We start from the raw sequence: 72,089 nt of genomic DNA on the forward strand, positions 1-72,089 counted from the left end.
GGATAGATTTTATTGGATCTCTACCCACAGGGAAAGGCAGAGTAAAGTACGCATTCGTAGCAGTCGATTACTTCACCAAATGGGCCGAAGCTGAACCGCTCGCCACCATCACGACCAAGAAAGTCCTTGACTTTGTTATCAAGAACATTGTCTGTCGATATGGTTTGCCTAGAAAAATAGTTTCAGACAACGGAACCCAATTTGACAGCGATTTATTCACCGATTTCTGCGAAAGACATGGAGTCATTAAAATCTTTTCTTCAGTTGCACACCCCCAGGCGAATGGGCAGGTCGAAGTCGTGAATAAAACTCTTAAAGACACCCTGAAGAAGAGGCTTGAAGAAGCTAAGGGAGCGTGGCCAGAGCAACTGCCTGAAGTCCTCTGGTCGTATAGAACGTCTCACCGAATAGCGACAGGACATACCCCATTTTCCTTAGCCTATGGATATGAGGCATGTTGCCTGTCGAATTAGATCCCCCTTCACATCGACGCCTAACATACGACCAGGACCAAAACATCCAACTGATGATGGAATCCCTAGACTCGATTGACGAGAGACAGGAGAAGGCCCAACTCCGAGTTGCTGCATACCAACAAAAAGTCGCCTGGTACTTTAACTCCAAAGTTAAAGAAAGAAAATTCAACGTCGGAAACTTGGTGCTACGACGAGTTTTCTTAAATACCCGCAACCCTACTGCTGGAGTGCTCGGACCTAATTGGGAAGGACCTTACCAGATTGAAGAAGTCCTTCATCCGGGCACCTACAAACTTGCACGCTTAAACGGAGATCTCGTTCCACGTTATTGGAATGGAGAACACCTGCACAAGTATTATCAGTGAACAATCCTTTTTAAAGGACTGGCTTTTATTAATTTTTTCTTTTTACAAGTTTAGCAAAGAGGGTTAGCCATGCTGTATGACTAATCGCTCGTATATGTAAGATTCTATTTCAAGAATCACTCGTAAAGACATGTTTAGTCCATTTTTAATACGAGATTATAAGGGACTGTGCGCAGCCAGTCATTCTTTCCAACTTTTGTAAATTTATATTTACAAGTATTTGTTCATTACGTGTGTTGTTTTGCTGTATTACAAGTATTTTTTTTTTTACCCAAACAGGAATGTTCGAACAGGTCATGGTCAAGGCAAGTGACCAAGGACCTAAAGCTCCTCGATCACTTGGGGGGCATAAAAGTCACATCGATAGCAAAGCATACCATGAGGTATGTAAACACATGAACAAAATGAGTGAAAGCATGCTAAGGTACTTAGAGTATTTTTCAAAATTTATATTTTGTTAAATCAAGCCAAAGTACTATACTAAGTTCGGTCATACGGAAAAATGTTATAATAAATGAAAGTGTTATAGCATCATGCAATATTTTACACTGCAAGCATCACTGCTTGGATGTACCTGTCCAAATAAAAGAAAAGTTTTACTGCCCGTGCAGCAAAGTTTAAAATAAAAATATTGTCTTTACATCACGACCCGTGGGTCGTGTAATCAAAAGATAGAGAAAATAATAAAAAAGCTCAAGAGGCACTGGGAGCAGGAGGGTCTTTATCAGCATTCTGATTAGTCGCGTCCTAAACGACCCCTTCTTCTTCAGCACCGGCTAGGCTTAGGGAAGCAGGGATCCATTCTCTTGCCTCCTCTTCAGCCAGTTGAGCAGTACAGCGAGCCAGCTCAGCAGTCCTGACATCTTCTGAAAGATAACTGAAATCGGCGCCCTGATTGTGTGTTCCAGAAGTTATAAAAACACCGGAGCGTCGTCTTCTTGTACCTTTCCAGATCCTTGGAGTTGTCGAGCTTCAGCTGCTCCACTTTGCCCTCAAGAGTAGCGATGGCATCGTCCTTGGACTTAAGCACCTCTTCCAACCTCTTGACTTCGCGAAGATGGGTTCGGCTGACATCTTGATACTCCTGCCTCTGCTTTATTATAGCTGCCTTTGTAGCTTCAGCCTCTGATAGCTTTGTCACTGTGGCATCCCTCTGCTGAGCCATCGCCTCCAACTCCTTTGCGTGCCTGGCCTCTGCAGCCGAAAGCTCCTCGGCTGCCTTCACCTAGTGCCTCTCGATAGCCTTTGCCCTAGCCTGCTCGATGGTGGCTTGGGTGCGGGTACAAGCAGTGGTGGCAGACAGCAAAGCCTGAGGACAGAGGATAAAAGTTAGAACCTGTGGCAAAGACTAAAAGACTGAGGCCAAAAAGATAAAGAAGTACTTACGCTAGCTATTTCGTTCAGGGTCCTATTCAGAATCAGGTCGACCCTCATACTCTCTGCCTCAACCATTGCGTCCTTGACGCGGTCGTTTTTCCCAATGTGCGCAATATGGTCTTTGGCTACTCGTACGGCACAGCTCGAGAGTTTGGCCTCAAGAGTTTCTTCCCGCTTGTCTTGTTCCCTTCTGGGCACGGCCGGAGGAGGGTTCATTGGAGCAGGGGGAGTCTCCTTCTCAGCAGGGGCCGGAGGATGAGCAGAAGTTTGCCCAGTGGGCACGCCCCTGGGAGGGTCTTCTGTTCGACTCTTTTTTGCAGGTCCCTGGCTCGTCTCTCCGTTGTGTCTCCGTGACGACTTTCTCCGAAGCTGAGGAACTTCCTCTTCCTCCTCAGCCTGGTATAAGTCAAAGACGTTGGGAGTGGCCATATCTGCACACAAGAAAAAACATGCAAATGGTAAAGATAAAAGCAGATGAGGACTCTTTATCAAAACGAAAAAGAAGGTCACAAAGTTAATACCCGAGCTACAACTACTGGTCGCTATACTATTGACTCTATTAGTCACACACTCACTATCTGGCACGAAGAAGTTTGGCCCTAGATTTGGAGTATATGTAAAGTTGCCCTCCTCGTCAAACAAATGACAGGGAATTGGCAAACTATTTAAAAGCAAAATAATTTTACCGTTCTCATCATAGGATTCCCCCAGTTCCACAACTAGCTCTTTGGCCTTTTGTTTCCCCTTGCCTTGGGGAGCAGAAGGCCTTTCTGCGGAAGGATTGCCCGTGGGCTCCCTGATTGTAACCCCCGTCGGCCTCCTCCTCCGAGGGGACGCAGGAGGTTGCTGCTCGGGAACCCCCTCGGTAGTGGCATCGGCTACCACGGACCCTCTTGTTTCATGGCGAGGAGCCAGGAGGCCAGACAACCTCAAGTTTTCATCGGTGACCAGGGACTTGACGCTTTTTTCTGCGTCTGTCATCCTGGCCAATGTATTGGACCTCAACACCATGTCTGGTGTTGGGGTCGGACGTAACCATGGGCCTGAAAGACAAAGTACAGTTTGAGAAAAATGAAAGGAGACTCTTTGATTAAAAGTATCGACCAGTCAAAAACAACACTTACCTTCTCGAGCGAAGGCCAGGTTGTTGCTGGTTATGTCCGGTGTAAGGAAGTACTCCTTACTGTACCGCCCCACGTTCGATAGGTGCGTAGTGTCACTCAGGAATGTCCGGTTTGTCTCCTGGTGATAGAAGTGGAAGAAACCCATCCCATATTGTTGCGGGTTGGATTTTAGGTCGAAAAGATAATTGACCTGGTGGGGGGTAGGATCTGGCCATTTTTTAAGTTTGTACAGGATATAGAGTGCGGCCAGCATTCTATATCCGTTTGGAGTGATTTGGAAAGGGGCGACGTCGATATAATTCGCCACCCCCTGATAAAAAGGATGTAGAGGGAGGTAAGCCCCCGCCTCTATGTGATACCGAGACCAGGCGCTATATATACCTCCGGGGAGGTTAGCCCTTTGGTCTGCGGCAGGAATTTTAATGGAAACCCCTGTGAGAGGGTACTTCCTGAAATAGTTAGCAACCATCCGAAGGGTCACTACGCTGGTCGGGGAGGTCTACCACTCGACATCAGGCAAATTTTGATGGCGAGGGCGGGCTCTAATTTGGACGTTAGGGTCAGGAACAGGATTTTCTCGACCACTGGTCGAGGGAGCCCTAGCCTGCGAATCAGGCTGGGCAGGAAGGTTTGGACTATCGTCAGATTCAGGTCTTTTCTTGCCTACAGATTTGGAACGGGCCATTTGAGGAGGAGAAGGACGAGGTCTGGAAGAGGATTGTGAGAAGGGAATCTTGTGGACTCGATCAGCCAGTTGTTCTTCACCTTCGAGCAACTGGGCGAGAAGATCGTCGTCGATGGGCCGTTCACCTCCCCACAAATCTGGCATCAATGTCTGCAAACAGAAGAATGGTGAGGTGAGGATAAAGAATTTTTAAAGGCTTTTTAGAATAACGCTGGTCGAGTATAAAAGCCAAGCTTTTATACAACAGCATTCTAACAAAAAGCTAAGTTTTCCACACGAACAGTTTGAAAAACGGATCAAAGGGTGAAAGTAAAAAGTTTTTCAAGAAAGCTTTTTCAACCCCCCTTAGGGCGGGAAAAACCTATTTTCCAACTAGCTTAAAGATCGAATTTTTACTTCGATTTTAAGTCCTAAAAGTATGATCCTGACTATTAAACTAACTCGTATCCCTTTTTTGCCTACAAAACATTCTACTCACAAGCGTCTCAAACCAGAAACAGATGAACTCAAACAGTCAACATACAGAAGCATGCATCATGAAAATTTGAAGCATAAGAATTCGAGAACTTACCAAGAAAATGATCGTGGAGATGGAAAAAGGGTCTTCGGAGATCAAGGAACTCTCGGTCTGAGTCTTGAAAATGCAGAAGAACGGTCTCTGGAGAAGATTAAAGCTCTGGCTTTTAGGGTTTCTTGAGAAGGCAATGGCGTGCATAAAAAGAAAAGGAAGATTTCGAAGGTATTATATAAGTTTGTCTGTGGCATTAAAAAGGTGTAATCATCAGTTTCCCTTTTTCGAAGTATGGGGAAGCGGAATGGCCGTCGAATTATTACTGGGGAACCGAAAAGTCATGATTAGACAGAAGTAGGTTACTTTTTCCAAGAACACACGAAGGGTTTTGACACGTAAGGCGGGGTTACCGAAGAGTCGTTCGCTCAAAAGTTTATTTATTGCTCATGATAAATAAACTTGGGGGGAAAATGTTATCCAAAAAATTAGCATTGATGATGTGGCAAGTGATCCCTGGACACGTGGCTGACACCTGGAAGAGCTCTGCTAGGGTATCGACCAGAGGACGCATTAGAAGCAGTAAGCAGCCCAGTCATACCTGTGACCAGTCTGGTCGATAGTTCCGCATGCAATGTCATATTACTGTAAAGATCTTTGTAGATCCTGAATTTAACTCACACAATCTCCTGAATATCCAATTATTTAGGAGAGAATATTGGCAAATAAATCATGTAATCCCCCTTGAGCCTATAAATAGGAAAAAATAGCTCAAGGAGGGGACTTTTTTGGCTTTCGAATCATTTGAGATTAGAGTAATTCTCCTTGGAATATTGTATTGTTCTTCAGAGGTTAGTGAAACTCATTGAACCCTTGTTCTTTGATCACTCCTTTGATTCTTATATCAATAACAGTCTAAGTGGACGTAGGTTATTACCAGATCCTGGGGCCGAACCACTATAAAAATATCGTGTTCTTATTACTTTTTGTCATTACGTTCTTCTCAACACATTAATTCATATCAAGCATATTCTGACTCCGTGTCAGTTGACCAAAATCTGGGTCAACACATACTAAATGTTAGTGAATGTTTTTTACTTGTATATGGCACTGACTAGTTAGGGACACTAACCTAAGGGTCAGAAACGACATAAGCGTCCTGAACGTAGGGCCGAATGAAGATTAGATCTAATCGATATCAGTGTTGAATGCCTCTAAGGCATTAACATTAGACCGACCCTAAGTTCGATGAACTTATAAGCGCTTGGCTAGTCTAAGACTAGTTACTGAGAGCCAGGGCATAAGGCCCAGGTGACTGCTTGTCGCATGGCTAGGGAACGAAGTTCCAGGGTTATGACTCTATGGTCATGAGGAAGGTTATGTTGGTGACCAATCACCATGCACCTATCCTGATTAAGCTAACGAAAGGTTTATTTACCTGTTGAGCCTCGGTGACCCTATCGTCACAAGGTTAAAGGGAGTTGTTCCCAATTTAGTGACTTTTGCGATTGTCACCTATCTGTTTTGGACTGATAGTCCTAGATGATTATTATGATCATTGTTGATATTATATCATGCTTTATTGTGTTTTCTTGCTGGGCCTTGGCTCATGAGTGCTATGTGGTGCAAGTAAAGGAAAAGAAAAACTCACCCAACCTTGACTGGAGAGCTTAGGTGGTGATGTGTACATATGCGGCTGCTTGACCACCATGGCCAAGTCGTTCTCAGAGGAACTAGGGGGTTTACCCTATTTTTGCCGCTTAGGTCGGCGGGATTGTAAATTTGAAACAATAATGACCATTTTGTACTGAGAATAACTTGTAAATGTTTTGATTAGCTCTGCAGAGCAGTTTGTAATGAAAAATATCCTTACCTTTTTATTGGTTTTTCCACCTTAACCTGTTAATCACATTTAGAGCACATTTTTAACCAAATGACTCGGGTAGCGGGTCAAATTTTCGATTCACCGTTCACCGTAACTGTTCTGGGGTAACCAGGGCGTTACAACTTGGTATCAGAGCAAATGCCAAGGTTAGGGTTCTTGCAGACTGGCTGGGCATGTACACACATCACTGAAGTCAAGCTCGACTCATGGTTTGGTAACTATTTATGTAGTTATATGTATAGCAGCTTAAATGTGGTATATATGCTTTACCTGTATGCATGAGACACCATGTTAAACCTGTGCCCTAAAATATTATATCCTCAGCAACTGTGTGCTTATTAGTACTGGGATTATTGGAACATACTTATTAGTACTGTTGTTTATGAACTATTATGTGATACATGCTGAGTGCTAAATGCTATAGACATGTATCTGCCTGTATATTTGCATGACTGTGGAATGTGATAATTGTCTACTTATTCTTGGACCGTAAGGCGACAATAGGTTTAGTTATTACTACTTGACTGGCCGTATTGATCATTATTTCAGCAAGGTATCAGTGATAGAATTATGAATCCAGGGTAGACAGACACTTCAGCTGGCCAGAGTGATCAGGGCTATAATAATAATAATAATAATAATAGTCAGGGTCAAGAGAATGACCAGTCTCAGATTCCACAACTAGCTCCTGTTAACTGGCAACAGATAATCAGTGATTTGCAGGCAACTGTATTAAGACAGGGAGAAGAGTTACGTCTCCTGAAACAACAGCAAGTGCCTGCAGTGGCCAGTGTATCAGAGGCACCTCCTGTGTCGGTGCCAGCAGCTGGGCAGCTGCCTGAGGTTGGAAATAAATGGAAACCTCTTTATGAAAGGTTCAGGAAGCACCAACCTCCAGTATTTGAGGGCAGTGTAGATCTTGCCAAGGTTGAACAATGGATGAGCATGATTACCACTATCCTTGACTTTATGAGGGTAACTGGTAATGAGAGGGTGGCCTGTGCCACTTATATGTTTCGGGACGATGCCCGGATTTGGTGGGAGGTTATTACCCAGACCAAGAATGTTAATGCTCTGACTTGGGAAGAGTTTCAAACCTTATTCAATGAAAAATATTATAATGATGCGATCAGGGCGGCGAAGGCCAAGGAGTTTATTAGGCTACTTCAGGGGAACTTATCAGTTACTCAGTACGCCTTGAAGTTTGATCGTTTGACAAAGTTTTCCATGGAATTGGTGCCCACTGATGGGACCATGACAGAGAGATTCCTTCAGGGGCTACAGCCCAGATTAGCCCGAGATGTACGTATCACCACTGTGGCTGGGGTTACTACCTATGCACAGGTGGTTGAGAAGGCACTCACAGCTGAGAGTGCAGAGAACAGAATCTGGCGTAATAGTGCAGCCAGAAAGGAATTCAGGAGGCCAGGTCCTCCATTTGTGGGTTCAGGTAGGGGTGTAGGCCCTAGTGATCAAGATGAAGGTTCCTGACACCTTCCCAGTTCCAGGTCCTGACAGGAGGCCCCGTGGTATTTCTATGGGTCGTCCAGGAGGTAGTGAAGCCTGGAAGTCTAATCCTGAGTACCCTAGATGCAAGAGGCATCACTTGGGAGAGTGTAGGGCAAGGGCCTGCTTCTCATGTGGAGCAGTGGGTCATCTTAAAAAGGATTTCCCTAAGGCAAGAGAAGAAGAACCCAGAAAGGCGGACAGCTCGGCCCCAACTCGAGTGTTCGCATTGACTCAAGCAGAAGCTGAGGCTTCTCCCTCAGTTGTTACAGGTCAGCTTCTTAGTGCTGGAACCCCTTATAATGTGTTGATTGATTATGGTGCTACACATTCTTTTGTTGCTAGGAGTGTTATTGATAGATTGTGTAGTGTAACGCCCCAACTCCAGGGACCATTACGGTGTGCCTTGTAAACAGTGCTAAACTCGCTAATCGAATCACTTGGCCAAAATCGTGTAACTAAGTATGATTAGCGGTTTAGGGATTAAAAATTTTGGTTAAGATGTAACGTTTCACTATAACGTTTAATATATATGTTGGGATCCCAAAATTATAATTTTAGAGTCTATTACAAGAAAATATTTACAACAGGCCGTTCTATGCGGCAAAACAGGGTTTAACCCTAGTTCCTTCTCAACCTCGGCCGTGGTGGACGAGCAGCTGCATATGTACACCTCATCACCTAAGTTCTCCAACTCAAGGATGGTCCAGCTTTCTCTTGCCTTTACCTGCACCACATAGCACCCGTGAGCCGAAGCTCAGCAAGAAAACTTAATATGCTCACGAACAGTTTTAACATGTCATCGGATCATAAGGCACACACCCTACTCCAACAGGCAACAGATCCACACAATGTTGCGTATAAAACATCAACCAATGATCATAATAATCATTCAGGACTCTTAGCCCCAATAAATAGGTGACAGTCGCAACAGTCACAGAAGTGGGTACAACCCCCTCTAGCCATGTGACGATAGGGTCACTCGGGCTTAATTGATAAGTGAACCTTTCATAAGTTTGAAAAGGATAGGTGTATGGTGAATAGTCACCAACATAACCTTCCTCATGACCTTAGAGTCATAACCTTGGAACAGCGTTCCCTAGCCATGTGACAAACGGTCACCGGGCCATATTCCCTGGCTCTGAATAACTAGTCTCAAACTAGCCAAGCGCTTATAAGTTCATCGACCTTAGGGTCGGTCCAGCGTTAATACCCCATATGAGTCATTCTTGCTGATATCGATTAGATCTAATCTTCATTTGGCTCGGCGTTCATGACGCTATGCCATTTCTGACTCTTAGGTCAGTAAAATACGACCAGTGTTCAACTCATTGTGAACTTGACTAATAAATCACAGTCTCACAGATGGATCTAACACCATTGCCGATTCTGACTAGTAAGTCAATTCCACACACAGGTAAGCCATGCCACCAAACACATATCCAATATCCATAACAAGGTATTCAGCATGCTTACTTAACATGTACTAGTACAATTAGGACCATGCACGAACACAGAGGCTCAAGCTCTGAACAATATCATACTCAGTATATAAAGCATGTCCTAATCACATGTTTCTCGTGCATCATATGCATTATATTCAACAATCCAACATGCACCAATAATAGCCATGCATGTCATACTTAATAATCAACCAACATGCATCAAGAATAGCCATGCATGTCACATATACACAGGGTGCAGTTTTCTTACCTCAGATTTGAGCTAGAACCAATATAAGAACGACCCTTGAGAACGATCAACCTTTAAGCCCTTAGCGGTCACCTAATCATAACCAAATATGGGACACCATAAATAAAATGATCAACATAGGTTACCAAACCAAAATCTAGCCTCTGGGACATAACCCAAACTAATCCAAGTAGTAGGAACACTCCCGAGGCCTATAGCTAAGTTCCCGGGGTCAAAACGAGCAAACGGGGTGAAAACAGGGCAAGGGCTGCAGCCCTAGCACCTTGGACCACGGCCCCAGAATTATCTGAGCCAAGGGCCACGGCGCCCAGCAAGACCAATTTCCTGACACCTGCTTCTTCAAGCAAGGGTCGCGGCCCCCAACCCTGGGCCATTCCCAAACTCGATTTTAACACTCCAAAGCCTCCAAAATCATACCTAAACATTCCCCAATTATCAAATCAAAGTTCCCAAGCTTCCCAATACTCCATAACCCTCAAAACCCAAGGTTCAAACCAACCAAAAACTCAACAATTCACAAAGTCCAATTCTAAGCTTAAAAACTTTAGAAACTCAAAACTTCAAACTTAGATTACCTTTGATTGGGTTTTTTTTTGTCAAATCCTTCGGTTAAGAAGCTTGTAATCTTTCCTAGGATCGCTATGCCTCGACCCTCGCTTGATTCCGACTCCTGGAACTCGAAATTCCTTTAAGAAAGCTTCAAACGGTAAAATAGGCTATCGGGAAGGGAGAGAGAGATTTTCTAACGTACGTTCTTATCTGACAAGCTACTTCAAGCTTAAGTAACCTCAAATAAATCCTAAGGCTCGGGGTCCCGAAAACACCCCCGGGGACATTATAGTCAAAACTTCCAGAATTCCATCATGATCTCAAATACTCCCAATTTATCATCAAATAAACATTTCTATTACCCCAAACTTGACCCCGTTATGACAAAACCGCTAACTCATAATCTATGATCGTCTCATGCCGAAGAGCTCGAATATATCTCCATAATAATAAAATCTCATTCACAAATTACAATATGCACCCAATTTACAAATATGCCCTCAACAGGCCAAATTACCAAAATGCCCTTATCATTATAAATACACCCATATGCATGCATTTATCATCATATAATAATATAATTCACATTAACACGCATATGATCATTTAATAACATCATAATTCAATTATGGCCCTCCCGGCCTCCTAATCAAGGTCCTAACCCTTATTAGGAAATTCGGGGCATTACATGTAGACCTTGTGATTTTTATGCTGTGGGGTTTGGAACCTTGTTACCCACTGGAGAGTTAGTGGTATCCAGGAGATGGGTCAGATCTTTGCCAGTGACAGTAGAGGGCAGAGAGTTATCAGTGGATTTAATAGAGTTGGTTATGACTGACTTCGATATGATACTGGGTATGGATTGGTTGGCAAAGTATGGGGCAACCATTGATTGCAGAAGGAAGATGGTCACCTTTGAGCCTGAAGGTGAGGATCCTTTTGTGTTTGTTGGTGCTGTGCATGGACCTCGCATTCCTATGATTTCTGCATTGAAGGCTAAGGATTTATTGCAAGGAGGTTGCATTGGACTCTTGGCCAGTGTGGTTGATAACACTCAGGTCGTGCCAGTGAGACCAGAAGATACCAGGTTAGTTTGTGAGTTTCTGGATGTGTTTCCAGAAGACACTACAAAAAAATAGTGTTTTAGCTACCAAAAAACTGGTAGCAAACTATGTTTTTTGGTAGCTAATACCCTTTTTGCTACCAAAATTTTATGGTAGCTGGTTCGTAGCTAAAACCCCGTCGCTAAAGGTTTCTTGCTACCAAAAAAAATTGTAGCTAATTATTCTTATTTGCTACTAATTTTTTAGTAGCTAAAAATATTAAATCTAGTAGCTAAAACACCACTTTACGGGACTACTAGAGGTTTTTTGATACTGTAATTTGGTAGCCAATTGCATTTAAATTGGTAGCTAAAGAATTTGTGTCATTAAAATTTATTTTATTTTCAATCCACCAAAATCATTTTACTACCACAATTTGGTAGCAAACAATCACAAAATTAGTAGCAAATTATTTGTTTTGTACTTGAAAATTCGATACTTTTACTACTAAAATTTGGTAGCAAAATTAATAATAAATTAAATAATTTTCTTAATATATAATTTTATTAGTTTTTTAATTTAATTATTTTATCAATTCTATTTCTTATTATAATATTTACAAAAAAAAACATTAATAAAATATCAAAATTAATTTTTATAAAATAGATAAACAAAATACAAACTAAAAAAAAAATTATTTAGTACAAAATCATTATAAAACATAATACAAAAATCTATACACATGTCAAAAATTCCACTTCATGCTCCCTCTTGAAGGCTCTTTTCATTTTATTGCTGTTTTTAGTTCCAACAACAATCATTCTTGAAAATACATCACAAGCATTCAAAATTCTAAAATATTAATTTTGTGGACAATTGTAAAGAATTGCAACATCCAATTAATATAAAACATAAAGAAAAATAACAAACACTCAAGGCTTGGGACACTGAATTTCATTCTCTCAGAACAAGGTGCATGAAGAAAAATAAAGGACAATGTTATGAGGTATAATTACTGGACTCTAACAAAAAAGGAAAGGAATGGTTATGAGGTATAACTGAGGACTACATCCACCTATAATTTTCAAATTGGTCTTGTAATCTTGTTTCAAGGTGCATGTACACTCGCATAGCGTATAGTTCCCCTATCAAAAGTTAGAATTATATCAGGCTTCCAAAACAAATCATGTTAAGTGAAACATACAAGTGGTTTAGCTTTCTTTCTTTCTTTTTGAGAACCATCTTACAGCCTAACCATTGACCATGCATAGCCTTACTAAAGGAAGCAGTACCTGAAAACATCCGACTTTTGGTCATATTCAACATGACGACCAGATGATGAATCTCTCCATTTTGATGCTGAAGAAGAAAAGTAAGATTAGTTTGGTGCAATAATTATGATAGGTACAAAAGCAGATTGTCATGGTTTTTCTGTTGTCCTATTGATCCTATACATGTTCACCAGCAAACACTTACCCAAACCAAGATCAATAAGATACAACTTCTTCTCATTAGGTGTTCCGGGAAGACCAAGCAAAAAGTTTTCAGGTTTAACATCTCCATGCACAAAACTGGAGTCCAATTAGGAAACACAAAAATAATTAGAGTAGGATAAAGTAAAAGAAAAGATAAGATATAAGAATGATTAACAATGTACCCTTTGAAATGAAGCTGTTCTAGAATTGATATAGCCTCCACTGCTATACAAGCAACTGTATCTTCAGACAACCTTTAAAAGAGTAGACATTTAGAAATAATCAATGTAAATACCAAAAGGTAATTATTCAAATATCTTTTTAGTTGGGAAATATATGTGTATATTAAGAATAGATAATAAAATCTGAAACATTGGAAAGAGTAACTTGGGAGGAGGAAGAAAGAACACACAATTTCTTACATTTGGTTATTAGTATTCCAAAGATCCCATAAACTTGGGCCAAGCATGTCCATGACCTATTTTCAGAATCAGGAAATCGTTAGTCATGAATATTTACTGGCAAAAGCAATTTCAAAACAACTAAAAGAATCACTACAGATAGAATGGAAACTGACTAAGATATAGTAGTCTCCTTGCTGGCCTCTATAATGGACAGAGGGAATTCCATAACAACCATTGAGAGAACTGTTATGTTTTTTTTTAACAAAAACACCAGTTAGGTAATAAAACTTGGTGATTAATAACTAATAACAATAAAAGTGCACAAAAAAAAAACTACCTGTACACTTGCCACTCATATGGAGGACCGTGACTGCAGCCTTTACTATTTTTATGCTCTAACTTCAAAGCAACCTACAAAAGGTTAATGGGATTGCCATTAACAACATAACAAACTTCCTTAATAACTGTACAAGAGTGAAACATGCGGGAGGGGGCAAAACCTCAAAGGCATCAGGCCCAGTTCCAACAATACCACCAGGCACTCTTCTTCCCACGAATACTTGTCCAAAACTCCCCTTCCCCAGCTTTCTATCTAACTTGTACAGTGGAGAATTGCCAATCTGCACCTGAAGATGTATTTAAAAAACATTATTAGTATTACACAACAAGCTCAATCCACAAACTACATGGAGAAGTAGCCTTTTTTTGGAAACCACAAAATTCATACATATCTAAAACACATAAATGTGAAACAGAAATCATGTAGTGTAAAAAGAAACAATTGCACATTGTCAATCAAATAGCTGCAAAGGTTATTTAAAGGTTCACTTAGCAACAATACATAGTTACTACAAAATACTCGAATCAAATGAAAACAGAAAACTTCTGCAACATGAAAGAGGTGTATGCAACAACTACAATGGTGCCATTTCAAACCAGCAAGGAAAAAAAATTCCAAGAAGTGATAAATGCAGCCAGTTGTTGACGGTTGTTCTAGTTAAACCATTAGGTTTCTTTTACTCAATTGATTTTCTGAACGCAGTATTGCTAGATGATTTCAATATTATTCAGATATGGCAAACAGACGCTTATGATGACCATTCTACATGAAATGCAGATTTAGTTGTCACCCACAGTTTACATAGTTCAGTCACTTGTATCAAAGGAAAAAAACCCCACTAGATTCCCTGCAAAAATATATTACATTCTACGATCATCGTAAAAGGAGGAGGACACAAGCAGCATAATGTCTCAAAGGAAGCATCAAACTTTGAAGATTAATTAAGGTAATCTACTGTCATCCATGCTTAATTATCTATACTTAAATAGGTTTACACATTAATGGGAATACACCAGAATTGAACAGAATCTCTACTAATCCTTGAATTAGAATTTAAAATAAAGCCTAATTGGCTAAAAATTATTATCCCAATAGTATAAAAACAGAACACATATAGCCTATTTTCTATCCAACTACTCAAGTTCATATGAAGAAAAATTGGACCTAAAAGACACCCCATAACTTAAAAAAATTCCAACATAAATGCACTCAATGCAGTCACTTTATTCTTTTCCGACCAAGTTTCAACAAAGTACACATAAACCAGAACAGAACACCCAAAATCAGCTTTCTTAAAAGCCAAGCTACCAAATACTCACTCACTTGTTCCATTACATAGATAGAAAGAAGAAGTAGAAAACAGATAAAGAAATTTCAAATTAAAGTTTTAAGAAACTAATAGAATTGCCATCCAATTTCCCACAAAAGAACTGAATTTTGACACACAAAGAGAAAAAAAACTCAAAACCTCTCTTAAAGCAGTTCTTCTCAGTAAGTGGCTCTTGGTTTTTCACTTGAAAACAAACATGGATTATAATACCAATAATGAAAAAGATGTACAAACAGAATCCTATAAAGTTGAATTCAGGAAAGCAAAAAAAGATTATCCTCTCTTGATTAGCAAGAAAAAACTACTAAGCTATACAAACCAGGGTGGTACAATAAGTCTGACAATTGAAATTTTACCTAGCGCATGGAGGAGCTGTACTGCTGCCATCACAACCTTTCCCACTTTCACCATGCTTGTAAATTCTTCTGCAGACACAAACAATGAAAAGCATGTAAAATTTTGGTGCAAGAGAAATAAACTACATATATGCATTCCTCTATATTGATCAATCGGTGACTGTAAATAGCCACAACTAGTAAAACTTTAAACCTTACAGAAATAAGCACCCTCTGCTTCTTGAATCTTGAATAATTCTTTATACACATTCAATAGCAATTATTTGACAATACAAGTGAACGAAAAACCAAAATCCTTGTGGACTTTTCAAACTCATCTTTGACATAAAAATTATGTTTATTGCTTTGAATGTCTAAAACTCTAACCAAGTTTATAGGATTCTGTTTGTACACCAGAGAACCAAAAAAAGAGCACAAAAAGACTAAGTAAGAAGCATAAAGAAGAAGAATACTTTGTTCTTCTTCTCAAGCTTCAAGATTGATTTTTGAGTGAGAGATAGAGAAAAAAAAGATAGAGCTTTAAATCAAATGGGAATTTGAGTTTAATGGCCTGGAGTTGGAGGGGAACTTTTGCATCTTATGTGGAGCTTTAGAGATAAAAAAATCAAACCCACCTACTAAAAACTATAAAGCAAAGAATATATTCTTTTTGAGAGAGAAACCATAGGGAGAGTGACTCTCTCCACAAACAAAGAAAGAGAGCTCAGTAAGAAGATGATCAAGAGAGAGAGAGAGTGGGTTAAAGCCTAAAGAGAGAGAGAGAGAGTGCGAACCCAAAGAGAGAGAGTGCATGATTTTTGTTTATGTTCCGATCAAGTTTTGCTTTGGTGGGTTAGAGTGATTACAGCCAAATTCAAATATATGACTCAACAAAACAGATTCCTATGTATGGGTCAATAATACAAATATCTTTAACATAATTTAAAAAACTAACCTATTATATATATGCATATTCAGTTTTTTAATAATTAAAAAATATTTTACTTAACTATAACCACATATTTAGGAAACAACAACCATTAATTATAAAATGTAAATTTAGTTTTAATTTTTCCTAACCGTGTAAAGTAGGAAATATAATAAAAATTAATTATAAAAAAACTATTTAATATTTTCAAATTTTTATTTCATAAAATATACATATCTCTCTATATACGTATAATCAGCCACAAATATAGGAAATAAAAGTATTAATTAAAAAAATTACAAATAACTAGTTTGAAATTTAAATTTCAGTTTTTCAAGGAGGATACTATCTAAGAAAATGAATATATATAGTAAGTATCTCTTCTTTTTTTTTTCACTAGTTCATCGACATTTTGTTGAGGTATGTATGCCATATACTGATTAAATATCATGGCTATATTGGTTAGATTGTTTAATTAAATTTTTTTCTGTAGGTGCTTCAACTGGGTGTAAGGAGAAGGTACTGACAAACAGGATTTTATTTTCTCTACCATATTTCACTAAAACAATATGCATTGAAATTAACTTGGAAATAAAAACATTGATCATAGACATATACATCTCTTTTTTCTTATGAATTTTGTTATACTTTCTTGAAGATTCATTAGGTGTTTTCTGACATTTTGATCACACAAATCAAACACTCTTTGATGGAAATCTATAATCAAAGAAAAAAAAATACAAAGAACAAGTAACTAGTTCTTAAATCTGTCTGTGCAGAGCTTATATGTTTATAAATATATATAATAAAATGTCAATTATTACTGCAATATAGAAACACTTCTATGGCTTTCTTAATTCTCTATGATTAGAACAGATCAGAAAAAAAAATTTAGAACCAAATCCAAGCCTACCCAAGAACAGAACAAGAAAAAAAAACCAAATTCATACCCAAGTATTGACTTAGTTCTCTATGATTAGAACAAATCAGAAAAAAAAAATTAAAACCAAATTCAAGCCTACCCAAAAACAGATACAAGAAAAAATAAAACCAAATTCATACCCAAGTATTGACTAGCACTAGTGCTAGATGATTCATTGACTTCCATCACCTGTGGTTAAAATGCAGACAAAATATCATTTGAATTCAAAACTCTCAAGACTTGCTCTTAGCAAGCTTTTTAAGCATGGATTTTTCTGGTGATCCTACGGAAGGAGGGTAGGAAAAGAATTTAGAAACTTTATCAGGTCCTTGATTTTAAGAGATAAAGTTATGCATTTGTCGATGATGAATCATGTTCATTAGTTTCAGTGTATACTTCAGAAATAGATGATATATACCAGCAAGCAAGCAAAATATACCATTTACCAAGTCAAATGTCTAAAGATTTTACCATGGGAATTGTTACAATAACAAATTATGTTGAATCAGTGTCCCGAAAAAGCTCCCGCACTTTGATCATCCTCTCCCTTAGTCGCTCCAGTTTGTCAGTCTGCATCATAGATAACCTCAAATAGTCGATAAACTCGTGTAAGAGAAAACATAACGGCAGCTAGAACGACAATAGGCTTACCTCATCTTGCTTGGGCTGTTCTTGGCCGAAAACAGATTTGATGGCTGAGGTGGCTGAAGCAATCTTTTGTTTAAGCTGTAATAGACCATATGCAAATAAAGGATTAAAGTTAGTGAAATTTCAAGATGTTCTTTTGCATTGGTAAGACAAAAGAACCTTTCTAAAAGGTCCAGAGCAAAAGACAATGAGAAAAGGGGGAAATATATAATATTATGAACAAAAATAAACAAGAGAGGCAGAGAGAAGTGAACATTCAAACCTTCAATAGCTTGCCTATTGATCGATCTAAGAAATCTGGCAAGGACAGAAGTCGCAACGTGTGACCCTATTTAAAACAAGCCATAAAATTAAGAAGCTGAAAGTTCAAGTAACAAAGACAGTTCGTGATAAAATACTCACAGTAGGTGCAGTATCTAAGCTAGCTATGTAGAGACACTTCTATGGCTTTCTTAGTTCTCTAGAACAGAACAGAAAAAAAAATTAAAACCAAATTCAAGCCTACCCAAGAACAGAACAAGAAAAAAAGAACCAAGCTTTACCTGTGTACTAGTTCGTGAGGACATTGTTGGACCCAATCTTCCCATCTTGCGAACCTCAACCACCACCTTTCTTGGAATCACTACCTTTCGGCTAGATGATTCCGAGTTCCTTCGGTTAGAAGTTGGAATGTGAACTTCGAATGAGAGAGACAGAGAGAGCTAGAGTGAGAGGGAGCCATGAATACGAGAGAGAGGGGAAGAATAATGGGGTCTGGGGTTTGATTTCAACTGAGAGATAGAGAGATTAGAGTGAGAGAGAGCTAGGGATTTGAGAGTGGAATATGAAGAAGAAAATGAAATGGAGCTTTTCTTTTCAGCTTTATTGGGTATGGAAGCTGTGCGAAAGGGTGAGAGAGAGAGGGATTACGGAGAAGAAAGAAGGTGAGAGAGAGAGAGGGATTACAGAGAAGAAAGAAACTTAGAATCAGAGACAAAGAGAGCTAGAGTGAGAGGGAGACAGGAATACGAGAGAGAGAGGGGAAGAATAATGGGGTCTGGGGTTTGATTTCAACTGAGAGAGAGAGAGAGATTAGAGTGAGATGGAGCTATGGATATGAAGAAGAAAGCGAAATGGGCTTTTCGGATGAGCTGTATTAATGGCTGAAGCCCTTTATTTTAATTTAGAAATAAAATTAAAAAGAAAAATAAAATATTTAGAGAAAGGAAAATGACCACTTACCAATTTAATAAAATTCCTTATTTGCCTAGATAACATAACACACTTTATATTCCATTGATAGAAATACCCCATTTGAATTCATAAAATTTCAAAGTTAATTATGTGGTGGTACATTTTTTCGATTGTGGAATGAGCTTCTTTATTATTAATTTTTCTAAAAAAGTATTTTATATTGTGTACAAACTTTATCAACTTTACTATTGTGAGACATTCTATTAATTTTTCCTTTCTTTTTGATAATTTTTTTTAATTAAAGTTGGAATTTAAGAAATTTTCTAGTGTTTGTAAAACAAATTTGCAGTGAAATTACCCAATATTTTTTTATTAGTTTAAGTATTCAAGATTTTTTTCATTGAAACTACTCACGCATCCAAAAACTGAGATAGTAGTCACTCATTCTGGAATTGAGATAGATTTAATACTTGTTGACTGATTTTTTTGTCAATTACAAATAAACCAATAATGCATAAAAAAAAATCAAACACGTACGGGATTTAGGTTATTAATTAGTCCTAGTGCACAAGTTAATTGTATTGAGAAATAAGAACTTGCAAAACTTAAGTTCTTTAGAGATTTATTAGGTCGCATTTTTGCATGCACTAAATAAGTGATACTCTAACCTTATTTATAGGCAGTTGAGAGGATTAAGCTCATTAGTGTCTGATTAGAATAAAATTTCGTTAATGGGTTTAAGCTTATTATTTTGGTTTTAGTATCATTGAACCTTATAATTGTATATATTTAATTATTTTAAATTTGAATTTATAGTAGGATTTTCTAAAGTTTTTTTGGCTTTTTTGTTTTTATTTTACTTTAGTAATTAAATTTGTTTCATGAATAATAATTTTAGTATTTATTCCTTAAAAAGAAAATTTTAAAATTTTTGTTAAATGATTTTTAATTTTTTTTATTAGATTTTAAATAAATTTTTAATATTTGAATGAATTTTTTAAATAAAAAAATAAAAAAATAATGGCATGTACCAATTAAAGACTTACACATATGTGTCTATTTGGCACTTAAATTAAACACATTTATATAAAAAAAAATATATATGCATGTAATAGAGTAGGATAAGAAACACTTATACTAATATCCTACCCTATACGTGCATCGAATACATGTTTTTTGTACCATAACTCTATCATACCCTATAACTACAATTCAAGGGCTAATTAAGTATTTTATTTTTCTCAATGTAGTATAATCCATCGTCTACTTGTTCGAAAGATAATAGAGAAATGATGGATAAAAGGTGGATTTTCCAAAAGAATAGATTATCAGTGGAGTATTTTGATGGACTTAAGAGTTTTATTAAGTTATCAACTTTGCATTTAAATGATGAACATAAGATTCGATGTCCATGTGTTTCATGTATGAACTTATATTATCATGACTTAATGACAATTGAGCATCATATATTCGTAAAAGGATTTTATACCAAATATCTTATGTGGGAGTTTCACGAGGAAGATATCATAGAAGTAAACGAAGATCAAGAAGAAGTAGAATCAAACAGTGAAGAAAACATACCATATGACAGTGATGATGATGAAGACAATGGCAATATGAGACCAACATTAGAAGATTTAGCTAGTCAATATCATAGGAAGAGTGATTTTGTGAACCTTGGAGATTCAAATGAGCACAATGATGAAAGGAATACATTGCCTGACTTATTTGCAGAAGAAGAAAAGGAGTTATACTTTGGATGTACAACGTTCTCAATCTTAACATTTATTGTTAATCTAATGCACATTAAAGTGATGTGTGGTTGGAGTAACAAATCATTTGATTTGTTGCTCGACTTACTTTCGAAAGCATTTCCCAAAGACAATAAAATTCCACGATCTTATTATGACGCTAAGAAAATGTTGCGTGATCTAGGTTTAGGGTACGCAACTATTCATGTATGTGAGTATGATTGTGCTTTATTTTGGAAAGAGAATAAAAATGCTGAAAGATGTCCTATATGTGGTCATGAACGATACAAATTCCAAGGAACTAAAGGCAAGAAGATCCCACACAAAAAGATGCAATATTTTCCTATAACTCCACGACTACAGAGACTTTTTATGTCATGCCATACATCATTTGATATGAGGTGGCATAAGGAAGAACGTGTTGATACAAAAGGTGTACTTAGACACCCGGCAGATGCAGAGGTTTGGAAGGATTTTGATAGACAATATCCAGATTTTGCAAAAGAATCTAGAAATGTAAGGCTTGGATTTGCAACAGATGGGTTCAATCCATTCGGTGATTTATCAAACTCGTACAGTATGTGGCCAGTGTTACTAATGCCATATAACATGCCGCCATGGAGATGCATGAAACGAGAATTCTTAATGATGGCATTATTGATTCCAGGACGTCGTGCTCCAGGAAAAGACATAGATGTCTATTTATAACCTCTGATCGATGAGCTGAAAGAACTATGGGAAAATGGTGTACGTACTTTTGATATTATTGATAAAGAATATTTTACAATCCGTGCAGCAATATTGTGGACGATCCATGATTTTCCAGCATATGGTACTGTATCTGGGTATAGCACTCAAGGTTATAAAGCTCGTCCTGTTTGTGAAGATGACACATCTTCATTTCGAATAAGAGGAAAAACATGTTTCATGGGTCATCGTCGATATTTGTGTTCGAACCACCAATGGCGCAATGATATGGAGTATGATGGTACAATCGAATGGCATTCACCTCCAAGAATTTTAACAGGAAATGAAATCTTAGATAAATTAAAAGGTGTATGGAAATGTAGGGCAGGTAAAATGATAAGATCATTAAGGACGATAAGCAATAAATGAAGGATGCATGTTATGAAAATAACACGAACTGGAGGCGAAAAAGTATTTTTTGGGAGTTAGAATATTGGCCTAAATTAAAACTAAGACATAATTTGGATGTGATGCATATTGAGAAAAATATATGTGATAGTGTAGTTGGTACAATATTTAGTATTGATGGGAAGTCTAAAGATGCTGAAAAGGCAAGACTTGATTTACAAGATTTAAATATTCGTAAGCAGCTACACATGAAAAAGAAGGGGAACAAATGGTTCAAACCAGTAGCATGCTATACATTATCAGCGAAGGAACGACAAGAATTTTGTACGTTCATAAAGTCCGTAAAATTTCCTGATGGATATGTTGCAAATATTTCTCGGAATGTTAACATGAAAGATGGAAAGTTATTTGGGTTGAAAAGTCATGATTGTCATATTTTATTACAGAGGTTGTTACCTATTGGTTTAAGGCCATATTTGAAAAAGAAAGTAATGGATGCTATTGTTGAGCTGTCGTTATTCTTCAAAAAACTATGTGCGAGGACATTATATGTGAAAGACTTAGACGAATTGGAAAAGGGCATTGTACTCACGCTGTGTAAATTAGAAAGTATCTTTCCTCCTTCCTTCTTTGATGTGATGATTCATCTTATGGTTCACTTGCCATTAGAAGCTAAGTTAGGTGGTCTAGTACAAATGCGATGGATGTATTGAATCGAAAGGTAACAAAATCTATAACTTAAGTTTAAAAAATTAAATAATCATTGAATACAATTATTTATTACTATATATTGAAAACATAATTAATTTCAGGGAATTAGGTCATTTGAAAAAATATGTGAAAAACAAAGCTCGACCTGAAGGTTCTATTGCAGAAGGATTCATTATTACTGAGGCACTAAACTTTTGTTCAATATATCTTCGTGGAATGGAAACACGCTTTAATCGTCCTGAGCGCAATCCTAATTACCTTGGAATTAGAAAACAATTGACACTGTCAATATTCAACATGCCTACAAGACCATTTGGAAGACAGTCATCCATCACACTAACTCAAGATCAACGAACCCAAGTTCAATGGTACATTTTGAATAATTGTCTTGAGTTAGAACCATATTTAACGTAAGTTTATAATTTTATTTTTTATATTCTAACAACATTTAGGTTTTAGCATAAAAATAATCTTTCATAGTACTTATTGTGAACACAGAGAACATAGATTATTCTTACAATCTCAAGGAATTCTGGATATCAATCAAGTGCAAAAAAATGAATTTTCAACATGGTTTGAAAATAAAGTAAGTTTAAATATCAATGTTTGATATTCTAAATTTTTTATTTGTCTTGATCTTACATTTATAATTTTATCTGTCATCACAGATAAAAAAAATGAATGAAACAATATCTGGTAAAGCACAGGAAGATTTGTATGCAATTGCAATACAACCAAGTTTTTTGGCTTGTACATATGCTGGTTGTATGGTTAATGGAGTTCGATACCATACAAAAAGTCGAGATGAAAGACTTTTAACTCAAAACTACGGTGTTCACGTTGAAGCAGAATATGATTGAAATATATGTGATTTTTATGGTGTCATCAATGAAATTTGGGAAGTACATTACCTCTATTTGAACAAAGTTATATTGTTCAAATGCTCTTGGTACAATACCAATGGAAGTGATAGAATGTACTCTGAATATAACTTTACTAATATCAACATCAACTCAGAATGGTTTGAAGATGAACCATTTGTTCTTGCCAATCAAGTAAGTTTGGTTTTTTATTTGGATGACATTAAAAAAAGTAAAGATAATAAAGATTGGAAAGTGGTACAAAAAGTAAATCATCGTCACATCTGGGATATACCATCAAAGCCAATGGAAGGTGAAGTTTATGATGAAGATCCAACTATCAACAGTTCTGAAGCATATCAAGAAGAATCTTCGAATGACATTGGCGTGAATTTTGATTCAACGACAAATGATACTAATCTTATTCGGGATGATATTGAAGATTTAGAATGTGATAATCATCAATTGTTCAATGAACTTCAAATAAATCATAATGATCAAGTTCAAAGTGATATAAACAGTGACGATACCGATGAAGAATCTTTACTCGATGATTCTGAAGATATAACTTTGAGTGATGAAATTGATTAACTATAAAGTGTGTTATTATTTTTATTTTTTGTAAAGTTTTGAATATGCAAATTTATTATATGCTAATAAAAAATTTATATTTTTTAGATTTTTAATCATGACAAATGAGAAGTCTCTCGATCCACCAATAACTACTAGAAGGGTGTTTGGCCGTAAGAGGACGCATATTAACTCTTCATCATCTACACAGTCTCCTCCTCGTTTGCCATGTTCTTCCAATGATGATTCAATAACACCATTAAATGATGAAACACACAAGTCCTTATGATAATATGATAATATATACATTAAAAATTTATGAAAATAGTTATGATTATAAGTAATATAACAATTATTTGACAAAATCAAGGAAGAGAACTCGTGGCCCTACTCGTGGGGATGGTGTCAAATGCTTATTAAAGGATGATGCAAGTAAGTTAAAGATTTCCTATAAAAAAAAGGAGAACTTCGAGTTCATGGGACGCATGCCACTGCATTTGCGATCATTGTTGGTGTAAATGTACACCATCATGCTCCACTTCAGTATAGTGGATGGGATAAAGTTCCTCCAGAAGATAAGAAAGTCGTATATGCTCGTATCATGGTATGTTTATGTTACCATACTTATTTTATAATATTTTTTGCATGACAATTTATTTTTTGAAATTCTTTTTGCAGGATGTATTCGAGATGGATTTTAAAAAAGATCCATATCTTGAAACTATTTGCAATCACTATTTTTCTGAGCGCTATAAAGATTATCGTAATAATTGTCACGGAGAGTACAAGAATATCATCAAAGAAGGTAAGAATCCATTAGAAAATTGGCCTGTGAAATTGGTGCTAAAAGATGAAGATTGGCAATGGATGTGCAATAAATGTTTCTCTAATGAAGAATGGAAGATATCCTACATTTCTTGAATTATTTGTACACATTTCATAATTTTTAATTCTTAAAACTCACATGAAAAGTATTTTGTAGAGTAAGTCAATTGCAGGGTCAAAAAATAGATCAAGTGTTTCCTTTATGTATTCTGGTGGAACTAAGTCATTTATTCAGTATTTACATGAGGTAAACATATATTTGGCATAATATCATTGTAATTTTATTATATTTAATGTTATTAATTATTTAAATGCATTACAAAAATCAAAACAAATAATGGATGACAAAGTACAACAAGAAACAATGAAGTTTGGAGAGATTGAAATGTTTTGAAAAACTCAATGTACAATTAAGAATGAGAGGACCCACAGAATAGCTAAGGACAAATATGTATGTTCGACTTTTAAAAATTATGAATTTTTACCTTCTAAATTTTGTAAAACTATTACACTATTATTTTGTTGTTATTGTAGAAGGAAATGGTAGAGTTACGAAAAGAGAAACTCATTCAATTTGAAGATGGATTGTTACTAGTAGTGGATGAGGCTGCTATATACAGGCAAGTTTTAGGTGAAGAAAAATATGGTTGGTTACGAGGTTTTGGTCCTATACCCGGAAAGAAGATGTCAACCCAGTTATCATCCATGAAGAGATTGAAGATGAACGTTTGCAGAAATTAGAGAAAATCGTTGAAGATCTTAAAAACGAACAAAATAACAACATTGCAAGAATTGTTCAAGAGAATATGGAGAAGTTTTACGAATCACAACAAAGTCGATTATTAGAACAAAGAGCATTAGAGTCACAAATCACACCTCCTCCATCAATGGTTTCATTAAATTTTAAATTTTAAATTTTAAATCCAATATTACATATAATTTATGATGTTTTTTTTCTAATCAATTATTAATTTTATATTTTGTTTCAGAATAAACAACATAGTCTTTCACCGTAACTGGAGCCATGTAAAGGAAAAGATCAACCTTCTTCTTCACAAACTCTCAATACATCCTCCAAAAGTTTAAAGGAAGTGCAAAAATCTCCAATTCAATTTGAGATGCCCAAGGATGCTCCAAAGAGTGTAAAAGCTGTATTACTAGTTGTTCGACTTTATGAACCTTCACACACATTTCGTATTGCCATGGACCCAGAAATTTTGGATAGTGATCAATACTTATTTATTTCACCTGAAGATGTGATTCACCTTGGCACCATGATAGAGATTGGAGCTCCTTGTATAACATTTTGGATCAGGTAAAAAAGAAATACATTTCACATAATTCTCATGCACAAAATAACATTATTTGTCTTACAAATTCAATTGTAATATTTAGGATCTTACATCGAAAGTTGGAAAAAGCAAATCGAGCACAATATTTTCGTTTCTTTCATCCAACTTTGGCTTTAGATTCGTGTCAAACACAAAATGCAATATCAATGGCAAATCGCTTGGAAGACACAGAAACAGGACAATTTTGGTTGCTTCCTATTCATATTGGGTAAGATTTATTTATTTATTTAACTAATTACATTATCAATATCAATATCTTAATTTATATACAATATCGTATTTTATGGTCAGCAGATATCATTGGATGCTAGTAATAATTGATCCATTGCGTGATATATGTTATTGGCTTGATCCAATTAGACTACCCCCACGAAACGAAATTAAAAGTCTAATGGCAATGTAAGTTAAATAGTGATATGGATTAGTCTTATTTAATTTTTACTTTAAATTTATTATTAAATATTTTATTTCTTTATTAGGGCTTTTGATTACTACAATACCTCCAAAAATAGGCAACCAAAAGAGATTACATGGAAATCTATAAAGGTAAGTTATAAAATAATATCACATAATATATATTACATTTGATAGTTACTTTAAAATATTACAATATAATATTGTATTGAAAATTTAAATTATCAATATCTTTTAATCTTGTCATTTACATTTTATGAATGTGCAGTGTCCTCAACAACCATCGAATATTGAGTGTGGATATTATGTAATGACATATATGCATGACTTTTGCATGAATTCTAGACCTATCAATTGGTTAACTACTCATGTAAGATGTATATAAATACTATTGGAATAGAATATTTTGTTATTATATTATACAATTGCCTAATATTCATTATTACTTACATTTATTTATTACAGTGCAAAGAGAAGATGAAAGATTACACAAAACAAAATATTGATCAAATTCGAGTGGAGTGGGCTGACAAATTCATAGAATTGGTTGACTAATTCCAATGAGCAATACTATAGTTCATTCTCCAATTTTTATTTTCAAAAGTTGTATCCAAAGAGTTTTGTAGTTCTAGTTTTTTATTTATTTTGAATAGTTTTATAGTCACTATGCTCTTTTTCCCCCCAAGAGGCTTTTTCCCATTGGATTTTCCATTTTGCATTTTTTAACTGAGGCTTGCCATAGGTTCAATGCAATATCTTTGTTTTAGCAAAGTTATATGCATCCCTATACATGACTTATGTAGTTTCTTACTTTTATTTTCCTTCGAGTTTCTTATTGTACTTATGATATTTTTAATTTTATCTTTTGATTTTGTCCATATACATTTAGTTAGTTTTTTTTTTTACCTTGATCTTATTTTTTAAAAAATAAAATTATTTTACGAATTAAAATATTATTAATTTGTTGAGAGTCCATAACACAAATCTAAATTTAATTACTTTATGTTTGGTATTCTTATATATTTTTTACATTATAATTTTTATTGTGTACTTTCTCTACCAGTACTTTTGTAGCAAAAATACTACTACTAGAAATATTTTATTTACTAATGCCAAAATATGATATAATTTAGTAGCAATAAATTTATTTCTACTACCAAATAATTGATCACTAAATGGGAAAAAAACAAAGATAAAATCATATAAAATGCATCAATTTTATATTTGGTGCTAATATTTAATTTTAGCTACCAAAAAATATTGGTAGCTGACAATATAAATATGCTACCAAATATTTTGGTAGCAGACGTATTTAGTATCATTTAATTATAATTTGCTACTAAATCATTTTGCTACCAAAATTTAGTAGCAAATTTATTCATTGGTGCCAATAATATTAGCTACAAAAGAACATTGGTAGCTGAAAATATAAATATGCTACCAAAATATTTGGTAGCAGTAATATCTGGTATTGTATGATTAGAATTTACTACTAAATCATTTTGCTACCAAAATTTAGTAGCAAATGGTAATTAACTGCTACCAAAAATATTTGGTAGCTAAAACTTTTGTAGCTAAAAACATGATTTCTTGTAGTGAGATTTGTTGGGGTTGCCACCGCATAGAGAAATTGAGTTCGTTATAGAACTAGCACCAGGGACAAAGCCAGTGTCTAGAGCGCCTTACAGAATGGCCCCAGCTGAGTTGAAAGAATTAAAGGTACAGTTGCAAGAACTATTAGATTTAGGTTTTATCAGACCTAGTTTCTCAGCTTGGGGTGCACCAGTTCTGTTTGTAAAGAAGAAGGATGGTTCCCTGAGAATGTGTATTGATTACAGGGAACTGAATAAGCTGAAAATTAAGAATAAGTATCATTTGCCAAGGATAGATGATCTGTTTGATCAGTTGCAAGGTAAGAAGGTATTCTCTAAGATCGACCTTCGTTCTGGTTATCATTAGTTGAGGGTTAAGGAAGGAGACATACCGAAGACTGCTTTTCGTACCAGGTATGGGCATTATGAGATTTTAGTCATGTCATTTGGATTGACTAATGCCCCTGCTGCGTTTATGGATCTGATGAATAGAGTGTTCAAAGATTATCTGGACCAGTTTGTGATCATCTTTATCGATGATATTCTGGTATATTCTCAGTCAGAGTCAGAACATGAGTATCATTTGAGGTTGGCTCTACAGAGACTGAGGGAACACAAACTGTTTGCTAAGTTCAAGAAATGTGAGTTCTGGTTATCTCAAGTATCCTTTCTTGGGCACATTGTCAGTAAATAGGGGATTAAAGTGGATCCAGCAAAGATCGAAGCGGTCAGAGATTGGCCAAGGCCAAATAATGCTTCTGAGGTTAGAAGTTTCCTTGGATTGGCATGTTACTATAGGCGTTTCGTGGAAGGGTTCTCAAAGATAGCTACTGCATTGACTGAGCTAACACGCAAGAGCCATAAATTTATGTGGTCAGATAAGTGTGAGAACATCTTCCAGGAACTGAAGCAGAGATTGATTACAGCTCCGGTTTTGAGTCTTCCAACAGATCAGGAGAAGTTTGTGATTTACTGTGATGCTTCTCATCGGGGTTTGGGATGTGTTTTGATGCAATCAGAGAAGGTAATTGCTTATGCTTCTCGGCAGTTGAAGGAGTATGAAAAGAGATATCCTACTCATGATTTAGAGTTGGCGGCTGTGGTTTTTGCTTTGAAGATATGGAGACACTATCTCTATGGAGAGAAGTGTGAGATTTATACAGACCACAAGAGCCTGAAATACTTCTTCACTCAGAAAGATCTTAATATGAGAGAAAGACGTTGGCTGGAGTTAGTAAAAGATTACGATTGTGAGATTTTGTATCATCCAGGAAAAGCCAACGTGGTAGCTGATGCTTTAAGTCGGAAGGGTCCGGAACAGATTTATGGTATGAGGCTGATAGCCAGAGAGTTAGCAGATGATATGACCAGAGCTGGTATAGAGTTGTTGGTGGGCCAGTTGGCTAATATTACGCTGTTGGAGAGAATTAAGGAGGGTCAGCTGAGTGATCCATAGCTGATCAAGAGCAGAGAAGATGTTCTGGCTGGAGCGTCCAGAGATTATACAGTGTCTAAGGTAGGCTTGTTGAGATACAAGGGACGGATATGTGTTCCGTTAGACACTGCATTGAGGCGAGAGATTATGAATGAATCTCATACTACACCTTACTCTTTGCATCCAGGCACCACGAAGAGGTATCAGGATGTGAGATCATTGTATTGGTGGCCAGGGATGAAGAGAAATGTAGTGGAATATGTGGCTAAGTGCTTGACATGCCAACAGGTCAAGGCTGAGCATCAGAGGCCGGCAAGGTTATTGCAGCCTCTGAATATCCCAGAGTGGAAGTGGGAAGACATCACAATGGATTTTGTGGTGGGCTTACCCAGGATTGATGGTCAGCATGATTCTATTTGGGTGATAGTGGATCGCTACACCAAGTCAGCTCACTTTCTGCCAGTGAGGACTACTTATACAGTTGATCAGTATGCAGATCTCTATGTGAGAGAGATCGTGCGCCTTCATGGAGCTCCTAGGTCGATCGTGTCAGATCGGGACCCTACTTTTACTTCCAAGTTTTGGAAGAGTTTGCAGAAAGCCATGGGGACACAGTTGAAGTTCAGTACCGCTTATCATCCTCAGACAGATGGGCAATTTGAGAGGACGATCCAGATTTTAGAAGACATGTTGAGAGCATGTGTGCTGGACTTTGGTGGATCTTGGAGTAAGTATCTGCCTTTGATAGAGTTCTCCTACAACAACAGTTATCTGTCTACCATTGGAGTTGCACCTTATGAGATGCTGTATGGTAGGAAGTGCAGATCTCCCATTCATTGGGATGAGACAGGTGAAAGGAGATACTTAGGTCCTGAGGCAGTTCAGAGGACTAGTGAGGCTATTGAGAAGATTAGAGCTCGAATGCTTACTTCTCAAAGTAGACAAAAGAGCTATGCAGATCCCAAGCACAGGAACGTGGAGTTCCAAGTGGGAGACTATGTCTTCCTTAGAGTCTCACCATGGAAAGGGGTGAGAAGGTTTGGGAAGAAGGGCAAGCTGAGCCCCAGATTTGTAGGTCCATTTGAGATCCTGAAGAGGATTGGTCAGGTGGCTTACAGATTGGCTTTGCCTTCGGCGTTGCCTGCCCTGCATAATGTGTTTCATGTATCAGCTCTTCGGAGGTATGTATCTGATGTGAATCATATTTTGAGTTATGAAGATCTGGAGCTTGAGCCAGATCTCTCCTTTGAGGAGCAGCCAGTTCAGATAGTTGATAGAAAGGATAAGGTCCTCAGGAATAAGACGATACATTTGGTTAAGGTATTGTGGAGGAACAGCAAGGTCAAGGAAGTGACCTAGGAGCTAGAGTCAGATATGCAGAATTAGTATCCCGAGTTGTTCAGGTAAATTTTGAGGACGAAATTTCTGTAAGGAGGGGATAGTTGTAATGCCCCGAATTCTCCGATTTAGTTTAATGGCGGGATTAGTAGGCTAGGAGGGCCATACTTGTTTAATTATGCCATTAAATGATAATATGCATGTTTATGTGAATTATATTATAATATGATGCGATATCCATGCATGTGGGTCCACATTTGAATAATATGATATTTTGGTAATTTGGCCCATTAAGGGTATATTTGTATATTTGGGTGCATATTGTGAATTGTGAATGAGATTCCATTATTATGGAGATATATTCGAGCTATTCGGCATGAGACGGTCCTATATAATGGATTAGCGGTTTTGTCATAACGGGGTCAATTATGGGGTAATAGAAATGTTTATTTGATGATAAATTGGGAGTATTTGAGATCAGGGTGAAATTCTGGAAGTTTTAACTATAATGTCCCTAGGGGTGTTTTCGGGACCCCGAGCACTAGGTTTTATTTGAGGTTACTTAAGCTTGAAGTAGCTTATCAGCTAGAGCGTACGTTAGAAAACCTCTCATTCTCCCTTTCGTTAGTTCGTTTTACCGTTTGAGCCTTTTTAAAGAAATCTCGAGTTTTAGGAGTCGGAAGCAAGCGAGGATCGAGGCATAGCGATCCTAGGAAAGATTAGAAGCTTCTTAACCGAAGGATTTGACAGAAAACAACCCAATCGAAGGTAATCGAAGTTTAAGTTTTGAGTTTTTCGAGTTTCTAAGCTTTGAATTAGATTTTGTAAATTGTTGAGTTTTCGGTTCGTTCGAACCTTGGGTTTTGAGGGTTTTGGAGCATTGGGAAGCTTGGGAACTTTGATTTGATGATTGGGGAATGTTTAGGTATGATTTTGGAGGCTTTGGAGAGTTAAAAACGTGTTTGGGAATGGCCCAGAGTTGGGGGCCGCGGCCCTGACTTGAAGAAGCAGGTGGGGCTCTTTGTGCCTGCTTGGCGCTGCGGCCCTTGATGAAGGGCGTCGTGGCCCTTGCTTCAGGAAGTTTTGGGGGCTGCGGCCCAAGGTGCTAGGGCCGCAGCCCTTGCCTAGTTTTCACCCCGTTTGCATGTTTTGACCCCGGGAACTTAGAGGTGGGGCTCTTTGTGCCTGCTGGGCGTTGTGGCCCTTGATGAAGGGCGTCGTGGCCCTTGCTTCAGGAAGTTTTGGGGGCTGCGGCCCAAGGTGCTAGGGCCACAGCCCTTGCCCATTTTTCACCCCGTTTGCATGTTTTGACCCCGGGAACTTAGTTATAGGCCTCGGGAGTGTTCCTACTACTTGGGTTAGTTTGGATTGATGTCCCGGAGGCTAGATATTGGTTTGGAAACCTATGTTGATCATTATTATTAATGATGTCCCGTGTTTGGTTATGATTAGGTGACTGCTAAAGGACTAAAGGTTGATCGTTCTCAAGGGTCGTTCTTTTAATCATTTTAGCTCGAATCTGAGGTAAGAAAATTGTACCCTGTGTATATATGACATGCGTATTTGTTATTGAGGCATGTTGATTGATAAATGTGGACATGGATTGCATACTAAATGCTAGTGAATGTTTTTTACTTGTATATGGCACTGACTAGTCAGGGACACTGACCTAAGGGTTAGAAACGGCATAAGCGTCCTGAACGCAGCGCCGAATGAAGATTAGATCTAATCGATGTCAGTGTTGAATGGCTCTAAGGCATTAACACTAGACCGACCCTAAGGTCGATGAACTTATAAGCGCTTGGCTAGTCTAAGACTAGTTACTAAGAGCCAAGGCATAAGGCCCAGGTGACTGCTTGTCACATGGCTAGGGAACGATGTTCCAGGGTTATGACTCTATGGTCATGAGGAAGGTTATGTTGGTGACCAGTCACCATGAACCTATCCTGATTAAACTAATGAAAGGTTTATTTACCTGTTGAGCCCCGATGACCCTATTGTCACAAGGTTAAAGGGAGTTGTTCCCAATTTAGTGACTTTTGCGATTGTCACCTCTCTGTTTTGGACTGATAGTCCTGAATGATTATTATGATCATTGTTGATATTATATCATGCTTTATTGTGTTTTCTTGCTGGGCCTTGGCTCATGGGTGCTATGTGGTGCAGGTAAAGGAAAAGAAAAGCTCACCCAACCTTGAGTGGAGAGCTTAGGTGGTGATGTGTACATATGTGGCCGCTTGACCACCACGGCCAAGGCGTTCTCAGAGGAACTAGGGGGTTTACCCTATTTTTGCCACTTAGGTCGGCGGGATTGTAAATTTGAAACAGTAATGACCATTTTGTACTGAGAACAACTTGTAAATGTTTTGATTAGCTCTGCAGAGCAGTTTGTAATGAAAAATATCCTTACCTTTTTATTGGTTTTTCCACCTTAACCTGTTAATCACATTTAGAGCATATTTTTAACCAAAGGACTCGGGTAGCGGGTCAAATTTTCGGTTCACCGTAACTGTTCTGGGGTAACCAGGGCGTTACAACTACTCTAGCAGCCCAAGGGCTGCGAGTGGATCCCCCTAGCGAAGTACCGTCTAGGCAGCCAACTTGTGTGCCACCATCGCACCCAGCTGGAGGGCCACCTGTCGACCCAGCCAGTGTGCCTCTACGACAATCGACTGATGTGGCACAAGATCCGCCAGCTGGCGTTCCCCCTGTGCACCCAGCTAGAGTTGGAGCCCCACCTGTGCCACAGGACCGTGGCAAGGGTAAGATCGACGACAATCCTACTCCCAAATAAAAGAAGGCTTCTCTAAATCCTGACGAAAACCAAGCCTCGAGGTCGACCGCTAAGTGTAAAGGCTTGGGTGCTCGAGGACACCGCCAGGCCGTCAGCACCTTTGGAGCCCAGGGCATTTCGTCCAGGCGCACCAATGCGAATCGCACGAGGCCCAAAGGTGGTGTCCCCCCATCACCCCCCGCCATCACCACAGGAACAATGGCGAGCCAACAAGTAAAACTTCTTCGCTAGTCGAGAGCGCGTCATTAGTATCTCGGTAAACAATGAAAATGTTGAGTCCGACGGAGAAAAAGAAATAGCATACCCTGAGGACAGTGATGCATTTTGAGGCCAAACTGACCTGCAAGAAGGCTTGAACGCTCGTAGGTGTAATAAGGCTTTCGAGCATAAACCCAGGGGGAAGGACCAGTTAGACCTCCGGGACGGCCTCAACGCCCAAAAGAGGGATAACCCGACACAAAGTGCCAACCAAGACTGTGACCCTGTAACATCCTGGGTAACCAAGATCGTTACACTGTGTGTTTAAAATAGTGCCAGACTTGCTAATCAAGTTGTTTGAACATAAATGTGTTTCTAAGATCAACTGATAGGTTAGGCTTAAAAGATATTGATCGTAAAATGGTTGACTTTTATTAAAATAAGAGTTCGATACATGGGATCCCAAAAATAGTGATTACATGGCAGATACAACCCTCAAAAGTTAATACAACAGTAGCCAGTCTAAATGGAAAAATACAAGTTTGAGCTCTAGTCCCTGTAATACCCTTGGTCATGGTGGTCGAGCAGCTGTCGATGTACAATTCGCCCCCAAATCTCTCCAACTCATGTTTGGTCCAGCTTTCCCTTGCCTTTACCTGCACCACGTAGCACCTGTGAGCCAAGGCTCAACAAGAAAACCTTAATCAACAAGCATAGATAACACAGAAAGTGCATAGTAAACTTTAGATCAACTAGTTCAACCAACAACAAAGTATAAGTAATAAATTACGCAACAATAAACATATACTTCCAAACATATAATTCAGTATTTAATACAAATATTTAGGTGTCGGCACCCTTAGGCCGAGCCCTCTAGTTATTTAGTTGATCCCAGTTCTCTTAGGTCAAGCTGCGTTCAGTACGCTTATCCCCGGCTCCCTTAGGTCGTGCTTTCACATTACACATAACAGATATATAAATTACAGAACACATATGTAACGCCCTGGTTACCCCAGGACAATTACAGTGAACGTTGAACTGTGAATTTAACTCGCTACCCGAGTTCTTTGGTTAAAAACGTGATTCTAGGTGTTATTAATAGGTTAAGGTGGAAAACCAATTAAAAGGAAATGATATATTTTATTTAAAACATACAACTGTTCATGGGCCTATAAAAACATTTACACGTTATTTACAACTCAAAATGGTCATTACAGTTTAAATTTATAACCCGCCGAACTAAGCGGCAAAAATAGGGTAAACCCCCTAGTCTCTCTGAGAACTCCTTGGCCGTGGTGGTCAAGCAGCCGCATATGTACACATCACCACCTAAGATCTCCACTCAAGGTTGGGTGAGCTTTTCTTTCCCTTTACTTGCACCACATAGCACCCATGAGCCAAAGCCCAGCAAGAAAACACAAAACTGCATGAATATAATATCAGCAATGATCATAATAATCATTCAGGACTTTCAGTCCAAAAATAAAGGAGTGACAGTTGTAAAGTCACTAAGGTGGGTTCCGTTCCCTTTTCAGATAAGTGATCCTTTCACTAGCTCAAACAAGATAGGTGTTTGATGAACTGGTCACCAACATAACTGTTATCCAAAAAGCAGGTGTGGATGACGTGGCAAATATTTTCAACACGTGGCTCACACCTGGCAGAGGTTCTGTTTGACCATCGATCAGGGATGTTCCCCTAACACGTCATTTGAGTTTTATATACGACCAGACTGCTCGTATAATTCGTATCTTTATGAGTAATCTTGTAAAATTGTAATCATATCTGAGATTCTTTCCATTTATACCTGATTATCCGATTAGTTAGGGGAAAATATCTTTAACTAATTCATGTAACCCTCCTTGAGCCTATAAATAGAGAGAAATAGCTCAAGGGAGGGATTTTTTGGCTGATTTTTGTTTATGCTTTAGAAGAGAATTTTGGCTATTATCTTTTGGTGGTATTACTCATCCCTCTAAGGCTTGTGAAACTCGAAGAACCCTGGTTCCTTGATCACTCCTTTGAGAATCAAGATCAATAACAGCTTAAGTGGACGTAGGTCATTACCAATTCTTGGGGCCGAACCACTATAAATTGTTGTGTTGTTTATTTTTCTTTCCATTAGATCTTATTCAATACTTTCTATCACATCAAGCATTTGACTCTATGACAGTTGACCAAAACGAGGGTCAACAATAACCTACCGCATGACCATAGAGTCATAACCATGGGATTCCGCTCCCCAGCCATGTGACAAATAGTCACCTAGGCCTTTGGCCCTGGCTCTGAGTAACTAGTCTTAGACTAGTCAAGCGCTTATAATTTTCACCGACCTTAGGGTCCGTCCAGCAGTAATGCTCCTAGAGTCATTCAACGATGATATCGATTAGATCTAATCTTTTATCAGCTTTGCGTTCTTGACGCTTATGCCGTGACTGACTCTCAGGTCAGTAATACGCGACCAGTGTTGATTTTGAATAGTTAGTGACATACACAAGTAAGCAAGATTTGCTAAGCATTTAATATGCAATCAATGTCCACATTTAATAACCAACATGCCTCTATAATAACCCCGCATGTCACATATAGGGTGCAGTTTTCTTACCACTGGTTCGAGCGAGAGTTAGTATAAGAACAAACCTTGAGAACGATCAACCTTTTAATTCCTTGACGGTCACCTGGTCATAACCAAATATGGGATTCCATCAATAAAAATGAATAACAAAGGTTCTCGAACCAAAACCTAGCCTCCGAGACATCGAATCCTACTAAATCGATAGTAGGATCGATCCCGAGGCCTAAGTCTTGAATCCCCGAGCAAAAAATCCATTTCTGGCCAAAATGCCACTAAGGGTTGCGACCCTCCCTGGCCATGCCGCGGCTTGCCCCTCAACCAGAGGCAGCCTCCCTTCAGCTCCCAGCATGGGCCGCGGCCCTTCAGCCACTTCCTCCCATTTTCTTAAGCTTGGGCCGCGGCGCTCTAGAAGAGATCTGCGGCCCCACCTTAAATTCAGTCAAAAACCTTGTTTTCCTCCCTTCAAACTCAATCCAAAACCTCATTAAAACTCCCCCAACATCACCAAGCAAAGCCCCCAATTGCAACCACAACTTGCCCACCATACAAGCATCAAAACCCAAGTGAACTTCCTCCAAAAACTTCCATTAATTCTCAACTTAACACCTTAGATTTCATAACTGAAAACCATAAGAAAAATAGAGCATAACTAAGGTTTCATGGATAGATTCTTACCTCAAGCTGGATTTAAGTCCTCTTCAATGGTTGAACTAAAGTCCTAAGCTCCAAACTTTGATTCCTTAGCTTAGTTCTTCAAATTTGGATCAAAAACTCCAAAGGAAACAAGAGGAAGATGATGAACGTGAGGAAGGAAACTTGGCTCTGTTTTGGTAAGCTTCTACAATCTACAAAGATGATATATATCTTAGGGGTGAAATGATTGTTTTTCCCTTAGGTCATTTAAAGGTTTCTAAAGACTCCTAAGGGTAAAATCGTCCTTTCCCACTTATTTCGTTAATCATAATTAACACTCTTCCATTCCCACTATTCTCAATATTCTCAAATACTAATAATTCATATCTCGTTACTCTTTAATTCCCGGTAACGCTCTAATCACCGAAACACCCCGAGACTCACCCCGAGCTCCGAGCTTAAGCCTGTTATGACCAAACCGATAGTTTATATTCAAAGATCGTCTCATGCTGAATGGCTCGAACAAATCCACATTATAATGTGGCCTCAACAATTAATCACAAGCATGCACCAAAATATACAAATATGCCCTCAACGTGTCAAATTACCAAAATACCCCTGTGATGAAATGTGGACCCACATGTATGCATTTAACATCATATTATAATATAATTCACATAACACATGCATATAATCATTTAATGGCATAATAAAACAATTATGGCCAACCCGGCCTACTAATCCAGCCATTAAACCGCATTAGGGATTTTGGGGCATTACAACATATGTTCATTTATAGGGAATCTTAGTCCCATTCACAACTTGGGTATAGTTTTCTTACCTCGAGTCTTGAGCGAAGGATGTAAAGCGGTCCTGAGCATGATCCTCAATCTTGAGCCTTAACGGTAACCCTAGTCACAAGTGACAATGGATAAATATCAAAATCTAATCCAATTAAATGCTTTGGAATCAAATACTAGCCTCTAGGACCTCGAATTCTACTAAACTGGGTAGTAGAATTCGTCCCAAGCACTTAGGTTTATGTCCCCCCCGAGCCTCCTCGAGCCTAAAAACCCATTTTGGCTATGGCTTCTTAGGTTAGCCGCGACTTGGCCCTAAGGGTCACGGTGCAACTCAAGTCAGAGGTGCCTGCCTCTTGCTCTAGGGTAGAGGCGCGCCCACAAGTCAGCAAGCCCTCCCAGGGCCTTCTGGGGCACGCGGGCCGCGGTGCCCATGAACTGGGTCGCGGTGCACCCCCGTGAACCCAGAAATCCCTGGGTTTCTCTGCCTTTTTCCCCAACTCACAACCTTAGAATTCAACCTAAATATAAATTCAAGCCAAACCAGGTCCAGAATTCCAAATATCACCTCAAAAACAACACCTAAAGCCTAGAATACTAGTTCAATCTTCTCTAAATGCCCAAATTCAGAGTCCCCTCAAGTACCCCTCAACATGATCATACTTAACCAGAAATTCAACAATTTAAACACATGAAACCTTACCTCAATGATAGCTAAATCCTCAACTGTTTCTTGCCTACTCCCAGCTTCAATTCTTTAATCCCAAAGCTTCAATTCCTAGACTTCTCCTTCAGCACTTCAAAGCTTTCAAGCACAAGAGAGGAGAGAGAGAGAGAGAGAGAGAGAGAGAGAGAGAGAGAGAGAGAGAGAGAGAGAGAGAGAGAGAGAGAGAGAGAGAGAGAGAGAAGTGTTCCGATATGTTCTAGCTTAAGTCTGATACTTCTAAGTACATCCCATAATTAAAATGACCAAAATGCCCCTTATACTAACCTAGCCTCCTAATTGCCCGTAAGGGTAAAACGGTCATTAACCCCAATTCCCGCTAATTCCTCGAATCATCATACAAATTCCCAATTAATCCTGTCATGCCCAACTAACTACCAAATACTTACCCATTACTCGATAAATCCCAAATATACATTAAACTTCCCAAAATACCCCTAAGCTCACCCCGAGCCAGTATTATACCCTGCTGTGACTATTCCACTAATCCGCTCACTAGGATCGCCTAGAGTCGTATACTGCAAATTTATCCACATAATAATGTGGTCTCAATCATTTAACACATATAACTGCATTTATGCCCTTAACAGGCCAAAATTACAAATATGTCCTTATAAACAAGAACGGGCCCACGTGCACATTTAATACCCATAAACATGTATATAAATATATTCATATTATCATATAAATCATGCATGTCACATAGTCACGCATTTAATAAATAAATCACACATACATCCAATTATGCCCTCCCAGCACGCTAATCAAGGAACTAAACCCTATTAGCATTTTTGGGACGTTTTTGACCCCCTCCCCATGGAATTAGAGAGCTTGAAGAGGATAATGCTCATAATGGCTCGACGTTAGTGCCATGACTCCAACTCAGAGGATGAGGATGGAGAGTCGTGTGCTCCTCACATTGTTGAAGCCCTATTACCAGGAGGCTTTAAGATGCCTACCATCACATCTGGGAGGGCCCATACAAAGTAGAGAGTGTTGTATGTCCGGGAACATACGAAGTAGCCCGACTTAGTGGGGAATTAATACCCCACGCCTGGAATGTCGAGCATCTGCATGGGTATTACCAGTGATATGAGCAATGAATTTATTAATTTTTGTAATCTCCTTGTAGCCTCTGGGCACAATTAATGGAAACCGTGTAGACAAAACACGGTAAAAAAAATTCAAGAGATTTTACTATATTTTTTAGTTTCCTTTATTCTGTATGTACTACTCGTAGAGCACCTGCTCGATGGTCTGGACAAGTGAATGCATTCTAGTCTTGATCACTTGGGGGGCATGGAGTTAGAGCAGCCTCGCGGAGTACCAAGCCTCGTGGAGGGTGACCTAGGACATAGCTTGTCAAAAGCGAAATAAGCCTAATGTCAGTATTCCGAGAATGGGATAACCTAGGAAACTAAAGTCTTAAGTCCGTTACCTAAGAAACCAAGCTTGTTCAGAGCAGAGTAGGCTTAGCGTCTAGGGTCTAGATATTAAGAATCCTAGTAGCATGAGAACAGACTTAGGTCACCTCCCGTGGACATTGCGCCCGAGGAGCACTGACCAAGTCCCTTAATCTTTAAATGCGAATGGAAGACTGAGTCATATGTACTCGATCCTAAGGCATGGACTTAGGTTACCTCCCAAGTAAGCCGCAAGCAAAAATAGCATCGGGAAGTCGATGACTTGGGAAGCTAAGCTAGTCGACGAGTGAAGCGTCCCTAATGTCATGAGACCTCATAGATAACTGGCCTGAGAAATACCTAGTGCTAAAGAGATCCAAGTAACGCGAGATTGGATTTAGCATATTCTCCCGAGGACAGTGCACGCCTGAGGAGTAATAACCAAATCCCAATCATCAAGATGTGAATGGAAGCCCAAATCACCAGTACTCAGGAACGAGCCTAAGTCGCTTAAGACTTAAGCAAAATACTCTGCACAACCTTGCACTGATAGTCCCAAAATAGCGCGAGAGTGGACTTAGGGTTACCTTCCATGGACTCCGTGCCTAAGAAGCAACAACCAAGTCCCTCGATCTTGAGATGCAAGTGAGGGCCCAAGTCACTAGCACTCGAAGTCAGGAACCAACCAAGAGTAAAAAACCCAAATAGCACGAGAAAAGACTTTGGTCACCTCCCGTGGACATTGTGCTCGGGGAGCAATAACCTAGTCCTATGATCTCGAAATGCGAACAAAATCTCGAGTCATTGGAACTCGGAGCTAGACCTCGAGTGCTAAAACATGAGTGTTGCGAAAAACCTAGTCTAAGGGAGGGGAACTCGATTTCCTGAACCTAGGATGATGAGTTCACAAATTACACATGATTAGGTTTCGAGTTGTGTACTCGGGGGGAAAATCGAAAGGCCAAACGGACTCACCAGTGGCCACGTACCCGGGGGGCAAGTGGCTTAGTGCGAATGACCTCCTAGGGATTCGAGTCATTGGGACTTGGTAACATAGGAAGACATTAAAGATACTTTCAAGGACATCAAGCCTAGAATTAAACACTAAATGTCCTAAGCGTCGAGCATTAAGACAAAACCCTACAGTGCAAACAAACCTTCTCAAAGGTTGAGTCGTTGAAACTTGAAGGCGTAGGATAGTCAAGTGCCCTCACTTGATCACCCATCAAAGTTACTCTTAGGACCATGAGCCTAAGAAGAAACACTAAATGCATAAGCATCTAGACACTGGCAGGAAGATCCTCAAGCTCTAAGTACCGCAGGCTGACCCTGTCCTGAGCCGTTGGAACTCGGGGATGTAGGGCTGCGTCAAGTGTCACTTGACTTTGCGTTAAAGTTACTCTCAAGGACCATGAGCCTACACAGCAACACTAAAGGCCTAAAAATTGTGTAAGTACTGAGAGAAGTCAATAAAGACTCGAGTCTTTGGGACTCGATCACGAGACCTAAATCGGCCACTTGGAATTCTTGTGAGTTACATTACGACGAGTTGAATTAACAAAGTCTATGTTGCCTAAATAATAAATGTCAATTTAATAAAAATAGAGCAATCATGACAATAAAGTAGTGCAAGATGCCTAGGTTTAAATGGAAAAATAGTTACAATAGTGCTAGGAGCTCAAGCATTGATTGTCTACACCCCAATAAACTATGCCACGAAGGCTTACTTAGCTAAAAATGTATTATATAGGACAAAATTATTGGGGCCCTTGGCCTGGAGGCACCTCGAAGCTTCCTTCTCTTGGGCTGTCCTAGCCTCCTCCGCCTTAAGGCGCGCCTCGAGCATCGTCCTCATGTTGGGCTTCTCGGTGAATGGGAGATCCATATCTTTGCTGCTCTGCCACGCAACAAAGAGTGTATCATCGAGATCCTTTTCCAATTCTTTTTCTCAGTGATGGAGGTCTTTGGACTCTTTGGTGGCAAGCTCAACACGAGCAGTGGCCTGTGCAGCGTCCTCCCTGGCCTTAATCAGTCCTCGACGCGGGCCAAAGACTCCACCCGGCTTAACCGGAGCTGCTCACGAGCCTTAGTCAGCTCCTCCTCCAAGGACCAAGTGTGACCCGCGGCGTCCTCTAACAACTTAGAGGAAGTGTCCTCCAAAATGGACAGCTTTGACCGCTCGGTGGCCAGTAAACTCTCCACCTCGCGGACACGGGCCCTCAAGTCCTCCACTTCCTTCTGGAGTTGCGAGTGCTCCTCCTAAGGAACCGCAGTTTCCTGGATTCATGCCAGCTCTTCTCGAGCATGCACCAACTCTTCCCGATACTCCTTCAACTCAAAGGACAGCATCAGTACGATATCTTCGAGCCGTTGGTTGAGAGTCGCAGTTTGTGTCAAATCAGAATATCTTATCAGTAAAAAGATGAAGAAATATATAATGAAGTGAGATAAACATTTGAAGACTTACCCTTACAAAGGAAATGGTGGTCGGTGGCTACCAACGAAACTGTTGGGGTTTTATAACCTAATTAAAACCCAATTTCTTTGTAATTTCATTTTATTATCAATAAAAGAATAGAAATCATTTTTTGACTTGGTCAATCACTTTGCTCACAAGTTTTATTTTCATGATTATTTGTTTAATATAAACTTTTATTAAATCCCGAGCATATAGATAATCGTATTAATAGTGACGTAATCACAATGAAATATAAATATGATTATATGTTCAAAATAAGTTAGTCCTAAGATTAGTCAGTGCACAAGATTTACACTGACTTGCCAAGTACGTCATGACTGAGGAATCCCCGGACGTTTCAGCTGAAAGAGCTACCGAGTCTGTGATGGATAAGTATAAGCATTGGCAGGCGGCTAACAACAAGGCACGATACTACATATTGACTAGTATGGTCAACACTCTCAAGACAAAAATAGAGAATGTCAAGACGGCCTACAAAATCATGGATCAGCTCCAATACATGTTTGGTGCCAAGTCAACGCATACTCATTTTTCGCTGCTAGAAACTTGGGGCAATTCTATTTCCAATGCCCCTTCTCTTTACAGTGAAAACACTTACCTTTACCTTTCTTGTTTTTCTTGTTCTTCCCCTTAGGCGGCTGTGCATTTGGTTGTGCACTCGTCTTTGCATCCTTTGCAGGCTTGGGGTTGTTGTTTTGTCCACCTTTCCACTTGTTTCCAGCTTTTGAAGATGAAGCTAGGTTAGCTTCAGCCTTAGCTAGATCAGCAGCAATAGTAGTAGTTGTCTTCTTTTCTCCTCCCTTACTTGGTCCACCCGTGATAGACTCAAGAGTCTGAAACTCGTTCATGAGCTGCGTCAAACCATAGTTGAGTTTATTCAACACATAGTTGGTGATGAACGACAGGAAAGCTGGAGAGAGACTATTGAGGATTAAGCTGACTTGAGTTTCCTCATCAATTGTTGCTCCATGCAGTTCAGCTTCCTGAAAGTAGTTTGTCATTTTGATCAAGTGATCACGAACATGTTGGGATGGTGCCATCCAAGCATTGGCATATTTCTTGGTGGCCTAAAAATGAGTATGCATTGACTTGGCACCAAACATGTCTTGGAGTTGATCCATGATTTCGTAGGTCGTCTCGACATTCCATTTTTGTCTTGAGAGTGTCGACCATACTAGTCAACATGTAGTACCGCGCCTTGTTGTTAGTTGCCTGCCAACGCTCATACTTATCCCTCACAGACTTGGTAGCTCCTTTAGCTGGAACGTCCGGGGATTCTTCAATCATGACGAACTTGGAGTTGTCACCAATCAACACAATGTTGATGTTTTGCTTCCATTTAAGGAAGTTTTCTCTAGTGAGTTTCTCCATCGAAAGTTGAGAAAGGATGGGAGTAGACACGGCCATAATTATACTACAAATTATAAATAAAATAGAAATCAATCACTTTGCTCAATAAAACTTCTATTCACACAAAATTTCAAGAAATAGCACACCATATACTAAAAATATGTAAGATATGAGAAAAAAAATACCAAAAACAATCATATCTCTATTTCTTTAGGTTTTTAACTAATCTATGATATCCTTGTCCCGGTTGGTGAGAGTAAAAGATATCACTAGTTAAATAAAGTTGTAAACTTATTTAATAATGAACACCATGATTAACAACCTACTATTCGATCAAAATAAGAAAACTAAATTCCTTATTTTATGAGCTAGACCCACAGTTTTGATAAATAATAGATTTAGTCCTAGTAGTCATCATAAGGGTGAGTCTAGTAGAATTTAACCTATAATTATCTATCTTTCGAAATCCGACCTTGTCAAAATAACTAATAAACACCTTCCGTAGGAGGAAAAATCAAAGTGTCTCGAGGCCCCATTAAGCTATTGACTTTGTTAAACTATCGGTGGAGATCGAATATAATTCTTAAAATAAGGTCATTATAAAATTAAAGATTATGGTTCTTCAAAAAATTGTAAGACTAAATTTTTTAAAACCAAAGTCTTATAATTTCCTATTAATTCTATAGTGTCACATTGAAACAAATTCAATTAATTTAGAATTAATTTGTTATAATCAATATTTAGGTTTAACTATTATAATGAACTTATACAATTAAGTCCAACTTAGGCAAATGGGCCTTAACAATTGGGCTTGCATGGATGAGGGCTGAGTCCAGTTTGTCGTTCTCACTACAAAGGTCCTCATACTTCCATACAAGGTCCAAAAGACAGGAATTTAAACATTCGTTTTATTTATTGTTATTAATTGATTAGGCTCGCTATAGTCATGCAAAGCAAATGGGCCTTCACAAGTGGAATCATCCACAAGAGATGAATTTAAACTTTACATTTTCTAATGGGCCCAAATAAAACTTATCATTTTATGGATATTTTATTTGGCAAAATCCATATATCTAACAAACATATGGGTCACTATATGCATCTAACCCCAATTGGAAAAATACGACATATAGTGCAAACAGACATGTTATAATTGGATGAGCCTAACCATGTTACTATATGAGCAAATCTATGAATTTATGCAAAAATAGCACAATTTATTTCATTTGCAAAAATACCACAATTAATTTTCTAGAATTTATCAAAAAATTCGAATTAATTAAATTTTTACAAAAATAAGTCAATTTAAATGAAATTTATCAACAATTGACAAAAGTAAATTTAAATTTCATGTATCAACAATAAACTTGGTTTAGGTTAATTTGAAAAATATTAATTTAATTTAAATATGATTTATCAACTGTTATCCAGATTTCCGGATAGCGTTTAGATTGATGGCCTCAGGGAAGCAGAATTATCGATGTCTTTCACGATAGGTGACCAGAGCTCGCGGATATACAGAAAGGCTTCACCTCTCCCGCTTGGTGTCCGGATTACTCTTCCAAGCAAACACAATACGGAAACTCGTCAACTCTCCCGGACTCCCGAAGGGGTATCCTTCGGGGAAGCTCCTTCCAGGAGAAGCTCTTCGAGTGGTCTCCGCGGAAGCAGTTCCGTGCCTCGCACGGAACAAAGCCAAACGGTCGAGTCCTGGAGGAGGCATATTTGGAATGATATCCGCCTGACACAGGATCCCGCCTGACACGCCCGTCAGGTCAAAGCCGCACACATCCCAGCACGCCTAAGGGTACCTTTTCGCCTACTGTTCCGCTGACAACTTGGAAAAGACGGCTGACTTTGTGTGTTCCCCATACTTTCACGTAAATATACCCACATAGAGTCTTGTAGCCATGCTACTACAGTAATTGTATCCCTATTTATGGCTGGTGTAACTAAGACTCATGTACGTAGAGAAAAACCCTAATCCAAAACCCTAGCTATAAAGACCCCTTCATTTTACAAGAAGAGGGACGAACAAATCAGATAGCAAAAACTCTACTAAAATCTCTCTAGCTTCATCTTCTTCAAGAGAACCCGAGAGAAACATTGTGAGTGTGTGAAGTTCTTATGCACCAGCCATCTTACTGTAATCTTTTCCAAGTATAATAACATCGACTCGTGGACTAGGGCTTGTTAACGCCTGAACCACGTAAAAACACTGTTTGTTTAGTTACATTTCAGTATTTCTACAGTTCTTATCTTTTTATTATTCTGTTAGTTATTCGTTTCCGAAAAACTCGGTAAACATTTTGGTGCTTTCATTGAGAGCTGTAGGAAGTTGTTAGTCAGCTCTTTTTCTGTGTACGTTTTTTGTATTCACTTCGTGCTAAAGAGATGGTGACTACGAGAAAATCCGCTGTTGACAAAAATGCTACGGTCAACCCCGATACCGTGATGGAAGATGTGGTGCAAAGCGAACCCTTAGACTACCAAGGTGAAGACCCGACATCCCGCCAGGATCAGGTCAGTACCGAAGATACAACATACTTAGAAGACGAAGAAGAGTATGTCCAAGACGGTTATTACAAGGACGGCTGCTACTATGAGAAGGACCCAGAACTGGTCCAAGTAGCCGAAGAACTGGTGGCCACTAAGGCCAAGCTTGCTGAGCAGGAGCGCGTCTCCGAAAGAATGCAACGCATGATGGAACGCCTCCAAAGTAAGTTCGGAGATCTAGGCGACTCGGACGAGGATGCCTCTGTTCTAGGTGGTGCTGATGCCCCCATGCCGGATCCAGCCGCTGATGGACCATCCAAAGCCGCCCCTAACAAGGGCAAAGAAAAAGTTGGAGAGCCTGTGCGCGCTGACGCCCCTGCACCTCCTAAAGGCGTGAATCACCAGGCCGACTGCCCCCCCCGCGCGCAGAAGGTCTCTGGCGCTCCTAAGCCCAGACGTCCTTCAGCCCCAAGGGGGCACTCTGTGCCTAAAGGGCCTGGTGCTAAGGCACCCAGGCCTAGGGGAAGGAACAACCGCCCCAGTGATTCCGTCAATCAGGACGGTCGGGCTGCGAACTCGCACTCCGAAGATAGCTGGTCCACGGTGGACCTAAGAAGAAGGTTGGAGGCCAAGTATGAAAAGGCCAAAGGGGAAAAGGCCCGGCCTCGCGGAGATGACCTCCGAAATCATATTAATGACAAGCTCCGGGGACGTGACCTCCCGGAAAGTGATACGAAGAGGCTCGAGGAACAGATTGCTGCCTTGACCAAGCTGGTTCGGAAGCAAAGTGGGGCCCTGTCAGATTCTGAGGAGGAAGACCCGGAACCATGTATTAGGAGGATCGCGGAAACGTCCCTCCCGGATAACTTCAAAATGCCTCACATAGAATTATATGATGGGAGGACAGACCCGCGTACCCACCTAGCTAAATACAATAAAATGATGCAAGTGGCGCGTGTCAGTGAGGACGCCAAATGCATGTGCTTCTCACTCACCCTTACCAAGTCCGCGGAGGACTGGTGGAAAAGATTAGCTCCCGGATCAATCCACAGTTGGAAGGAGCTACAGTCCGTGTTTAGGAGGCAGTTTATTGCTGCCCGCGACCACGACATGGAAGTTGGTTCCTTAACCAACATCAAGCAGCAACCCACTGAGAACCTCAAAGCTTTCATTCAGAGAATGATGGAAGCTGCTGCAAAAACCAAGGTCAGCGATGACATGAAGCTGATCGCCCTTCAATCGGGCCTTACTGTCGGCTCCCTGCTATGGGGGGAAATGCAAAGGAGACGGGCAGAAACACTGTCCGAATTCATGTCAAAAGCTCAGGGAATCATCAACCTTGAGGATGCCTACCAGCAGGCCTTTGGAGTTCCCCCGGCTCCAACCCCTTCCGTGACTGCGCCGAGCTTTGCTTCGCAAGCTCCCGCACCAGCCCTCACGTTTCCAGGAGCCCGATTCACTCCAAGTGTGTATGGGCCTTCCGCGTCTGCTCAGACGCCGAGTCAAACCCATTTCTCTGGGTACGGAGCAGTACAAACCGGATGTAGTATCGCTCCTGGCATGCCGCAGCCGCAAGCGGAAGCCCCAGAACGAAATTTGAGCCAATCGCGGAGCAAACGAAGCGGAAGAAACTCCAACCGGGGAGACCATTCAAAGAAACCCCGAAAGGACTATGAGCCCAAGTTCACGGAATATACCAGTTTGATAGACTCGCGAGAGAATGTCTATCGGGCGACCTGTAATATGGTCAACTACAGGAAGCCCCCGAAAGTGTCTCACGGAGGAAGGCGTCCGCGAGACTCCAATAAGAGGTGTGAGTTTCACGGAGACGTGGGGCACACCACGAATGAGTGCCTTCAGCTGAAGGATGAGATCGAGTCCCTGGCAAGAGCGGGACACCTCGGTCAGTGGGTGAGGATACCCATTATCTATCCCGGACAGGGGGTAGTTCACGGAGCTGCATATTCCCCGGGACAGAGGGGGGCCGCTAGCGCTCCTGGAGCCGGTCACCCCCAAGCTCCCGGGTCTCAGTTCCCAGCACTTCCTGCTCCACCCGCTCCGGCGCCAATTGCCATGTTGGCTCCAGGACCAGGCAACCCATATCCGCCCGGCCTTGCTCCGCCACCCGTTGACGGACACGTCGCCACCATTTCCGGAGGACCACACCTTGCCGGAAGTACCCGCAACTCCCAGAAGAGGTACTTGAAGGAGTTAGAGCACGCCGAGGAGATGTGCGCTTTGGTCCAATCACCTGCTCAACGTCCCCGAATGATGGATCTTCCCATCACCTTCACGGAGGACGACGCTCGACATGTGCACTTCCCCCACAACGATCCCCTCGTAGTGGAAGCCCAGATTGCCAATAAGAAGGTCTCACGGATCTTGATCGATAACGGAAGCTCCGTGAACATCCTCTTCAAAGCGGCCTTCCACGCGATCGGATTGACCGAGACGGACCTGGCCCCATGCCCCATCCAGCTTCAAGGTTTCAATGGGGACGCACTCATGCCATTAGGCAAAATTCAACTTCCAGTCACCCTCAGAGGAGAAAGCGACGCTTGTGCCTTCAAGCATAGCACATTCGTGGTGGTCGACTGCCCCACGGCGTATAATGCCATCTTAGGCCGACCAGTCCTGATCGATTGTGGGGCCATAACCTCGATACGCCACTTATGTTTGAAGTTTCCATGCGACGATGGGCGTATTGGCACCCTCCGAGGAGACCAAAGAAGTGCACGGAGCTGTTATAACGTCTCCGTCCGAGCCGTCTACACGGTCCGAGAGACGTTTGCTGCCATTCCTTTGGCGGAAGTATTGCCAGAAACTAGGGATGCTCAGGAGGCATACTTTGACGAACTCGACCCAAGAGTGGGAATCGAGAAAGCAATAGAGCCGATGGAGGAAGTCGAAGAGGTGATCCTCAATCCGGGAGAACCCACCAAGGTCATTCAGGTGGGGAAAAACCTGCCGTCGGCCGTTCGAGATAAGATCGTGGCCACTGTGAAGGATAATCAGGATATCCTGGCATGGTGCCACGCTGATATGACGGGGATTAATCCCAATGTTGCGTGCCACGCACTCAACATAGACCCAGCTGCAACTCCAATTCGCCAAAAGAGGAGGCCGCTGGACCCAGTGAGAGCCGAAGCCGTCAAAGCTGAAGTGGACAAATTGATGTCCATAGGCTTTCTCCAGGAGTCGCACTATCCCGTGTGGTTGGCCAACCCAGTTCTGGTCCCGAAACCCGATGGGTCCTGGAGAATGTGCATTGACTTCACGGACCTAAACAGGGCCTGCCCGAAAGATTGTTTCCCTCTCCCGCGAATCGATCAGATGGTGGACGCTACTTCCGGGTATGAACTCTTATCCTTCATGGATGCGTACTCCGGATACAACCAAATCAAGATGCATGTCGCGGACCAGGAACACACCAGCTTCCTCACGGATAAGGGTGTCTACTGTTACGTGGTCATGCCTTTCGGTTTGAAGAATGCTGGGGCGACTTACCAGCGTCTGGTAAACAGAATGTTCAAAGACCAACTGGGGAGGAACATGGAGGTGTACGTGGACGACATGTTGGTAAAGTCCAAGACCTCCGGGGACCACAGTAACGACCTTGAGGAAGCTTTCGCCGTGATCCGAAAGTACGGGATGAAACTAAATCCAAAGAAATGTACTTTCGGGGTCTCGTCTGGGAAGTTCCTCGGTTTTATTGTCAGCTCCCGCGGCGTGGAAGCCAACCCTGAAAAAATAAAGGCGTTCATAGATATGCCTTCCCCCCGGAAGCATAAGGATGTCCAGAGCGTTACCGGAAGGATAGCTGCTCTCAGTCGCTTCGTATCCAAGGCCACCGACAAGTGTATCCCCTTCTTCAATGTTCTGCGAGGGAACAAGAAGTTCGAGTGGACCCCCGAATGCGAAGCGGCCTTCCAACACCTCAAAGAACATTTAACCCGAGCCCCCATTCTGTCCAAGCCGGTCGAAGGAGAGGCGTTGTTCTTATACCTAGCTGTGACTGAGCACGCAGTAAGTGCCGCTCTCGTCCGGGAAGATGGCCGTATCCAGCTCCCTGTGTATTACGTAAGCAAGAGGTTATTGGACGCCGAGTCCAGATATTCGATGATCGAGAAACTCTCCCTCTGCTTGCTGATCGCTTCACGGAAGCTGAGGCCATATTTCCAGGCGCACACCATCAAAGTACTCACCAACCACCCTCTCCGACAAGTCCTGCAGAAGCCCGAGTCTTCTGGCAGATTGCTTAAGTGGGCCATGGAACTAAGCCAGTTCGACGTCCACTACCAACCGCGTGTTTCCATAAAAGGTCAAGCTCTCGCGGACTTTATTGTGGAGTGCTCGGGAATGAATGACCTCCCAGAAGATCCTGTCCCGGAACTTCCCACCTGGAAGGTCTACGTAGACGGAGCCTCAAATGAAAAAGGAGCTGGAGCGGGGGTTATCCTAATATCTCCCCAAGGGCATCAGCTCCAGAGCGCCATCCGTTTCGCATTCCCAGCATCCAACAACGAGGCAGAACACGAAGCCATGTTAGCTGGGTTACGACTGGCCAGAGAAGTCGGAGCCCAAAAAATCGAAGTGTACAGCGACTCCCTACTTGTGGTAAACCAAATATCCGGGGAATACCAGACGAAAGGCGAAAGGATGGCTGCCTACGTGTCTCTCTCCCGCGACCTACTGCAGCATTTCAAAGGCTACCAAATCCGCCAGGTCCCCCGGGACCAGAACTCACTCGCGGACACGCTGGCCAAGCTTGCAACGGACCCGGAGATTGAACAGTATGGCTTAGTCCCCATCGGGCACTTAGAAGCCCCCAGTACTGAGACACGAAGGATAAACGCCATCATCGACCATTCCCACTCCTGGATAGGACCCATCCTCAGATTTCTCACCACCGGAGAGCTCCCCACTGATAAAGCTGACGCAAGGAAGCTCCAATATCAAGCTCCCCGATACGTGGTTATGGATGGAAAGCTTTACCGCAGGGGGTTGTCCATACCCTTCCTTAGGTGTGTTGCCGGAACCGAAGTCAGCACCATCATCCATGAGATTCACGGAGGCTTCTGTGGCGATCATACCTCCGGGCTGAGCCTCTCCAAAAAGATCCTTCGACAAGGATACTTCTGGCCCACCATGAAGAAGGATTGTGTGGATTATGTCAGGAAATGTGAGCAGTGCCAGAGGTACGCCAAGGTTCCGCGAGCGCCGCCTACAGAAATTACCCTAATGACCAGCCCCTGGCCGTTCGCCGTTTGGGGCATTGACCTAGTAGGTTCCCTCCCAACTGGAAAAGGTGGAGTGAAGTACGCCATAGTCGCGGTAGACTACTTCACCAAATGGGCTGAAGCTGAACCTATGAACACGGTCACATAAAAAAAAGCACTGGATTTTGTCATCAGGAATATAGTGTGTCGTTTTGGGCTTCCACGGAAAATTGTGTCCGACAACGGAAGGCAGTTTGACAGTGAACACTTCACGAACTTCTGTGCTTCGCATGGAATTATCAAAAGCTTTTCCGCAGTCGCCAGACCCCAGGCTAATGGGCAAGTGGAAGCTGTAAACAAAATATTAAAGACCACGTTGAAGAAAAAACTCCAAGCCTGCAAGGCTCACTGGCCGGAAGAACTTCCGCGAGTACTTTGGGCCTATCGCACAACAGAGAGAACTTCGACGGGGCACACGCCTTATTCCATGACCTTCGGTTGCGAGGCCGTCATCCCAGTAGAGGCTATGATCCCCTCTCACAGGCAAGACACCTACGATCCTACCCGGAACCATGCCCTCCTCCAGGAGTCCTTGGACATGATCGAGGAGCTCCGGGAGCAGTCGCAGGTCCAACTAACAATGTACCAAGGCAAGATAGCCCGACACTTTAACATGAGAGTCCAGAGCCGTACATTCGAAGTTGGAGATCTTGTCCTACGGAGAGTATTTCCTGCTACGCAGGACCCGGGAGTAGGAGTCCTCGGACCCAACTGGGAAGGCCCCTACGAAGTCCAAGAAAAAGTGGGCCATGGGACGTATCACTTAAAGAGACTCGACGGATCTAAAGTCCCGCGCGCCTGGAACGCGGAGCACCTCCGCCGTTACTACCAGTAGGCCCCGGACCATCCAGTCGGAAGTCCTTGGTGAAAATAACAAAAGTGAAAAATGTGGAAATAATCCTCCCTGTTGTAAAACTCACGCCTAGCAGGCTAATTCAATGAAACACGGAGAGATTCACTCCGCTTTTACTGCACTTTTTATCCCTGTGTTCAAAGCTGCGTTTTAACAAGTGACCACGCGGTCCGGAGACGTCCGGACCCCACGCTCACTTGGGGGGTATACATGGCTAAGGCATAACCATACGCCCCTTGAACAAAACGTACACAGAACACCACTTATGTGCTAGCATTGTGTTTGAAATTTTTAAATTGTTTGAAATGTTTAAATTGTTGAGCTTAGGTTTATTTGTTGCCATGAACATGCTTGCATTACGTGTCATATGTGCTTATGTGAAAATTGCCATGGAAATGCCTGCCATTACGTATCATAAGTATTATCTCCTGTGTAGCCCAGCGATGGACGGGACTGGGGGTTGAGGCACGTTCATAGAGCTACGCCAAAACACCCCCAACTCCCTGACAAGTCCTTTGCAGAATTCTCCGCGAGCGCTGTAGAGCTTTGCTTCGCAAAGCTCCAGCTCCGGATCCCGCAAGACGAAAGATGGCAAGATCCGCGAGCGCTGTAGAGCTTTGCTTCGCAAGCTCCAGCTCTGGGTCCCGCAAGGAAAAAGATGGCAAGATCCGCGAGCGCTGTAGAGCTTTGCTTCGCAAGCTCCAGCTCCGGATCCCGCAAGGCGAAAGATGGCAAGATCCGCGAGCGCTGTAGAGCTTTGCTTCGCAAGCTCCAGCTCCGGGTCCAGCGAGGCGAAAGATGGCAAGATCCGCGACCGTTGTAAGCCTTGCTTCGCAGGCTCCAACTCCGGATCTCACAAAATAATGCATGGCAAGCTCCATGGCCATTGCAAGTTTCAGCTCCAGAAGCAGACATGCTTGATCCCCCCACTCACAGCCGGCTTTGCTTCGCAAAGCCCCTGCTCCAGGATCACACCTGGTGGGCGTGGCGATTTCCCCAACAGCAATAAGCCTTGCCTCGCAGGGCTCCATGCCAGGTCCCTGAAGTCATCCACAATGAGGTTCGCAACAACAGTTAGTTTTGCTTCGCAAAGATCTAACCTTAAGTCTAGCGACGCTCACCAAAAGAACTCCCGTTCCAAACAATGGAACGACTCACCTTAGCAATCCCAGCGAACAGTATAACTACAAGTCCCGGGATTGGCTATTTGCCTCAGGAAAGATAAAGTACGGTGAAAGGAGCCTGGCCGTTGGAACCAGAAAACCTTCGTAACCTAGAAACTACGTGGGGAAAGACATCATCCGTTAAAGCTTCAACTGGGAAGTGCATAAGTTTTGGCCGTTGGAACCAAAACCCCATACGCCCCTACAACAGTTTCTACCGTATAAATGTCTACCCTAAGCGCAAAGATAAATAAAGAACTCGGCAGAAAAAGAAAGGAGAATGCTATGATTATGGCAAAATTGTCCGCAATGAAAAACTCAAAATGAAAAACAATTAAAGATAAAACCCCTTCAAGCATTGGGGGTAACTACAGCGTCCACGACCGCAGCTTCGGGGGCATCTGTTTCAGCTGAGGCTGACGGAGTCGGCTCATTGAAAGGAGGAATTTGGTCATGAGAAGGTTCAGAGGTCCCCGCCTCTCCGGGATCTCCCGCCTCAGGAGCTTCAGCACGATCGTCAATGTTATAAGTTTGGACGTACGCCTCTGGGCCCTGATCCCACACGAGTAGCTTCTCCCTCATGGCTTCGGCATCATCTCCCAGATAGCCTAACACCTCCGGGTTCACTTTCCAGAGTTGATGCATGAGGACCACATGCGATATATTAATAGTCCTGTTCAGTATCACCTCAGCATCCTCCTTCTCCTTCAACCGCTCCGCCTCGGAGGTTGCCAGCTGTGCTTCCGCGGCAGTTAGTTGGGCCCTCAATTTTTCCATTTCGGCCTTGGAGGCATCCCGCTCCCCCTTAAGAGAATCAATCGCCTTGCGCTGCTCCCTATTTTGGTTCAGCACGGATTGCTTCTCGGTCACATGCCCCCTGGCAGTGAATTGCAAAGCCCCGATCTCTTTATCCTTCTCGGCGAGCCCCAACTGAAGCATAGACACGAGATCCCTGCTCCTCTTATGGAGTTGCTCCTCGTCGTGCAGCTTACTCTGAAGAGTGGAATATTCCTCTTGCCGCTTAAGGAGGAGATCGTTCTTTGATTGCAAGCGGGCTTCCAGGGTATCTTTCTCCACCTTGGCTTGGGACAGCTCTTCCCGGAGCTTGGAGTTTTCGGTCTTAATCCCATCCGACCGCTGTCTAAACTCATTCTCTGCCTTGGCCCGGTACTCTTGATATTTGGCAAGATATTTCTTCTCCGCCTCTTCTTCAGCCGTGCGCCGGGCCTGATCAATCTTCTCCGAAGCCCCCAAGGCCTGTTGGGTCAGTTTCTGTTTCTCCGCTTCCAAGGCCTGGCGAGCCAGTTGGCTCTCCTCCAGCTGAACCAGAGCTGCACCAACCTCCCGGAACGAGCGTTCCGCGATCATAGAGGCCTGCAAGGAAAGACAACAGAATGAGCTAAAGCAGGACCAAAAGACAGATGGTCCCAAAAAAAAAAATAATAATAATAACAACTGACGGCTTACCCCGGACAGTTGCTGCTTCACAGCGTGTGTCAGCAACAGCGGATCCTTGCTGCTGCTGATGGCCCATTTCTCAGAATTGAGCTCGCATAAGCTCAGGGCCATGTCCTCCATCATCTCAGCTCCGAACGGCGCCAATGCACGTCCGAGCCTAGGCACCAGCCTCTTCTCCAAGGCTGGACCATCCAGAACCGCTCCGGCCGGGTGAGGAGATCTCACCCCCTCGGCCAGCTCAGCCCTCTTCACGGCAGACAAGTTATCTGCCCTTCCCTGAGTAACGGCCTTCTCCGCCTCTAGCCGCCTCTTCAAAAAACTATCGGCCCGTCTTACACCCTCCAGGAGGGCAGCGGGAAAACTGGTCGGCTTCCGCGGAAAGTGGAACTTCAGGCCAGGCAGGGGAAGATTGGTTGTCTGAGAAGACGGAGACCCCGGAAGGGTGGACCCCCGTTGGGCTGGAGGAGGAGGCAGCCGGGGTATTAAGGCCCCGGTCTGTTGCTTTTGCTGCTGCGGTAGCAGAAGTAATTGCCCTTGTTGCTGCTGCTGGTTTGGATGTTGCTGTTGCTGCTGCTGCGGCATTGGTGATTGTCTCTCTTGTTCCTGTTGCTGCTGTTGTTGTAGTTGTGATTGCTGTCGTTGCTGTTGTTGTTGCCTTCGACCGGGAGAAGAGTGTCTAAGGCGTTTGTTCTTAGCACCCTCAGCATCTCCTCCGGGACGCTTGCTCACCCCAGTTGTCCTCACGGGGAACACAAGCCCTTCCCCGTCGCTACTGCTACTCGAGACCATCATAGTCTCGGAAGGCCCTTCAGCAGGGGACTTCTCTACCCTCGGAGACGCTTGCGCCCCGCCACTTGTCTTCTTGGGGGAGGCAGCCTTACCTCCCCTACCAGCCTTGGTCTTCCGTCCTTTCCCCGTGGGCGGGTCTTGGCTGGTGGCAGCCTTCTTAATAAGCAAAGTAACCCTCCCCAACATCTTGGCTTCGGGATACTCTGCAAGAAACGTACAAAGCAAGGTTAACGAACCAACAAGAAATGAGAAAGAAGATAAGCGGAAGACAAGACAATCAGCAACATAAAAGTACAAGCAAGCCCGCCAGCAGGGAACAAGAAACAAGAAAAAGAAAAGTTTGAAAGGGACGACCATGCACGAGAAACGTGGATGGCCTTCCCCGAGCAAAACAAAACATCGCTTCCTGCTCCAGGAAGCTCCCGTACTCCTTGAAGTCCGGGAAGAACATGCTGAGAGAAGAAGGGTCAACCATGACGACACCTTCTGGCAGACTACCATCACTCAGACACCAGAGGAGCTCATCTACCCTATCACAGTACCTGTCGAAAGGTATCCTACGCGGATCTAGCCTAAGGAAACGAGGATCAAACCCCATCTGAGAGGTTTGGGAAACTTCAGACAGGCTGGGGGTGTGGATCAATCGAAAACTAGTCTTACCTCTCCCGGAGGAACTAGCCCCCGGAGCCCCTTCGTTAGGGTAAGCCGCGGCGTGGCGAGCCTCGATCTCCTCTCCCTCCGGCTGGGGGTCGGGGAACCTCTCCGCCCAACTAGGAGATAGAGTATTTTCGTCCCGAGCGGCTTGGGTGATCACCTTAGACAGCTCCAGGGCAATCTGCTCCCGGATGTCAGCCGACACCTGAGTCTGCCCCCTACCACTTACTGGCTCGATATTTTGGAAGGAGGCGAGTAACCCATACTCCCTCAACGATTCGGAGGTCACAAGTCCCTCCACTCTCAACTCTTCCTCGGAAAGCCCTTCGTAGAACTTGGACCTCCTTATCATCTCCGCGCAGCGAGGTGTCCGCGGAACGACTTCTGCAAAAATCAAATACAAGCGTTAGAGATCCTCCCAAAAGGCAAATCAAACACAAAGAAACAAAGTTGAAAAGGAAAAGAGGAAACACGTACCAGGGATTTTGAAATCCAAAGATAGAGCTGGCACCCTCTTCAGCGGGAAGCCAGTCGTCAGGAACCAGTATTCCCGGAGGTCTGGAACCCTCGCGGTATGACAAGTGGGGCACATCACATCCGGGTGCCTTTCTAGCCTGTAAAACCCCACCTTGTCTGAGTGACCCCTCATAGGCTGAGACTTCAACCCATAAAAGTACAGCACCTCCTCCGGGGTAGGAGCTTCCAGTCTCCGGGACTTGCAAAAGATGAACCACCCCGCTAAGAGCTTGTAGCTGGGAGGAATTAACTGGAAGGGGGCAATCCCCGCCTTCACACAGAAATTGGCGAAGTAACTCCTTAGGGGCAAGTGCGCTCCGCACACTATGTGTGCCCAACTCCAGGCACCAAAGCCCTCGTGGCTCTGGCTAGCTGACTCGCCCAGCACCGACAGACGGTGCCACATCAGACCTGGGATGTTCTTCAGGCCTGCCTCAGAGGAATACAGCTCCAGCATGCCATAATTCCTGAAAAGGTTCGGTTTTTGGTCCATCTCCCAGATGGAACTATTGGAGGTTGGTGGGCTAGCCGCGACCGCTTTCGCCTTTCCTTTCCCCTTTCCACCAGCGACAGGAGAGCCCTTCTCTTGGGCAGAATCAGCCTCCCCCGCAGCAAGGAGTTGTTCCTTCGAGATGTTCATCACTGGACAAAAGAAAAGAAAGAAGAAAACACTCTAAGCAGTCAGCACCCTTGTCATACCCTAGTGGTATCAAAGGCGTCGGGGAGACCCTCCTCGAAAACTGCTTGGAGAGGCTCCCACCGAGCTTACCGAGGGATTGGCACCATGCCACCCGAAGGACAGCAAGGAACCAGACTCAGACCCCGAGCCTAAGCCCACCAAAAGAAGTGTTTTTCCAGAGAAAGACACCCTAAAGGCGTTCATGCTTATGCCCTAAAACAGCAAAACAAGGGACGACTTTCCAAACGCAAATCGCCAAAACATGCAGAAAAGGCTACTTATCGACTCACAATCAATCACATGCCTACCAAAGCCCTATTCACAAATGCACATAAGCAATAATGGCAGAAACCTCTACTCTAACAACTACCAACAACCTAAGGTTTGGGAGGAAAGAGCAAAGTAGAAATACTTACTGATATTCGGGTAGTTGGAGGTTGAAGGAGTAACTGGATCACTGCACAGCACGATCGCGAGAAGTAAAAGCTGCAAAGACGAACGGCGATTCAAACCAGGAACTTCGGGGAATAAACCCACTGCCAAATCAAAAAGAAAAGTTTCCAGATACTTACCAAAAGAAATGGCAAGTTCGGGGGAACGTAAGCTGGGAAGCCTGAGAGTTCGAAGGTTTGGAAATCTGAAAATCCTAAAGATGGAGAATCTGAAAGCGTAAAGAGGAAGAAAGGTCCTTTCCATCGTTTTTATAGCAGGGAAGAGGCCGTTTCGAATTCCTCAAGTGGACGGTCCCGATCTTCCCATTCCGTGTGCATCAGATCCAACGGCTGGAGAGGAAGCGACGATCCTATTTATGACTCCTCGGATGGGAATAAAGTATTTATTTCCCATCATTACACCACCTCGGGCCCGGAGTACCATTAAAAACCGTCAAATCATTAGTTAGATGACTGACGCACGCATACTCAACCAGTCGCCTCACGCACACGTCTTGGTCGCAGAACCATTCCCAGAATGACACGTGGTCCTTGCAGCACTTGAGTAATTGATCTCAAACAGAAGAAATTCTCTTTCTTTTCCATACTAATACTCAGGCGGGAAAAAGGAACCCTTCCGGGAACACAGAAGGTGCCCCCTCGCCTAATCTAAGAAACCGATTGTACAAGCTCCCGGATCCCTCAAAGCTCCGTGACCTTGGGGGGTAAATGTTATCCAGATTTCCGGATAGCGTTTAGATTGATGGCCTCAGGGAAGCAGAATTATCGATGTCTTTCACGATAGGTGACCAGAGCTCGCGGATATACAGAAAGGCTTCACCTCTCCCGCTTGGTGTCCGGATTACTCTTCCAAGCAAACACAATACGGAAACTCGTCAACTCTCCCGGACTCCCGAAGGGGTATCCTTCGGGGAAGCTCCTTCCAGGAGAAGCTCTTCGAGTGGTCTCCGCGGAAGCAGTTCCGTGCCTCGCACGGAACAAAGCCAAACGGTCGAGTCCTGGAGGAGGCATATTTGGAATGATATCCGCCTGACACAGGATCCCGCCTGACACGCCCGTCAGGTCAAAGCCGCACACATCCCAGCACGCCTAAGGGTACCTTTTCGCCTACTGTTCCGCTGACAACTTGGAAAAGACGGCTGACTTTGTGTGTTCCCCATACTTTCACGTAAATATACCCACATAGAGTCTTGTAGCCATGCTACTACAGTAATTGTATCCCTATTTATGGCTGGTGTAACTAAGACTCATGTACGTAGAGAAAAACCCTAATCCAAAACCCTAGCTATAAAGACCCCTTCATTTTACAAGAAGAGGGACGAACAAATCAGATAGCAAAAACTCTACTAAAATCTCTCTAGCTTCATCTTCTTCAAGAGAACCCGAGAGAAACATTGTGAGTGTGTGAAGTTCTTATGCACCAGCCATCTTACTGTAATCTTTTCCAAGTATAATAACATCGACTCGTGGACTAGGGCTTGTTAACGCCTGAACCACGTAAAAACACTGTTTTTTTAGTTACATTTCAGTATTTCTACAGTTCTTATCTTTTTATTATTCTGTTAGTTATTCGTTTCCGAAAAACTCGGTAAACATCAACAATTAACCAAAGTTAATTTAAATCCCATTTATTAAAAAAATATATTTTATTAATTGTTTTACAAAAATGATATTTTTCAAAATTTAACCAATTTTAAATTTTAAAATCAATATCTTAACAGTTTTTAAAGAGTTGATTGGTGTTAACATGGAGGTATATATCAATGACATGTTGGTCAAGTCAAAGAAGGCAGAAGAACACATCGGGGACCTGTGAGAATGCTTCAACGTCTTAATCAAATATCAGATGAGGCTAAATCCCCTCTCAAGTGTTCATTCAGAGTTGGATCAGGGAAATTTTTGGGATTCATAGTAAACTCGCGAGGTATCAAAGCTAATCCCGAAAAAATCAAGGCTCTGATCGAGATGAAGTCACCTGCCAAAATTAAAGATGTTCAAAGTCTAACCAGAAGGATTTTCGCTTTGAGTAGATTCATTTCTAAGTCAACGGACAAGTGTGTTCCATTTTTTAATCTACTCAGGGGAAACAAGAAGTTCGAGTGGACGGAAGAGTGCGAGCAGGCTTTTCAGGCGTTAAAGCCCCATGTGTCACAACCACCAATCTTATCCAAGCCGATCAAGAAAGAAACTTTGTTCATCTACTTGGTAGTCACCGAGTATGCTGCTAGCGCTGTCCTGATCAGAGAAGAGGAGCATGTTAAAAAAGTTATGTATTATATAAGCAAGAGGCTAATAGGGGCAGAGCTGCGGTATTCGTCCATTGAGAAATTAGCTTACTGCTTGATTTTGGCCTCCAAAAAGTTGCGACCATACTTCCAAGCTCACCCTATCGTGGTACTCATCGACCAGCCACTACGACAAGTTCTGCAAAAACCAGAAGCCGCCGGTCGATTATTGAAATGGGTAGCCGAACTTGGGCAGTTTGATATTTCCTATTCGCTTGGAGCAGCTGTGAAGGGACAGGCTCTAGCAGACTTTGTCGCAGCATTCACTGGAATCTAGGACACCGAGCCGATAGAAGAGCCTGAACTACATAGTCAAGCTTCTTCTTGGAAGTTGTTCGTAGATGGCTCTTCCAACAAGCACAATGATGGAGCATGTTTGATCTTGGTCATGCCCGAAGGACATCGATTCCACTGTGCAATCAAATTTGACTTCACATCGTCCAATAACAAAGCAGAATACGAAGCTCTACTCGCAGGAGGTCGCTTGAGATATACAGTGACTCCCAGTTAGTGGTTAATCAAATTATTGGAGAATATCAGGCCCGAGGTCTTAAGATGGTCGCTTATTTGAACAAAGCAAAGGACTTGTTGACACAGTTTGAAAAATATACTCCCCAGCAAGTACCTCGTGACCAAAACTCAAATGTTGATGCTTTGGCCAAGTTAGCAAGCGCGAAAGATGCTGACACCTTAAACATAGTACCAATTGAGAATTTGTTCGTACCAAGCATTCAAGGAGAAGAGTCTTCCCTAGTAATTCAAGCAACAGACACATGGATGACACCCTTCATTGAATACCTAGAGCAAGGAGTGCTGCTGGCGGACAGAAACAAAGCAAGAGCCCTCCAGAGGTAGTCGGCTCGATTCATTCTGATCGATGGAGTTTTATATAGGAGAGGGTGCTCGTTGCCACTTTTAAGGTGTGTTTCAAAGGAAAAGGTCAAGGGACTAATGTGAGAAGTCCATGAAGGTTTCTGCGAAGATCATGCTGGGGGCAGAGTTTATAAAAAAAGATCCTAACGCAAGGATACCTCTGGCCTACAATGTATGAGGACTCTGTGGATTTTTTTTAGGAAATGTGACAAGTGCCAAAGGTTCTCCAAAATACCACGAGCGGCCCCTAATGAGCTCAAACAGATGCAAAGCTCGTGGCCATTCGCAATGTGGAAGATAGATTTGATTGGGTCTTTACCCACAGGAAAAGGCAATGTCAAGTATGCAGTAGTTGTTGTTGACTACTTTACAAAGTGGGCCAAAGCTGAACCACTTGCAACAATAACGACCAAGAAGGTACTAGATTTTGTAGTGAACATCGTGTGTCAGTATGGGTTGCCAAGAAATATTGTCTCAGATAATGGCACACAATTTAACAGTGATCTGTTCACAGATTTTTGCGAAAGGGATGGGATTATCAAGAGTTTTTCTTCAGTAGTTCATCTACAAGCAAACAGACAAGTTGAAGCTATCAACAAAACCCACAAGGGGCGACCTCGCGTGGGGGGCGTCCCATAGCCTCGACGGCCTCGCGTGGGGGCATCTCCTAGCCACAAGGGCCGGCCTCGCGTGGGGGGCATCCCATAGCCTCGACGACCTCGTGTGGGGGGCGTCCCATAGCCTCAACGGCCTCATGTGGGGGCATCTCCTAGCCACAAGGGACGGCCTCGCGTGGGGGGCATCCCATAGCCTCGACGGCCTCGCGGGGGGGTATCTCCTGCGTCCCATAGCCTCAACGGCCTCGCGTGGGGGCATCTCCTAGCCACAAGGGGCGACCTCGTGTGGGGGGCATCCCATAGCCTCGATGGCCTCGCGTGGGGGGCGTCCCATAGCCTCGACGGCCTCGCGTGGGGGCATCTCCTAGCCACAAGGGGCGGCCTCGCATGGGGGGCATCCCATAGCCTCGACGACCTCGCGTGGGGGTATCTCCTGCGTCCCATAGCCTCGACGACCTCGTGTGGGGGCATCTCCTAGCCTCAAGGGGCGGCCTCGTGTGGGGGGCATCCCATAGCCTCGACGACCTCGCGTGGGGGCATCTCCTAGCCTCGAGGGGCGGCCTCGCGTAGGGACATCCCATAGCCGTGACGGCCTCGAGTGGAAGCCTCACCTAGCCCCGATGGCCACTCGGCGTAGGAGCATCTCATGGCATCTCCACGAGGGGCGACCTCGCATAGCCCCGCAATGGTTACGCTGCAAGGGCCTCGCGTGATAACATCCCGTGCCCTTCATCTCGAGATGGCGTCTCCTATGGAGACCTATGGAAACCTCACCGTCTAGAAGTGAAAGCCCAAGTATGATTCCGAAAGGACATGATAGTACAATCTTGTACGGGGTACAGCTTGTAAGGCCCCGTACGTCTGACCGTGGCACTCATGCCAGTCAGGTAGTGGGAGCACTAGGAGAAAGGACATGGCCTGCATACTACCAATCAGGTGTCAGAGTTGACACCACTATCATGTGTACCACTCCTCTGACATTCGTACGGTAGAGTCTCGTGGTACCCGGCTATATACTAGTATCAGCACCACTACCCTTGAGACCACTCTCCTGACAGAGTACTTGTGTACAACTTGGTCCCCTGGACCACCATGTATCCAAGGCCATTAGAGCCTACTGTAAAAAGAACCCCACTCCCACATGGGAGGGGGTTGGAAAATTGATTGTCTGCTAAGGCTGTTAAGTAATATACAATTTCGACTCCATTACAGTTCTATAGATTTACTCTTTCAAGTTTTCGTCATCTTCTTCTGAGATACCTTTGGCAATATAGTCTTAGTTTTCTAACCTTATATCGTTGACGAGATTTCACCGACAACACACATGATTAGGAAGATGATTAAGGCAGTTATTTGGATCGTTTGAGCCATTCAAGCCAACATATCATATGATAATCCCTAGTTTCCCATGTTTGAGCCATGACGACTGTTTCTTTTCTTCTATGAACTGAAATTTTTGACTCTATACCTCCTTGAAAAATAGTTCTTTTTGTAACCCATTGCACCATGGTTATATATATATATATATGATTTTTGATCTTGTGGGATGGTTTGTTAAAAAAAATAAGGGAAATACTTATGGGTTATTTGTTTGGTTGTAATTTGTATATGATCTATATTTCTCTCCTTGGAATATTATGAAAAAAAAAGAAAAAAATTGATTTGCAATGAAAAAAAATGCATATATGCAAATTTTGCAAAAGTATAAGTGTGGGGGAAATAGTGAGATTATTATGGAAAGAAGAGTAAGAAAAAAATAGGTATATCTTGAATTATATGGGAAAATTTGGGGCAAGTTCAAAGAATGGAATTGATGTATGCTATGGTGTGATTTGAGCTTAAATGTATCTTTCTCAACTACCCTTAACCTTAGCCTTACATTACAAGCATATAAAGACCTTCTGATTTTTTATCATTGTGTGTTTATATAGTGGAGAATGATTGGTTAATGTCTATGGAGTGGATGATTTTCATTGAAAAACATTTTGGTATATAGGGACTGATTTAAAAGAAAATTATTTGGCAAGTATGGATTAAATTTGATGCATTTGAGTTGGTGTTGTGATTAAGTGCTTAGTAAATTATTTTTGAAAATCAAATGGTGAATTACATATGGAGTTGAAATTCTAAAGAGTATGAAAATCTGATTTGTTTTGGCATTACTTATTAAATTATTTTTGAAAATCAAATGGTGAATTACATATGGAGTTGAAATTCTAAAGAGTATGAAAATCTGATTTGTTTTGGCATTACTTATTAGTGTGATTCTTAGAGACATTCAAGCTTTTGACAAGACTTTTGTTTAGAGAGTCTATATTAGTTTTTATTATTTTCATTTTTAGTTTTGTTATTTTAGTGTTTTGCTAAGGGACTAGCAAAATTCAAGTGTGGGGGTTTGATAAGGTTATTTTTATATTAATATTTGATAAGTTTTTCCATGCTTTGATTGTGTGATGATAGCATTTTTAGTAGTTTTAATTTAATTTCATGTCTCTACAACATATTTTCTACATTGCATTTTATGATGATAAATCTGACATTTTGATGGCAAGTGTAGTTTATGAGTCATATGTTGAAAAAGATTCGCTGATATAAGGTTAAAATGAAGTTTTTGAAGCATTCTAGGCTTTCGGGATTGAAATATTGAAATGGCGGCAGCGTACAAGCTTTCTAAGGTTGAAAAAAAAAAAATTGAAGATAGGTCGTGGCACTTTAAATGGAATTGGCGTTTCATTTTTTTTTCCAAACAGGCTACTGCTCAATATTTTAGGCCACTGCCTAGTGAGTCAGGCCGTTGCCTGCGTGACCAATTTCTGCACATATTTTGTTTTAGGCCGCGGCACGCATTTTCTAGGTCACGGCCTGCGACGTCGTTTTCAGATTTTTAATTACTTTTTAATTAGAATTTAATTGAGACTATAAAAGATTATTAGGGTTAATTTTAGATGGAGTTTTATTACGGTTTAGGAGAGAAAAAGACTCAGAAAGGGTTGAAGAGAAGACTGCAACACTATTGTTCATCAATCTAATTTCTTTTCTTCCCTTAATCTCTTTAATATTAATTATAATTATGTTTTTTATTATGATTACTGTTATGGAGTAGGTTCTTTTTAGGTTAATGGTTAATTCAAAACCCAAGACATGAATTCTTAATTGTTGATAATGCGTATTATTCTTTAATTTCTCTCAATATTAAATTGTTTCTATTTTTCCAATTGAATGTTATGAATTTTGTGATTTCTTGTTAGGTGGCCAACTAATTAAGGTTTTACATTATTCAATTGTCATCTTAGAATTACTACTCACCTAATAGTTTAGGATTCTAAGTGTAAGTGATAAATTGCAATTGATAGTGATGTCAAAACAATTGTTGATTGTGATGAAAAATAGAACCTAGGTTAAATGAATTATATGCTTCATTAATTTATTTCCTAGATTAACTTGTTTCCATAGGACTTAATGCTTTATCTAAGTTAAATAGATTGTATGCTTCATAGATTTATTGGTTAGTTAAAAGAGTTAATTATTGAGCACTTCGCCTTGATTACTTATAATAGGGAAACTGGGATAATTGACTGCTTCAGCGTTATCTGCAGGGTTAATAGTTTAATTGAGAAATTGGAATAATATTTATTATTAGTGATTAGGAATGATTGTTGAGGGTGGAGATTAACCTTTAACTGTTTCTTAATATTGTAATATCAATCTTTATTTGCTTTCTAGTTTATGTTATTTAATTTTGAGTTAAAAAATCAAAATCCCCTTCTTTGTTAATTTTTATCTTTTGAATAATAAATTGAATAGTAATCCGCGTGGGTTCGACCCTTATTTATCACTATACTGAAATAGTTGGTATAAGGAATTAATAAAATCAATAATTAAATTTGATGCGGTATACGACACCCATCAAATTTTTGGCGCCGTTGCTGGGGACTATTTTATTTAATTTGTTATTCATTTTTTTCTCTTTTTACTAACCTGGTCTATTAGTTGTGGTTGATGTTTTTAGGGCTTGCATTGAACTTGTTTTGAGACATGGAAATGTACTATCAACACTGTTATGATCCTCAAATTAATAGATATGACTCCTTTTTCATAATTCAGAATAGTTCTCAGAGTTTTTGTCAGACAAAACTCTTTTTCTTGATCATCTTTATTCAAGCCATTCCCAGACCATAATCCAAGTTCTCAAGTGTTGAGAAACACTTGTGATTCCTAAAATTGCAAATCCATGTTCTCTATGTGCCCACATACATCTTGAGCTGTAGAGAACACTCTAGAAGATCGTCGTTTGAGTGCTCATAGCTTTGGATAGGAAGATCGATAATAATACGAAAAGACTCAAGGATACTTGATAGGCTTCAAGAGGTAAACGTTTATGTTCTTCATTTTTTGTGTTTATATGTTGTATATAAATATATTGTATATTTGTATATACATATATTTGTTGCATGATTAATAGTATTGTATGATAATATTTCTGGATTGTTTTCTTGGTTATATAAAGTGTTTATATGATTAATGAACTTTTCTTATTGTTGGGCCCATCATGAAAAAGTTTCTGTTGCATGCTCTGAATGTTTTCCAACACAACCCTCCTATCCTATCAAAGCCCGTGGACAAGGAACCCCTCTTGCTCTACATGGCTGTCTCTGAGAATGCCATCAGTGTCGCATTAGTTCGCGAGGAAGGTCATGTCCAACACCCTATACACTATGTGAGCAAGAGGCTCCTCAGAGTAGAGTCTAGATACCCACTCCATGAAAAGCTGACCTTTTGCCTGATGGTAGCTTCTCAAAAGCTAAGGCTCTATTTCTAGGCGCATCCCATCAAGGTCCTCACGAACCACCTCTTGTGGCAAGTCCTCCAAAAGTTGGAGTCGTCCGGGAGACTCCTGAAGTGGGTTGTTGAACTTAGTCAGTTTGACATCGCTTATCTCTCGAGGATGGCTATAAAGGGACAGGCACTGGCAGACTTCATCGTCGAGTGCACGGGAAGTCATGAAGGACCCATGAGCACCGCGGTAGACGGGCCCACGTGGAAGTTGTATGTAGATGGGACCTCAAATGAAAATGGTACCGGGGTAGGTCTAATTTTAGTATGTCCTGAAGGACACAGGGTCCACAGTGCCCTAAGATTTATGCTCGGCGCCTCCAACAATGAAGTAGAGTATGAGGCGCTAATTGCTTGACTTCGAGTTGTGCTTGAGCTTAAGGCTGAAGGCCTCGAGATTTTCAGTCACTTGCAGCTGGTAGTTAATCAGGTACTCAGGGAGTATCAGACCTGGGGGACAAAAATGACCGCTTACTTAGAGAAGGCCCAAGAGATGCTACATGGCTTCAGAAATTTCACAATTCAACAAGTTTGCCACAGGAATAGAACTCGAACGCTGACGCCCTGGCCAAGCTCACAACCACCAAGGATGCTGAATTGATCAATGCAGTCCCCATCGACTACTCGTCTTCCCCAAGCATTTCAGATCCCGAAAGAGGTGGAGGCCATCCAGCCCCAGGACGGTTGGATGGAGGCCATAGTGAAATATTTTACCTCGAGAGAGTTGCCGCAGGACAAGAAATTAGCCCGGAAGCTACTTTACCAGGCGCCTTGGTATATTATAATGGACGACAAGTTGTACAGGCGAGGATATTCGTTGCCTCTATTACGGTGTGTGTCCAAGCAAGAAGCCAACATGATACTCCGAGAAGTGCATGAGGGCTTTTGCAGGGACCACGCCGGGGGGCAGTGACTCGCCAAGAAAATATTGAGGCAGGGATACTTCTGGCCCACCATGAACAGAGATGCGATGGAATATGTCAAGAAATGTGACAAGTGCCAACATTTTGTTAACATACCTCGAGCTCCTCAGAATGAGCTCACTCATATGATGAGTTCTTACCCTTTTGCAATCTGGGGTATTGACCTTATCGGGTCACTACCCACGGGAAAAGGAGGAGTGAAGTATGCGATACTGGCGGTCGACTACTTCATGAAGTGGGTCGAGGCTGAGCCACTCGCTACTATCACTTCCAAGAAGACTTTAGATTTTGTCATCAAGAACATTGTTTGCCGCTACGGGCTCCATAGGAAGATAGTCTCCGACAACGGTCTGCAGTTTGACAGCGAGGTGTTCGTAGATTTCTGTCAGCAACATGGAGTCATGAAAATTTTTTCTTCTGTTGCCCACCCGCAGGAAAACAGGCAGGTTGAAGCAGTCAACAAGATGCTCAAGGCCACCTTAAAGAAAAGGCTTGAGCAGGTGAAAGACACCTGACCCGAGGAGCTGCCTAGGGCATTGTGGAGCTACCGCACCATTGGCAAGACCTTCATTGGCCACTCACCATTCTCAATGGCCTATGGGTATGAGGCCATGCCCTCAGTTGAGGCAGCAATCTCCACGCACCGACGGAACACATATGACCCAACCACAAACCACGCTTTACTCCAAGAATCCCTAGACCTAGTGGAGGAGCTCTGTGAAGCTTCTCAGCTTCGAGTAGCGTCCTACCAGCAAAAGATGGCTACATATTTCAACTCTAAAGTGAAGGATAGAAAGTTTGGGCTTGGAGATCTGGTGTTGCGAAGAGTCTTCTTAGCCACCCGAGACCCCAGTGCAAGAGTGTTGGGACCTAACTGGGAGGGTGCATACCAAGTCAAGAGTGTTGTATGTCTGGGGTCATACAAATTGGCCCGACTAAACGGGGAGTTGATACCCCATGCCTGGAATGATGAGCATCTTTGCTGGTATTACCAGTGATATGAGCAGTGAACTTTGTTAAATTTTGTATTCTCTTTTATAACCTTTGGGCACATTTAATGGAAACAGTGTAGATAAAATATGGCAAAGAAAACATTTTTTTGTCTGCTTATATTTTTTTGTTTCCTTTTTTCTGTTAATTCTATGTATAAAGCACCCGCTTGCTGGCCTAGACAAGTGAACGCAGACTAGTCTCCGATCACTTGGGGGGCATGGAGTTAGGGAAACATCACGACCCGTGGGGAATGACCTAGGAAACTAAGCTTGTTAAAAGTAGAGTAAGCCTAGTGTCACTGCCCCGAGAATATAAAACCTAGGAAACTAATCGAGTCTGACCTAAGAGACTAAGATTGTTCCAAGCATAGGGCTTAGCATCTAGAGAATAGAGAAAAAATCTTAGTAGCGTGAGAACGGACCTGCGTCACCTCCCGTGGACATTGCGCCTGAGGAGCTCTGATAGATTGAGTACTCTGTACTTGGTCCTGAGGCAGACTTGGGATACCTCCCGTGGACATTGCGCCCGGGGAGTTCTACCCAAGTCCTCCATATGCCTCAAACAAGCAACATCAGGAAGTCCATGACATGGGCAACTTGGCTAGTCGACGAGTGAAGCACCTTTAGTGTCATGGGATCCCATAGCTAAATGGCCTGGTAGAAAATGGGGCCAAAAATATCCAAGTAACGCAAGATTGGATGTGGCACATTCTCTTGAGGATGGCGTGCACCCGAGGAGTAATGAACAGATTCCAATCCTCGAGATGTGAACGGCGGCCCGAGTCATCGGCACTCAGACACGAGCATAAGTTGCCTTAGACTTAAGTAGAGCATTCTCCAGGATATTGACTCTAAGAGTAAACAAAGCCTAAGTAGCACGGGTATGGACTAATGTTACCTCCCAAGGACACTGCACTCGGGGAGCAGTGACTCAGTCCTATGATCTTGTAGCGTCCCAAATTTGCTAATAAGGCTTGGGGCCTTAATTAGTGTGCCTGGAGGGCAATAATTGATATATTGTATTAATATATGAATTTAATGAATATGTGATTAGAAGTGCATGTCTAGGTGAATTAAATATGCATGTGGGCCCCATTGGCTGTTAGGGGCATATTTGTAATTTTAGCCCGTTGAGGGCATAAATGTTATATTTATGTGTATTGTGATTGATACCACGTGCGAGTGGTGATATAATTGTGGTGCACAATCCGAGACGGTCCTAAAGAGTTGTTTAGCTAGAAAGTCACAACGGGGTCAAATACCCGGCTCGGGAGGAGCTTAGGGGTATTTTGGGTATATTATAATGTGTTTGGGAATTGTTGAGTAGTGGTCAGTAGCTTGTCAATTATTTGGTATGTCGGGAGTAATGGGGATTTTTAGGTATACTCGAGGATTTAGCGGGATATGTTAAAGGACTAAATTACCCTTGGTGTTATATGAGGACTTAGGTTAGCTTAAGGGGAAATTAAGTCATTTTGGCAGCTGGATATACTTAGTTGGGGGCTGGGAAATACCAGAACACTTCAACAAAAGCAGAGGAAAGAAAAGAACAGAATTTCTCAACTCTCTCTCTCTCTCTCATATTCGGCTCTCTCTTTCCCTCTCCTTGGTGGTTGAGAGCTTGAAGAACCTTGAGGATTTTAGCCTAAGAAACTGAAGAATTTTACTTTCTGTGGCTAGAGGGAACCTGTAACGACCCAAATTCGCTATTAAGGCTTAAGGGCCTTGATTAGTGTGTCGGGAGGGCATAAATGGGATTAGAGTGAATATTATTGACTTAAATGTGTGAATATGTGATTAATGATTATTATATGATAATTAATGATATTATGTGATAATATGAAATATTTATGTGATATATGTGAGAACCACATTGTTATGTGGGCAGGTTCATAAAGCGCAACTCGAGACGATCCTAGGGTCAGATAGTGGGAAAAGTCACAATGGGACTTAAGATATGACTTTGGACAAGTCAGGGGTATTTTTGGTACCGGATAGCGATTTAGACTATCGGGTCATGAAAATAAATATATGGAGATATATTTGAGATTAGGATGTCTAGGCCGGAATATTGGGGGATTTTACCGTTTTGGCCTCGGGGACGGTTCCGGCACCCCGAGCTTTGGGAATTAACTTGGTGGATAAGACAAACATAAGGAAACCCTTAGAAGAAATATAAACCAACCTTATTCTCTTTCTTCAGTTTAATCTTCTCACTTAAGAAACACTCAAGGGGAAAACAGAGGAAAGTTCTTGAGAAATTGGAGCTGTAGATTGCTGGGAACTCAGAGGAATTCAGGGGTAATTTTGAGGCTTAGCTCAGTGAACAATCCAGGACTAAATCAAGACTAAGGTAAGGGTAATCCATGTGTTTTTCTGAAGTTTAACCTTGTATATCAACTGGTTATTGAGGTGCTATCCAATTATTGATTAGGGTGGAATTGAGCTGGGAAACCTTGGGAATCAGCTGGACTTTGGATAGAGGAAAGGTTCTGTTATTAAGGTAAACTTTACTCCATGAATTAGAGGTTTGAATTTGAGTTCTTGACTGGTTAGTTTTGGGTGTTTATGTCCTTGGGTTCCAGAGATTTAAAAGAAGATTCTAGAGTGTGTTGGGCTGGATTTCTGTTGAAATGTGTAGCATAAATTGTGTAATAAGTTGTGGAAGTGTTGGGTGTTGAAGTAGGGAGCTTAGAGGTGGTTTTGGCTGAGGTTTTGAGCTTTAAAATGATGGGTTTTCTGGGCATGAAGGTAAGGGCCGCGGCTCTGTTCTAGAGCGCTGCGGCCCTAGGTTGAAAATGAGCCAAGGAGGCTCGGCCAGGAGTGAGCGCCGCGGCACCCATGCAAGGGCCGCAGCGCATGTCTTTGCTAGGGTGACCTTGGTTCTATTTTGAGGCTAAGTCCGCGGCTAAGCTTCAAGGACTGCAGCCCTTGGTTGCCCACTTGATCTTTTGGGGTTTTTAAGGACATAGACCAAGCCTAGGAAGCTCGGGAACCATTCCATCACCGTGCTTGCTGGGATTTGTTTTCCCGGAAGTTAGTTTTGTGACCGGAAACCCTAACTTGAGTTTTAATGAGACCCTATACTTTGGTTGTGACTAGGTGATAAAGGCTTAGGCTCGGGATCGGATCGTGCTTGAGGGGCATTGCTCATAATCCAAAACCGAAAAGATTAAAGGTAAGAAAACTACACCCAGTTGAATATTTGAGCGGGACTAAGGGCTCCCCTGTTATATATATATATGACTGAAAGAATGGTATTATGCCATGTAAATTGTAAACCAATGGCCTAAGTGTTCCACGGTTAACTTGTGCAATTGGCACGACTCGGACACTGGTATCCGAGGACAGCTTATTATGCACTGAGCTTGGTTTAAGCATGCTGGAGTCAGTGGGTTAAACAGGGGGTGCGGCCTAAGGTATCAGCCCTAGTATTTGTGTAAATTGAATATTGTATTTGGCTATATATGAGATTGATGTATAATCTAAGTGTAGATGAGGTTGTTTGTACCCTGGAGTATGCTTATTTGCTATGGATTGAA

General features: G+C 41.7%; 3 protein-coding genes across 3 annotated transcripts; 1 reads left to right on the forward strand and 2 right to left on the reverse strand.

Moving 5' to 3' along the window:
* Positions 1-11,965: 11,965 nt before the first annotated feature.
* Positions 11,966-15,191, reverse strand: LOC133814918 (casein kinase 1-like protein HD16). The gene is made up of 10 exons (XM_062247821.1): positions 15,100-15,191; positions 13,838-13,913; positions 13,611-13,736; positions 13,448-13,521; positions 13,284-13,353; positions 13,129-13,184; positions 12,889-12,960; positions 12,708-12,802; positions 12,524-12,590; positions 11,966-12,083 (listed from the first exon to the last, which is right to left on the reverse strand). Exons 1-10 carry the CDS (start codon positions 15,189-15,191, stop codon positions 11,966-11,968), a joined length of 846 nt encoding a protein of 281 aa, XP_062103805.1.
* A 1,935-nt stretch (positions 15,192-17,126) lies between these two features.
* LOC133816403 (ATPase GET3B-like) lies at positions 17,127-18,425 on the reverse strand. The gene is made up of 4 exons (XM_062248923.1): positions 18,156-18,425; positions 17,876-17,941; positions 17,617-17,691; positions 17,127-17,535 (listed from the first exon to the last, which is right to left on the reverse strand). The coding sequence occupies exons 1-4, from the start codon at positions 18,198-18,200 to the stop codon at positions 17,461-17,463; spliced, it is 261 nt and encodes an 86-aa protein (XP_062104907.1). The 5' UTR covers positions 18,201-18,425; the 3' UTR covers positions 17,127-17,460.
* A 1,809-nt stretch (positions 18,426-20,234) lies between these two features.
* On the forward strand, positions 20,235-23,203 carry LOC133814920 (uncharacterized). The gene is made up of 4 exons (XM_062247822.1): positions 20,235-21,114; positions 21,334-21,612; positions 21,789-22,321; positions 23,012-23,203. Exons 1-4 carry the CDS (start codon positions 20,235-20,237, stop codon positions 23,201-23,203), a joined length of 1,884 nt encoding a protein of 627 aa, XP_062103806.1.
* The last annotated feature ends 48,886 nt before the right edge of the window (positions 23,204-72,089 follow it).

Source organism: Humulus lupulus, chromosome 2 (assembly GCF_963169125.1).
Source record: "Humulus lupulus chromosome 2, drHumLupu1.1, whole genome shotgun sequence".
NCBI lineage: Eukaryota > Viridiplantae > Streptophyta > Magnoliopsida > Rosales > Cannabaceae > Humulus > Humulus lupulus.

What these genes read in the sequence shown, in the direction of transcription:
- LOC133814918 (XM_062247821.1), bottom strand. Translation starts at nt 15,191, where the DNA reads ATGGTGAAAGTGGGAAAGGTTGTGATGGCAGCAGTACAGCTCCTCCAT. An exon ending in TATGAGTGGCAAGTGTACAG is followed by an intron (nt 13,354 to 13,447) that starts GTAGTTTTTTTT and finishes AAAACATAACAG; the next exon opens with TTCTCTCAATGGTTGTTATG. An exon ending in TGGAATACTAATAACCAAAT is followed by an intron (nt 12,961 to 13,128) that starts GTAAGAAATTGT and finishes ACTCTTTTAAAG; the next exon opens with GTTGTCTGAAGATACAGTTG.
- LOC133816403 (XM_062248923.1), bottom strand. Translation starts at nt 18,200, where the DNA reads ATGGGAAGATTGGGTCCAACAATGTCCTCACGAACTAGTACACAG. An exon ending in CCTCACGAACTAGTACACAG is followed by an intron (nt 17,942 to 18,155) that starts GTAAAGCTTGGT and finishes TGTTTTAAATAG; the next exon opens with GGTCACACGTTGCGACTTCT. An exon ending in AACAGCCCAAGCAAGATGAG is followed by an intron (nt 17,536 to 17,616) that starts GTAAGCCTATTG and finishes TCTATGATGCAG; the next exon opens with ACTGACAAACTGGAGCGACT.
- LOC133814920 (XM_062247822.1), top strand. Translation starts at nt 20,235, where the DNA reads ATGACAATTGAGCATCATATATTCGTAAAAGGATTTTATACCAAATAT. An exon ending in TGATTTATCAAACTCGTACA is followed by an intron (nt 21,115 to 21,333) that starts GTATGTGGCCAG and finishes CAATCCGTGCAG; the next exon opens with CAATATTGTGGACGATCCAT. An exon ending in AAGCTAAGTTAGGTGGTCTA is followed by an intron (nt 22,322 to 23,011) that starts GTACAAATGCGA and finishes CTGTCATCACAG; the next exon opens with ATAAAAAAAATGAATGAAAC.